Below are 72,089 nucleotides of genomic sequence, written 5' to 3' on the forward strand. Positions count from 1 at the left end.
GTAGAGAGTACTTGCCTACCATTCAAAGCTTTGGGTCAATCCTTAGCATCACATGAGCAACAGCATGGTGTTGGGGCACACCTACAGTCTTGGCACCCAGAAAACAGAAGCAAGAGGATCAGAAGTTCAAGGTCATCCTCAGCTACCTAGCAAGTTTGATGACAGCCTGGGCTACATTGAGACTCTGTCTCAAAAAACAAAACAAACAAAAGCACCTTCATAAATAACAGAGAAGTTTGAGGAAATCTGCAAGAATGCCCAGAGGCTCATCCACACTGCAGGAGGCTCTGTTCCACTCTGTACAGGAGAAGCTATTTTCTATCTACCCTTTGATGAGAACTCCCTGGGCCATTCCACTTCAGACCTCTTCCTGGAGTCTCTCAGTTCATCACTGCATTCTGCTTGTTACTTAGTGACCTATGTCCTGGATAGAGGGATAGCTTTGGTTAACTACAAGCCTTCCCAGACCCTTTCACTCCGCTAGCTTACAACTCTTCCGGTAGCTGCAAGGAAGAAAGAATCCAAGGCAGGCATTTCCCATTTCCCATAATCCTCCTTCCTTAAGCCCACAGCAAACGAACAATCTTCAAAAGTATTTTTAAAAATCTCCTGAGACACATTGAATAATTTACCTGCACTGCCTCCATCGTCAAATATGCTGTGACACTGCTGTGCTTCATTCATAGTACACACCGAACTTTGACCAAGGTAGAAAAGATAGCAATGATGACCGCGCCAAAGCAGGGAAATGGAGACTGGGCAGGGCCAAAGGGACAGGGGCACCAGCAGCTGAAAACCTACTCAACATTTATGGTAGAATTCTCAATTGTCACACTAGAATTCTTTTCTAGCCGGGCATGGTGGCACATGCCTGTAATCCCAGCACTCGGGAGGCAGAGGCAGGTGGATCGCTGTGAGTTCGAGGCCAGCCTGGTCTACAAAGTGAGTCCAGGACAGCCAAGGCTACACAGAGAAACCCTGTCTCGAAAAAAAAGAAAGAAAGAAAGAAAGAAAAACTAAAACAAACAAAAAGTTTGTCCAGTTCTACCACATGCTGTAGTTGTTTGAATGAGAAAGCACCCTTTGATGCTCAAATATAGGCTCATATATTGAATAATTAGTCTCTAGTCGGTGGAACTGTTTGGGAAGGATTAAGAGGTGTGGCCTTGCTGGAGGAGATGTGTGTGTGTCACTGAGGGTGGGCTTTGAGGTTTCAAAAGTCTATGCCATTGCCATTACTGCTGTCTCTCTCTCTCTCTGTCTGTCTGTCTGTCTGTCTCTCTCTCTCTCTCTCTCTCTCTCTCACTCTGTGTCTGTATGTATGTATATATGTCTGTCTGTCTTTCTCTCTCTCTCTCTCTGTCTCTCTCTCTCTCTCTCTCTGTGTCTGTCTGTATGTATATATGTCTGTCTGTCTTTGTCTCTCTCTCTCTGTCTCTCTCTCTCTCTGTGTGTGTGTCTGTATGTATATATGTCTGTCTGTCTTTGTCTCTCTCTCTCTCTGTGTCTTTCTCTCTCTGTCTCTCTCTCTGTCTCTCTGTCTCTCTGTCTCTCTCTCTCTCTCTCTCTCTCTCTCTCTCTCTCTCCTAGTGAATCAGATTTAAGCTTTCAGCTACTGCTTCAGTGCCATGCCTGCCTACTGCCATGCTCCCCACCATGACAATCATGGACCCTCTGGGACCATAAGCTCCCAAGTAAATTTTTTTCCTGCTACCTTGACCATGTGTTTTATCACAGCAGTAAAAAAAAAAAAAAAAAAAAAAAAAAAGAACTAAGACAGAAGCCAAATGTGTTTTCTTTACATGTTGCTTTATATAAGGAATAGTAATAGGTGTATGATAAAACTGTACATATTTTTCTTTAAAAAATAATTTATGTATATAGTGGGAGAACAGATACAAAAATTTATTCTAGCCACGGCAAACATGTAAAAATGCCAAAGTCAACTCTCTCTTTCTACCATGTGAACCCCAGGGACTGAACTCTGGTCATCAACCTTGGTGTCAAGTGTGCTTACCAGCTGAGCCATCTTGCTAGCCACTGTACATTTTTTTCTATAAACTCTACCAGTCCCCCATTCTGCTGATGGGATACTTATGAGCAGTTCAACATGTTCCTTTTCTCTGCATATTTCCTACAAGTTGGCAGTAAAATGTAGAGGTTTGAATATGTATTATTCTTACCTGTAACTTGTCATCCTTGCCTCCAATTTTGCAATATAAAACTACTCGTTATTGGCTGCATTAAGCTCCTAAGATACCATTCTGCACAGTCCTTTGCTCCCCTTCATCTTCACTCATAGCCACTACTGCTCTCCCCACATTCACATGCATTCTCTACCGTCCTCCTTGATACTTGTTAATACATGTTGACACCGATGCCTTCCAGAGTCTGGGTCCTGACCAACCTTGCTACCTTCTACTTCCCAAACTAGACATACCATACTGACAGGTAAAAGAGCACAAAGAACAAAATCTCAGAATCAGATCACTTGTGTTCAAGCTATAATCCTAGCTTTACAGACCAAGATACAGAGCTCATAAGTGGCTTTTCTTCTCTCTGAAGTAAAAATGAAATAATGTACAACTTTCATAGGCTTCATGTAAGGATCAGTGAAAGAATTTATGTAGAGAGTCCAGGAGGGCAGAGGATGAGCCTCGGTTGGCAGAGTGCTTGCCTAGCATACATGAGACCCTGAGTTTGACCTAGAATAACATGTAATCCAAGCATGGTGGCCCATGTCTATAATCCCAGGACTATGGAGATGGCAGTAGAAGGATTAGAAGTTCAAGGTCATCTATTACAACATAGTGAGTCCAAGGCTATCCTGGGCCACATAAGACCTTATCTAAAAACAAACATCAAAAAGTCCAGGAAAAGAGAGCTATTGTTATTACTGGAGCAATGACAAATAAACATATTCACACTCCAAAAATTCCTGGTAGAATGTTACTTTGGGAGTTTTGTCCTGACTTTTTCACCTTTCTATTTTTATATAAATCTTGTGAATTAGGGTAAACAAAGTTCTAAGTTACCTTCCATCCCCAAGAATAAAGTAGTTTCCCTAGCTGGTCCTAGAGATTGTATGCTGTTCAAATTCCAAGCTTGAGATCAACAAAGACCATAAGCTGCTCAAAATGCAGGTAGAAACTCACCATCCACTCTGGATAAGAAAGAATCTGTGGGGCAGTGGGATGACTAATGCTTGGTCAGGCAGGCTATAGAGCACACATTCCAGCAGGAGCAAGTCTGAAGGCAAGCCGTATTCCAGGTCAGTGCTTAACTTAGTCAGACTGCAGTGAATGTTCACGCAACTCAAAGATAAAGATGTGAAAGTAAATTTCCACAAGATTATAAGCTTCAGACGTTAAAGACTGTGTGGCATCTGCTCTTACTTGTGGCTAGCTCAATGTGCTCTTCACTATATAATTAGTCTGAAGACCACTAATGACAGGGAACATTATATGTTAAATTTTATCACTTTTAAGTTATAAATACTTAGGAAAGTTTTCGATGGCAATAATCATACACTTCTTGATGGCACAAGAATGGCTCTGTTCTTTGAAGTCCGTAGCAGTTCTGAGGTAGGTGGAAAGCAGGAAGTGTAACCCTCTTTCCTACACATGTTGAGAAATCGAGACACATCAACTATCAGTTGTGAATACGGTTTGTGGAAATTTTGGTCAAGGCTACAGTTCTGTATTTAGTCAAGACATTCATTTTCTCTCTGAGGTTTTGTACTTAGCTTGTGATTAGATTTTGGGCTGTTCTTTGGTAACTGTGTATCCAAGGCTTTATACTTAAATGCTCTCAATATAATACTCCAATATAGTTTGTGAATAAATGAATCAGCATACAATTTAACACAAACACATGCATACATACTGACTGCGGTTCCCATGTTACCTCAGATGAACCTCATTTCTCTATCGAGACCACTCCACCTTACCAGACCTTTCCACACAGGTCCCCCTTTTTTTTTCTCTTCCAAATGTTGACTCATACAGTATGCCGCACCCTCCGTCCCCACCCCAAACCACAAACTTCCCTCATCACTCTGAAAACAATGTGACTTTTTCTTTTCTTGACCATTTTTTTGCCCAAGACAGGGTTTCTCTGTGTAGCCTTGACTGTCCTCACTTTGTAGACCAAGCTGGCCTCTAACTCAAAGCTATCCGCCAGCCTCTGCTTCCAAGTGCTGGGATTAAAGGCATGCGCCACCATGCCCAGCCTCTTGACCATTTTTTAGTTAGATGTGCATTTAAGTCATTTTAAATTTTATATATTTTACAATTTTCATACCTTTTAATTGTACTTCAGTCTTGTTTTTAAAGATTAATGTGTGTGTGTGTGTGTGTGTGTGTGTGTGTGTACCTGTGTGTGTTATGTGCATATGAAGGTAAGTTACCCTGTCACTCAGAAGAGACTGTTAGCTCCCCTGGAGCTGAAGTTACAGAAGGTTGTAAGCCTCTGGATTTGTGTGTTGGGAACCAAACTGTTATCTTGAAACTGAAAGAGCAGTCCGTGCTCTCAGCCTCTGAGTCTTCTCCCCAGCCTCTGTACTTCAATATTATGCATTGAACACTATGCACGAGAACACTATAAAGAAGGCTACTAACACAATATAAAAATCCAGGTCCAGGTGCCAACTGCTATTGACATTTTAATATATTCTCTTTTAATAGTTTTTTTTTGTTGTTCATATGTATGTCTGTGCTCATATTTTTATCTTACATATTTTTCAGTGAAATGATTTACATACCATAAAATCTAGCCCTTAAGTATATAATGTTCAGCCGGGCATGGTGGCGCACCCTTTTAATCCCAGCACTCAGGAAGCGGAGGCAGGTGGATCACTGTGAGTTTGAGGCCAGCCTGGTCTACAAAGTGAGTCTAGGACAGCCAAGGCTACACAGAGAAACACTGTCTCAAAAAACCAGAAAAAAAAAGAATATAATGTTCAATTTTCATTCTTAATGTTTTCATCTTAACATTATTGTATCAAGAACATATGAGGCCGGGCGTGGTGGCGCACGCCTTTAATCCCAGCACTCGGGAGGCAGAGGTAGGCGGATCGCTGTGAGTTCGAGGCCAGCCTGGTCTACAAAGTGAGTCCAGGACGGCCAAGGCTACACAGAGAGACCCTGTCTCGAAAAACCAAAAAAAAAAAAAAAAAAAAAAGAACATATGTCAATAATATTGACTAGGTTTTTAAAACAATGTGTGTGAGTTTTTGTTTGTTTGCTTTCTGAGACAGGGACTCATGTAAAACAGGTTGGCCACAACATCAATATATAGTTGAGGATTCTTTTCTTTTTCACAGTTTTTTAGGCAGGTTTCTCTGTATAATGGAGGCCTGGCTGCCCTGAATTTGCTTTTTAGACAGGCTGGAGTTGAACTCAGAGAGCTCCACCTGCCTCTGCCTCCCGAGTGTTGGGATTAAAGGAGTGTTGCCACCATGCCTGCAAAGCCTGCAATTTCTTTTTTGTTTGTTAATTTTTTAAAATGTATTTAATTATCTAGGTACTGTTGGACATTTTGATTGTATCTAGTCTTTTACTATTCTCAATACTATTCTTTAAAATATTTTTAAGTTTGCCTTAATGGTTAAGAGTATTGGTTGCTCTTGCACAGGACTCAGGTTCAATTCCCAACACCTACATGGTGGCTTCCAACCATCTGTAAATCCAATTCTAGAATCTGATGCCTTTTTCTGACCTCCACAAGAATCAGGCACACATCTGGTACATAGACATATATGTAGGACAACACCCATACATGTTTTTAATGTAAGTTTTTATTTTTAAAGACTTAGAAGTGTTATTTAACACATTTATTGTTATTGTGAGAGGGACAAACTGCGTTGGCTATCTTCTCAGCAGGAATTCTCTGTTTAATCTTTACCTTATGGAATCTAGTATTGTTTAGAAGTGTATTAGTTGTTTACTTCTGAGTATAAATCAGTCCTGAACATGAATCCTTTACAGCTTTCATGGCTTATGTAGTTCAGCAAATGGGTTGGCTGGGTTGTTCTGAGCCTGTCATGAGACTGCAGTTAAACAGTAGCTGTTTATCACCAATGACACAGCTCCACACCACACCAGCAACTGCCTGGGTTCTTTTCAGAGTCCTCTACCTAGGCAAAACTGAGATTTGTGGCTTTGACAGAGAAATGAATTTCAGAGCAAGGCAAATATAAAAAGTAGAAATGGAGGTGCTCCAAGAGAGAACAGTGCACACCTAAAGAATGGGTGTGGACTTTTCTGTGAGAGCTGCAATAACACAATGGGTATATATGCGATTTTAGGAGGCCCTCAAGTTACATCTCTGACATTGATAATAAACCACTGTTTCTCTTGAAAAACTTTTTAAAGAATTTTTTGAAATTATGTGTATGTGTGTTTGTTTGTGTGGGTATGTGCATCCTGTGCATGCAGGTGTTCTTGGAGGCTGGAGAACTTCAGGTCCCCTGGCTAAAGGTGGTTGCGAGCCTCCTACTGTGGGTGGCTGCTGGCACCTGAATGCAGGTCCTTTGAAAAAGTAATAAGAGCTTTTGAGCCATTTCACCAGCATCCCTACCACCACCTTTTCTTTTGAGACAAGGTGTCACTATGTCCCAGTTGGCCTGGAACTTGCTATGTACAACAGGCTGGCCTTGAACACACAGGGATCTTATTGCTTCTGTCTCATAAGTTCTGGGATTAAAGGCATGCATTACAAAACCTGGCCCAAAATATTTACTTATTCATATTCTATGCATATATGAATTTTATCAGAACTTATATATGTGCAGCATGCCTTTAGAGGCCAGAAGGGTCCCCTGAAAATGAGGTGGGTGACAGCTGTCAGCTACCATGTAGGTGCTGGAATTGAACCCACTTCCTCTGCAAGAGCTGAAAGCTCTCTCAACCCCTGATCCGTCTCTCTCACTCCTCTTTTTAACACTGCCAATTCATACATAGTTTAAGAGTTTTTCTTAGTAAACAATGAATTTTTCTTAGTAAACAAAGTTGTAAGGCAGATTTATGAGGGACATCTCATAAACCTAGAGAAGATGAGTGGTAAGAAGATAAAATTATATGTCATATTAACTCTAAGAAAGCACAATTATTATCCTTGATATCCTTAATTAAAGATGTCTTGAGAATACATTATTTGGCCCTAAGTAAGCACAATTTGTTTATTGTCTTAGACAAGATGTCTTTTGAAAAATATGCATTTAGCCAGGCAGTGGTGGTGCACACCTTTGATCCCAGCACCCAGGAGGTAGAGGCAAGCAGATCTCTATGAGTTTGAGGCCACCCTGGTCTACAAAGCGAGTCCAGGATAGCCAAGACTACAAAGAAAAACCCTGTCTCAAAAACAAAAGCAAACAAAAAACCCAACAGCAACAAAACACAAAACAAAAAATTACAACAACAACAAAAAGAAAGAAAAGAAAAATACGTGTTGACTCAGTGGCTAGGAGGTCCTTATCAGTGGTGGCTGAAGTCTTCTGCCTTTCTCAACAGAAGGTCAAGGCCTCTCCCAGCCTTTTCTCACCTTAGTGCTGTAATTCTTTCTCTTTCTACCCTACCTCAGAGTAATCTCCAGTGCATTTCCACTTATCTGGACTTGGAAAACTAGAAGAGCTGAAAGCTTGAACAAATGGAAACTTTCTCTATTTCTTTCTTTCTTTTTTTTTTGTGAGACAGCGTCTCTCTGTGTTTGCCTTGGCTGTCCTGGTCACGCTTTATAGACCAGGGTGGCCTTGAACTCACAGCGATCCACCTGCCTCTGCCTCCTGAGTGCTGGGACTAAAGGCATGCGCCACCACGTCTATTTCTTTTTTTTAAGATTTGTTTTTTATTACTCTGAATTACGTATAAACATGTGCATATGAGTACAGGTACCCACAGAGGCTTTGGCCTGGAGCTAGAGATACAAGCGGTTGTGAGCCACCTGATGTGGTTGCTGGGAATCGAACTGCGGTTCTCTGAAGGGGCAGATTTTTTTTTTTAATTTATTTAATTTTAATTTATGTGCATTGGTGTGAGGGTGTCAGATCTTGGAGTTACAGACAGTTGTGAGCTGCCATGTGGGTGCTGGGAATTGAACCAAGGTCCTTTGGAAGAGCAGGCAGTGCTTTTAACCACTGATCCACCTCTTCGGCCCCTACTCTGAAGCACAGGCACTTGCAGCACGCTGAGTTTATTATATGGGGCTCAGAATGCCAAAACTACATCTCTATACTGATCAAGAGCTAGACGGATGTTCCTAGAAAAACACTGCAAGCCTGAGTCATGCATAGGTCTGCCCTAAATTCCAAAAGAAGAAACATAGACTGTATTCCTTGATGGAAAAGTATTTTCACACCATAAGTAGAGTGTTTTGAGCTGAGCAAGCTGGCACATATAATTCTAGCTCTCGGGAGGCAGAGGCAGGTGGATCACTGTCAGTTCGAGGCCAGCCTGATCTACAAAGCAGGTCCAGAACAGTCAAGGCTACACAGAGAAACCCTGTCTTTAAAAAAAAGTATTTCAGAAATGCAACTTATAGAAGAAGGCAAATATGATTTTAAAAAAGGGGGAGGAGAGAGTGAATTAATGTACGTAAACACACTACTAGATATCCATGCAAATTTTTTCTTTCTTCTTCTGCAGAACCTGGCAAAGTATACTAAGTTACTCAGGTTCCTCTGCCAGCAGGGTAGCCAAGCAATAAATTCTGCCTAATTAAGCTAAGACCAAAGCTAAGCTTTGGCTCTCCTAGTACAGGTACTTGCTGCTTCCTGGTGCACAGGAACAGAGGTTCAGGTGTCTTCTTTCCCTTTTGTATATGGTATTAGAATGGACAGCATCTGGATCTCTGAGTTTGAGGCCAGCCTGGTCTACAGAGTGAGTTTCAGACAATCAGGGCTACACATAGAAACTCTGTCTTGAAAAAAACCAAAACAAAAATAAGTATAGCTGGCCATGGTGGTGCACACCTTTAATCCCAGCAATTGGGAGTCAGAGGCAGGTGGATCACTGTGAGTTCAAGGCCAGACTGGTCTACAAAGCGAGCCCAGGACAGCCAGGGCTACACAGAGAAACCCTGTCTCGAAAAAAAAAATATGTAGATAGATAGATGGATGGATAGATAGGTAGATAGATGGATAGATAGATAGATAGATGGATAGATAGATAAATGGTAGAAATAGGTTAAAAAAGAAGCTCTCCATTTAGCATTTGTAATGGAATGCCTAGGGTTTAGAGAAATACCATAAGGAACTTAAACTTGAAGGCAGGGAAGGAGAGATTTTTCATCTGCTGGGGCAGGAGGCATGGGAGTAGGCAGTGGGGAGGGAGTAAATGGAAATAAAATATAATCACTCATGCACTAATAAATAAGTGAAAAACAAAACCAAAATGTCAACCAACTCTGACAAAAATTGATCCTTCATGCCTTGTAGTATCAAATATTTAGCCAAAAATTATTTTTATGTAAAATTAATAAGTATCCATCTCATGAGCATGCACATCTCCTTCCAATTTTATGTATATCAGAGCATTGTCTTTGTGATGGCTAGTTTTGTATAAGTTTGACACAAACTAGGGTCACTCAGAAAAGAGAACCTCAACTGAGAAAATGTCCCTATCAAAATTGATCTGTACACAAGCCTATGGAGCTTGTTTTGTTTTGTTTTTGTTTTGAGACAGGGTTTCTCTGTGTAACTGTGGCTGTCTTGTCCTCACTTTATAGACCCAGCTAGCCTCGAATTCACAATGCTGGGATTAAAAGCAAGCACCACCACCAACCAGACTGATGACTGATGTAGGAGGAGCCAGCCCACTGTAGGCACTGCTACCCCTGGGCTGGTTGTCCTGGGTGCTATAAGAAAGTAGTCTGAGCCAGGTGGTGGTGGCACACGCTTTTAATCCCAGAACTTGGGAGACAGAGGCAGGCAGATCTCTGTGAGTTTGAGGCCAGCCAAGTCTACAAAGTGAATCCAGGACAGTCAAAGCTATACAGAGAAACCTTGTCTCAAAAATAAAAACAAAACAAAAAAGTTAGTCTGAGCGAGCCATCAGGAGCACTAAGATAGGATAGAAAATAGAATCTTTTCTCCTAAATTGTCAAATACGTATGCCCTGAACATTGTTAATGTAAATCTTACATAATAGCCTTCATAACTGTTATTATTGTGTATGGTTTATTATTAAAAGAAAAGGAATGCTGAGTGGTGGTGGTACATGCCTATAATCCCAGCATTTGGGAGACAAAGGCAGGCAGATCTCTGTGAGTTCGAGGCTAGCCTGGTCTACAGAGCAAGTTCCAGTACAGCTGGAGCTACATAGAGAAACCCTGTCTTGAAAAAACAAAAAAGAAAAAAGAAAAAAAAGGAAAAGAATAGGAGCCTTTTTTGGACTTAAAGAGGAAAAAGTTGAGAGAATATCTGTGCAGTGCATGGATGCAACATCTGCCTAAAAACAGATGTGATGGCACTAAGATTCGGCAGGAAATAGGAGATAGAACATCCAGCAGGAAGAAAGGATTCTGAGATAGAACCAGGTGCTATAGCTTCAAGAAGCAAGAAGGACAGACATATTGTACCTGAGCACAAGTAATCAGCCACATGGAAAAATGTAGACGACTATAAATGATTTTTTATTTATTATCATTATTATTTTTAATTTGTTTTTGGTTTTTCAAGACAGAGTTTCTCTGTGTAATAGCCTTGGCTGTCCTGAACTCACTTTGTAGACCAGGCTGGCCTCAAACTCACAGAGATTTGCCTGCTTCTGCCTCCCGAGCGCTGGGATTACAGGCATAAGTCACCATGCCTGGCTAGTAGTACTATCTTTTAAAAATGTGTGTGTGTGTGTGTGTGTGTGTGTGTGTTGGGATTAAAGACATGCACTGCTACCACCTGGCCTGTAATAGCATCTGATTAGAAGTCTTCTTAGAAATCTGCTGTTGAAGAAATCTAGAGTGAAAGTTTATTAGTAGGTAGTAGGTACAATTAGCAGGATTGGGAAAAAGAAGAGAAAAAAAAAAGGCTAAGAAAAGTATCCAAATACATACTGGACTGTCAATGATCCATTAACCAGAGGCATTCTTACATTTTTGGAGATCCATCTGGAGTTGTTGGATCCTAACTTTTATTATACCTGACTGGTTAACATATAAGCAACATTCTTTCCTGAGGAAAAGGCAAAGGCCACCTGTCTCTGCTGTTAGTAGATCTAATCCTCAATGCAGTGCCATGGTAGCCAGCAAGCCTGTTCGACCCCTGAAGGGTGAGGATGGTCTGAGCCGCCCATTGGAGACTCTCCATGGACTTAGATGAAAACTGATGGTAATATCTAGGGAAGTAGTCAGTCTTGCTGCTCCACTGCTGACACCACTGTTTCTACCCAGGACTGCGAGACCAGGTAGGACCCTAACTGCTCATTTGTCATGCTGTGCCACTCTTAACCCTGTGGTGGGGGTGGGGGCTGGGAAAATGGTTTAGTCCTAGCAGCTCACACCTGTCTTTAACTCCATGATCTGACACCCTCACACAGAAACACATGTAGGTAAAACACCATGCACATAAAATAAAAAGACAAGAGAAACCCTGTCTCGAAAAAAAAAAAAAGTACTACTTTAGCTGTAAACAATAAAAAATTGTAATTTTACTTCCAATCTTGATGAAGCAAGTCAGAGTAACAGAGCTTCAATTTATGGAGTTACCTAGATACTATTATATATTGTATCAAAACTGTTCCTGGGGAGATGCAAGATACATGTCTACTTACCCTACACATGTCTACTTAGCCCACGACAGATCAAAGTGCAGATACCACCAAAGTCCTACTTGGTGAACCAAGAGGATTCCTTATAGAAATGTGGATTTGGGGTCATTTACAGGTAGAAAGGACTCAAAGACTGTTGCATCACCAAGGCCTACCCCAGCATGAGTGACAGCTCACAAAGTTGGGAATCTGGAGCACACTGCACAGCCTGCAGGCAGCTCAGCAGGCTGAAGAGTGTCCTTTTTAAAGATGCTTCATTTGGTCTAACCCTCTTCCAGGCAGCCCAGCTAGTTTCTGCTTCTTCCAAGCAGCTCAACTTGCCTGGGTCTTCTTGGCAGCCCGGCTGCTATCTGAGAGTCTTATTTGCAGGTCAGCTTTCTAAGGTCTGAAAGGGACAGCTTTTATTGTTTGCACTATTGAATCTGGTCAGTTTGGGGGACTTCCTGAAACTGTCTTGAGTTGTTTACTGTTCAAGGAGCTTCCTTGAGGGATGGAATGTTCAATCTCAGAGACAAGTGTTACACAACAATACAGCAAGGGCATTTTCTAGTGGTAGAAAGCTTAACTAGCGTGTATGAGACACTAGATACCTTTTAATGTAAAGGTAATCCCAGCACTTGGAAGGCAGAGGCAGGTGGAGCACTGTGAGTTCAAGGCCAACCTGGTCTACAAAGCAAGTCTAGGATAGTTAAGGCTACACAGACAAAGCCTGTCTCAAAAATAAATAAATAAATAAAATATAAAAAATTCAAGCAAATATATGAAGCAATCACTTTTAAACATTAGCAGCAGTAATAGTACATGACAGTGATCTCTCAGACAAGAGAGTAAGTGAAGTGAGCTTTATTAATGTATTGATTTAAAGGACAGTTCAAGGAGAAAGAACCCAGAGTCCAAATCTCTGCTGTGAGAAGTTTCTGGGAGAAGCAGGAGGTTGACAAGACTGAACTTCACAGTTAAAGAGTCTCAGAAAAGACAAAAGTCATAGGAGGAAAAACTCTGGAGATTATCAGAGGATTGACTTGAGGTCTTTAATGCAACTACCCAAAGCTGGAGAAAGAACCACTTCTGTTTGGTGGTAGCGCACTCAGGAGTCAGAAGCAGGTGGATCTCTGAGTTCGAGGACAACCTGGTCTGCAGAGTGAGTTCTAGGACAGCCAAGGAATTTGCTATAAAGAGAAATCCTGTCTCAGAAAATCAAATACTGCTGCTGCTGCTGCTGCTGCTGCTGCTGCTGCTGCTGATAAATTGTTTAAAGAAGAAAAGGCCTAATGTGGTGGCACACATCTTTAATCCCAGCGCCTGGGAGGCAGAGGCAGTGAATTTGAAGCCATACTGATTTTAATACCAAGATACAAACTAATTAGGGGTACACTCTAAGACTGTTTCCCCGAAAAGAAAGGCAAGCTAGATGTATTACTGTAATATTAGTGCTCAAGAGGTAGAGGCCCCAGGTATGGTGGCACACACCTTTAATCCCAGCATTCAGGAGGCAGAGGCAGGCGGATCTCTGAGTTTGAGGTCAGCCTGGTTTACAAAGTGAGTCCAGGATAGCCAAGGCTACACAGAGAAACCCTGTCTCGAAAAATCAAAAACCCAAAAAAGAATTAAAAAAAAAAATAGGTAGAGGCAATGGAATCCCCACTAATTTAAGACCAACCTGGCCTAGCCTACAAATTTGTTCCAAGATGGTCGGACCTAATATTAAGACCCTATCTAAAACAACAACAACAACAGGCAAAATTAAAACTTTAAGACATAGAGGAAGGTGAAAAATCTTGTCAGTAGTAGTCATGCATGGTAAGAAATGTTAAGTCTTTCAGACAGAAAATACACACACACACACACACACACACACACACACACACACACACACACACACACACACAAAGGAATTAAAAATACTACAACCAGACCAGAGAGATGGCTCAGTGACGAAGAGCACTGACTGCTGTAGCAGAGGAACTGGGTTTGATTCTCAGCACCCCTGTGGCAGCTCACAAAGCTATGTAACTCCGGTACTCTGGTTCCATGGGATCAGATGCTCTTTTCCAGCCTCTGCAGATACACGTGTGGTGCACAGATATACATTTAGACAAAACACCCATGTCCATGAAGTTTAAAAATAAAAAGTAAACACTAAAAAAATAATAAAATAAATAAATAAATTTTTAAAAAGTAAGCAATATAAAACGAAGCTGGAGCATGTGTTTTTCTTCCAGATGACCTGAGTTTGGTTCCCAGCACCCATGTTGGACGGCTCACAGGCATCTATGATTTCAGTTCCAGTAGATCCAATCCTATTAAACAGGGTCTGGAGAGACCTTAGCAATAAAGAGCATTTGCTTTTTTTTTTTTTTTAATGTTTTATTTATTCATTACGCATACAATGTTCTGCCTTTATGTGTTCCTGCACACCAGAAGAGGGTACCAGATCTCATTATAGATGGTTATGAACCACCATGTGGTGGCTGGGAATGGAACTCAGGACCTTTGGAAGAGCAGCCAGTGCTCTTAACCTCTGAGCCATCTCTCCAGCCCCCAAGAGCACTTGCTTTTGTAGCAGAGGACCCAGGTTTGGTTCCCAGCGCCCATGTGGTGGCTCAGAACCATCTGTAACTCCAGTTCCAGGATATCCAGTCACTTTTCTGACCTCATTGGGCATTGCGTGTATGTGGAATATTCATACACATACATGCTTGTTTATAATATTAATATTATATGCAGGATTTTGCTGTGCTAGGCCTGCCCATGTTGTGTGGAGGAGTGTGGACTTTGGGACTTTGGGTTATGAAAGCAGTGGAAGGTTTTTAAGTGGGGCTTAATGGGCCGTCCTAGTAGAAACATGGAGGACAGTGGTGCTGAGGGTGATTTGAACTGAGGTGCCTGGCTCAAGAGGCTTCAGAGGAGAAGTTTAGTATGCTGCCTAGAGCGCGTTCTTTGGTATTTGGTAAAGAATGTGGGGTGCTTTCGGGTGGTTTGTATGCACGTGGCCCATGGGAAGTGGCACTGTTAGGAGGTATGGCCTTATTGGAGGAGGTGTGGCCTTGTTAGAGGAAGTATGTCACTGTGGAGGCAGAGCTTTCAAGTCTGGCCAGTGTGACCTTCCTCCTGGCTGCCTACCATGACAATAATGGGCTAAACCTCCAAATCTGTAAACCAGCCCCAATTAAATGTTTTCCTTTATAGAGTTGCCATGGCCATGGTGTCTCTTCACAGCAATAGAAACCCTAAGACAGCGACTAAGCCTGATGGCCTAAGTTTACCTCTGCAACTCACATAGTGGAAGGAGAGAGCCAGCTCCCAAAGGTTATCCTCTGATCTCCACAGGTCAGCATGCTGCATATGTACACACAGAGAAAGACAGAGACAGAGAAATAATAAAAATTAAAGAACACTATAAATAATAAATATGGGGAGCTAATAAAAATGAAGTTTCCTTACATTACAAAAAAGTTGGAGGTCAGCAATGGATGGCCTTAACTCAGTTGCTCAATCATCAAAGAGTCTAGATCTCAGCCTGCCAAACTGGACTTTTTGTCCTTATGTTTGCTGCCTCAGAAAGCCTGCTATGAAGTCTGGCATAGTGGGGAGCACCTTTAGTCCCCTCAGGAAGTAGAGGCCCATGGATCTCTGTGAGTTCAAGGCCAGCCTGGTCTATATAGAGAGTTTGAGAACAACCAGGGATAGGCAGAGAGAACCTGTTTTAAAAGGGCAGGACAGGGGATTACTATGTTTTATGTGATTTATCCCCAGAAAAACTGATATTGAAGTTTATAGTGGTATTAAGAGATCCTAGAGCCTTTAAGACGTGGGACATAGTGGAAGAGGTTGGTCCTGGCTTCCCTTGTGAAGACAGTAATGCTAATTGTAAGGATTGGCTTATCTTTAAATTTTTCTACTCATATACCAGTGAGGACTGTGCATAAATATAATATTTGTGTAATTACCCCTGAGTAAATGGGTTTAGAAAGAATGATACATTTGAATGTCATCAGAAGGAAAAAGAAATATACTATTATGTGATTTGAGGCTAACTAAAAAAAAAGTCTCATCAGCTTAAACAAATTGTAGTTATTAGGCTAAGAAACAAAGGAAAAAACCAAAGGTAGAAAATTTTACATTGAGCTCTGCATTACCTCATTAGCAATCAATTCTCACTATGTTTTTATGCTTCTTCTATTGCTTCTGTCAACACATACACTCATTCGGGGATATATTTGAGGGAATTCATCTCCCTGGGTGTCTCTTAATTACAGTAATCTTATTTTCTCTAACCATCTTGCCCCTTCATTACCAAATAGCAAGACTATGACCCAGAACTAGCCAATCATCCTACCTCCTCAGTTACAATCAGCCATTCAGGAGGACATGTGTAACACTAGCAGAGCCAATCAGAATCACTCCCTGAAATTTATGTAGTGGTACTAACAGAGATGAATTTTCTGTTGGAAGTGGTAAGCTTGAAGGATTTGACATTGGAAGTATTGGAGCCATTTTCTCCAGAAGTTGGTCTGGAGTATAAAATAAAATAAAATAAAATAAAATAAAATAAAATAAACCAAAGCATTGAGAGAAGCAGTACACAGAGAAAGAAGATATTTAATCCATTGTTTGAGCCTCTGAATCTAGTGAGGATTAAAGCCAGAGCCTGGCCTGAGTCACTCAAATATAGGAACCAATAAAGTCCCTTTGGATTTCTCTAAGTTAAGTTAGTATTCTGACATATGTAATTGAAAGATATCTGCTAATGTACATTGCTAATCTCTAGCATAAGAGGAGGTAGAGAAGTATACTAACGGGTATATGCCTGATAGAAGAAAGAGGAAGGTTTTAAAACCACCTAAGGGAGAGGCACATTGCTTCCTGTGATTAACAACCACAGTGTATACCCTCTTTCCTCAGATAGCCATCTAGATTTTTCTCTGCTTTTCCTTTTGTGAGTGTGTGGTGGTAGGGCCTGGGACAAGCTAAGCAAGTGTTCTACCACAGAGCCCACCTGGTTTTTACCTAGGATCTAGTTTTGAAAGTGAAATAGTATTATCATTTGGGGTGCTATGGATAATTAATTGTATTTTCTAAGAGAGTTCTCATTTCTTTTCCAGTATACGACCTACACAAACCTCAGTTTACAAAAAAAAAAAATTATTTTATTATAATCAGAGTATTTTAGAGTCTCCAATCCAGTAGTTTTTAACAGAAGTTGATGAAAGATTATAAAACATTTAGCAAACTTCTATAATGTAACTTTTTTTCTTTAAAGATTTGTTGTTTTTTGGTTTGTGATTTTTTTTTCTTTTGCTTTTTTGTTGGTTTGTTTGGTTTGGTTTGGTTTGGTTTTGGTTTTTGGTTTTTCAAGAAAGGGTTCTTGAAAGTGTACCTCTGGCTGTCCTTGAACTCACTCTGTAGACCAGGTTGGTCTCAAATTCACAAAGACCTGCCTGCCTCTGCCTCCCAAGCACTGGGATTAAAGGTGTGTGCCACCAAGCCACGAGTGGCAAGGGGAAAAAAGGTGTGCATCCCTGCCACCACCACCACCCGGCTGCTTTTTACTTTTAACTGTGTGTGTGTGTGTGCCAGTGTTGGGGTACATGCACATGAATACATGTGCTCCTGGAGGTGAGAAAAGAACTAGGATCCCCAGAGCTGGACTTACAGGATGTGTAAGCTATCTGACATGGGTGCTGGGACCTGAGTGACAGTCCTCATACAGACCAGCAAGAGCTCTTAACCACTAGGCCATCTCTCTAGCCCTTGCAAGTTACTTTTCTAAGCAAACTCCTTTTGCACACTCTTTATGTGCTCAAAAAGTGAAGTAATTTTGAGAAGTGGGTAAAAGATAATATCAACTGCAGGCCTGTTGTGAGATAATAATTTCACTCAGGTAACACAAATGACTAAACCTTACTAGCCTAGAACTACAAATTTTAGCCATATTTCCACTAATACTAAAGCAAATTATCAGTGCTGGTTCCTTTGTTTGTCAAAAATCAGCACAACCTGATGGGAAGGCTGTCTTTCCATTGCCAGAAATGAGTACATAATACTGCTGTCCTAGCCTCTCAGACACCCTCCCTGGGTCACTACAGGGTACGTGAAGGTGTCTTCCCTCAGTTCTTCCCATTTTGATTCAGGGCTCTAATACCAAGAAACATATTCTTTCTCCCCTTAGCTGCTCTGCTCTATATGCTGTGGTCTTAGAAATGAAATCAACTTGTACCAAAATGCCAAGTGTGGTGCAAAGATAATCTCACAGAATCCAAGGATAGGAGTTGAACTCAGCTTTACAAGAAACAGAACGAGGGACTGGAGCTCAGCAGTTAAGACCACTTGCTGCTTTCCAGAGGACTGAGAGGCCAGGTTTGATTCCATGACCCACATGTAGGCTCACAGCAGCCACCTGTGACTCCAATTACACGATATCTGATACCATCTTCTGGCCTTCCCTGGCACCAGGCACACACATGGTGCACAAACATACATGTAGGCAAAACACTCATACACATAAAATAAACAAAATGAAAACAAGTAGGAATGGTCAAGCACTAAGACAGATAATTCCTGCTTTGGCATTTTCCACTGAGGGTTCTTGGCCTGTGGACCCCTGTTCCAATCTCCACTAATTTAGTTTTCTTACCTTTTCATCTAGAGCAGCAGGTCTCAACCTGTGGGTTAAGACCCATTTGGGGTCACATATCAGATATCCTGCATAGCATATATTTACATTATGATTCATAACAATAGCAAAACTACAGTTATGAAGTATCAACAAAAATAATTTTATGGTTGGGGGGGTCACCACAACATGAGAAATTGTATTAAAGGGTCTCAGCGTTAGGAAGGTTGAAAGCCACTGATCTATAACTTTATTTTTTTGTTTGTTTGTTTGTTTGTTTGTTTTTCGAGACAGGGTCTCTCTGTGTAGCCTTGGCCATCCTGGACTCACTTTGTAGACCAGGCTGGCCTCGAACTCACAGCGATCCTCCTGCCTCTGCCTCCCGAGTGCTGGGATTAAAGGCGTGCGCCACCATGCCCGGCTGATCTATAACTTTAAGCATAACTGTCCCAGCTAACAAGGCTTCTTCCTCATTTTATTAGTTGTGTTGACTACTACATTTCTTCCCCCCCCCCAGGGTATTTTTTTGACCATTTTTTTATTAATTTATTCATATTACATCTTGATTGTTAGCCCTTACTACTACATTTCTTATTTATCTTTTCCCCGCTCCTTTTCTCAGAAAGGCTCTCAGGATGTAGCCCAAGCTGACCTCAAACTTGAAATCCCCGTGTCTGAGCCTCCTTGAGGGTTAGCATCACACCAAGCTTGAAACCATCTTTTTTTCTTTTGTTTTGTTGTTTTTGATAAAGGGTGTCTCTTGCAAACTAGACTTGTATCCAGCTAACAGTGTACACTGTCCTTGGACTCCCGACACTCCTGCTCCCATTTCCCAAGTGCTGGAATTAGAGGTGGAATTTGCTTGAAACCATCTTGATTCTGATTTCAGAGAACCCAGACTAACATATCTAGCATCAATAGATTCTAAATTACTTAGTCTTTTTTTTAAAGATTTATTTATTTATTATTTATATGGTATTCTGCCCACATATGAGCCAGCACGCCAGAAGAGGATACCAGATCTCATTGTAGATGGTTGTGAGCCACCTTGTTGGTGCTGGGAATCGAACTCAGGACCTTTGGAAGAATAGATGGTGCTCTTAACCTCTGAGCCATCTCTCCAGCCCAAATTACTTAGTCTTAAAAAAATGAAGGAACCAGGTGTGGTGACACAAACTTTCAATCCAAGCATTGGCAGGTAGGTGCAGGTGGATCTCTGTGAATTAAGGCCAGGGTTGCATAGAGAGACCTTGTCCCAAAACAAAAACAAACAAACAAAAAGTTGAGGAGCCAGACATAGACATGGTTGATTATGCGTACGATCCCAGGAACTAGGAGGTTTAGGTAGGAGAATTGCTGTGAGTTCAAGGCCAGACTGAGCTACAGAGTAAAACCATTTCTCAAAAAAGAAAAAAAAATATGTATATTTAAAGGGCAGCAGCCCAATATGATCACTGTGTAGTTTCCTCCAAAATAAGGTGACGCGCACACCTATAAATCCCTACAGTCTTCAGAGAGTTCTTTCATAAATGACAAATGTAAACAAAGCAAAGTACACCTCTGCAAAGGCAGACAATAATTTGTATATATATAACATAGACTAAATTCAAATGGCTAGAAATTATACTCAATTTATATTAACACATTTTAAAATATGAAACAACTGTATTTGATTTTGTTTACTGTATCCAAATTTTCTCCCAAGAACAAAGGGTCAGTACTTAAGCATATTTTTAAAAAGCAATACCTTTTTCATAGTAAAGGACAGTCCACCTTCAACATGTATCCAAACTTCATTTCTCTTATTAAAAACAATGTTTATTTGAATTTTAAATTTTAATTATGTATACATGCATTTGTTTCGGGATAGTCAGAGGCTAGACACTTGTGGAGCCTACATCTCGTGGAAGTGGAGTTACAGACAACTGTGAGCCGGCCTGCGTGCTGGGGAAAGAGCTGCAGTCCTCAGCAAGAGCAGGACTTTATCTCTGAGCTCTCTCTCCCTTGCCCAAAACTTCTCTTTTAAGCAGGCAGGAACTACTTGTGGTTGGTTGGTTGGTTGGTTTGTTTGTTTGTTTGTTTTTAGAGACAGGGTTTCTCTGTGTAGCCTTGACTGTCCTGGACTCACTTTGTAGACCGGACTGGCCTCAGACTCAGAGATCTGCCTAATTGCCTCCCGAGTGCTGGGATTAAAGGTGTGCGCTTCGGCTGCCCGGCAACTTGTAACCTTTTAATGACAATTTATTCTAGTTTAACAATCTTAAGGTCCCAACCTTGAGAACAATAATGCCTTTTATTAATTCATACTTTACTGGGTAGGGAACTACATTTTAGAGAATTAGGGAATTTATCCAAAATTACTACACTAATAGCTCACCCGGAGAGTGCCATGTACCTGTAATCCCAGCACTCAGGAGGCGGAGACAGGCAGATCTCTGTGTTTTCAAGGCCAGCCTGGTTTACAAAGAGAATCCAGGACACCCAACGCTACACAGGGAGACCCTGTCTTGAAAAACAAACAAATAAAATTAGCTCACAATCTTGAATCATCCTGGTACTTTCAGAAATCCTACCAAAAATCCAGTGTGCTTTAGATCTTAATGTAGGAAGGATATGGCTAGTCCGGGTGAGGACGGCTGGGCGGCCCCGCTCAGCAAGATGCTCGGGCGTCTTTTTCCATCAGTCTCACGACATCTCTATTCTACTTGGCTTCTCCACATCCTATCGCTGGAATCTTCCGAGCATAGTGCCCAAATTTCTTTCTTTTTCTTTTTTTTTTTGTTTTTGTTTTGTTTTGTTTTGTTTTTGTTTTTGTTTTTGTTTTTCAAGACAGGGTTTCTCTGTGTAGCCTTCTATCCTAGACTCCCTTTGTAGACCAGGCTGGCCTCGAGCTCACAGAGATCCACCTGCCTCTGCCTCCTGAGAGCTGGAATTAAAGACGTGTGCCACCACACCCAACTGCTTTGACAAATTTCTTAACTGGCAGTTTTCTGAAGTGCTCAAAGGTGCAAAAGCCAAAATGGTCAAGTAGTTCTATAAGTGGCACAGCATCCTTTCTCTATGTTCTGTTGGTAAGACACAACAAAGCAAAAACAGGGAAATGTTTAAGCATATGAAAATATATAAGATCTCATGCACCCAACCATCTAGCTCCAGAAATTGTGGGGCGTTTTATAACTCATTATAACGTGCTCAAGTCTCTGACTTGATACCAAACACTTTGAGAAAATTGAAAGGGCAATGATTAGTCATTTTTTAAAATGAGTCAGAGGATCAGAGTCTGTCTGGGAGAGGATTACACAAAAGCATGAATAACAGGAGAAATATCAGCAATGAGGCCATTTTTGGAAAATAGCTACCACACTTTACAACTAATTTACCTGTCTCTTGCCAGAAATATGTATTAAATAACATCTTTATTCATTCTTTCCTCCATTCATTCATTTATTCACTACTGAGGATTGACCCTAGGGCCTTGTACATGACAGGCAAGTACTTTATCAACTATAGCCCCAAACCCAGGGAATAATCTTTAAAAGCTAAATATGAGCCAAACAAAATGGTTCAAAGCTTTTAAATTTTGTTTTAATTTGGGGTTTTTATTCCACATGTTGTTATTTAAAATAGAGTTTAAGCTAACCCTTTCTTGAACCCTACGCTCCCAGTTAGACCCTGGAAGCTCTTTGCTTCCTAATAAGCTTTTCCTTCTTTTGTTTGTTTGTTTTGCTTTGTTTCTTTGTGTAGCTCTGCCTTGCTCTGTAGACCAGACTGGGCTCAACTCACAGAGATCCACCTGCCTCTATAAAGGCATCTACTGCCACCAGTCAGTCCCAAGACAGGGTCTTGTGTAGCCCTGGTTGTCCTAGAAATGCCTGTAAACCAGGCTAACCCTGAACTCTCAAAAATCCTCTTCCCTCTGCCTCCTGAGTGTTGGGATTCCAGGTGTGAGCCATCTTAACCAGCCTAAAAGTATTTTAGAGATGTGCTTATGGCCAGACACTGTAGCACAGACTTGTAATCCCAGAACTTTCCACATGGAAGAAGAAAGATCAAAAGTTCAAGACCAGCCTCAGCTACATAGTGAATTCTATACTAGCCTGGGCTACACGAGACCCTGCCTCAAACCAAACAAAAAAGAGAGAGATGTGTCTCTGATCCCAGCACTCAGGAGGCAGAGGCAGGTAGATCTCTGTGAGTTCAAGGCCAGCCTGGTCTAGATAGTGAGCTCAGACCAGCCAGGACTCTATGGTAGATCAAGAGAGAGAGGCACTACTATGTCTCCTTTTTATCAGAGCAATGTACAACTTTGAAGTTGTTTGGTTGGTTTTTTGGTTTTTGTTTTGTTTTTGTTTTTGTTTTGTTTTCTGAGGCAGGGTCTCTCTGTCTTGGATGTCCTGTACTAACTCTGTAGACCAGGCTGGCCTTGAACTCACAGCAATCTGCCTGCCTCTGCCTCTCGAGTGCTGGGATTAAAGGCTGTGACACCACGCCTGGCTTTCAAAGTTGTTTCTTGTTGGGGACAGAGTAGGTGTTTGTTTCTTTTTTAAACTGCATCTTGCTCTTGGTTTCCAGATTGTAATCTATTTCCTAGATTCTGACACTTCTTGGCCTGAGGCCTGGAGAGATGGTTCAGTGGTTAAGGGCACTGGTTGTTCTCCCAAAGGTCTTGAGTTCAATTCACAGCCACCACATGGTGGCTCACAACCATCTGTAATGTGATCTGGTGACCTCTTCTGGCCTGCTGGCATACATGCAGGCAGGATAGTGAATAAGTAATAAATAAATCTTAAAAACAAAAACAAAAATAAACAATTCTTGTCCTGAACAAAAGGAACCTTACTCTAGGCACACACACACATTTGTTGACGTTTTTAAAAAATCTGTTTCCTTGGGGGAAATAATCAAGATGTAATCCGAATAAATTATTTATTTATTTTTTGAATAAATTATTTAAATTTTTAAAATTTAAGTTTAAAAAATCTATTTTCTGAGATAGGCGTGGTGGTGCATGCCTGTAATCCCAGCACTTGGGAGGCAGAGGTAAGCAGATCGCTGTGAGTTCAAAGCCAGCCTGGTCTATAAAGTGAGTCCAGGACAACTAAGGCTACACAGAGAAACCCTGTCTCAAAAAACCAAAAGAAAGAAAAAGAAGAAGAAGAAGAAGTAGAAGAAGAAGAGGAAATCTATTTCCTCATTCTAATCATGCTATAACCAACTACCTCCCCTCACTTATTAAAGTGTTCTTGAAGATGTTTTTAAGTTCTTAGATTTAAATAATTGGTGAAAATAATTAAACAGACTTTGAACATGCACCTTCACCGTCATGAACTATAAAATTTTAGGAGCTCGTCCAGATATAATTTACATGCTATAAAATTACACATCTGAAGTATACTGTACTTCCTTTATTTTATGGTCATGACTGTTACGTTTACAGAGGTTTTGTTACTATCACCACCTTCAATTCTAGAGTATTCCATAACACAAAAGAGAAAACGTCTATACATTTGCCATCACTTCCCCTTCTGCCACCCAGCCCTAGCCAACACCTACACTTTTTTTCTCCATGGATTTGACTAATTTCGCTTCTGTTTTCTTTCTGATTTCACCCACCAAGTGCTGGGATAACAGCCATTCACCATACCCAGATTATGTGGGCCTGGCATTCAAACCAGGGCTCTGTGTATACTAGGCAAGCACTCTATTAGCTGAGCTGTGTCCCTAACCCTGTAATTTCTGTCTTTATATACTTGCCTACTCTGGATAGTCTTTATGAATAGAATCACATTATTTGTGCTTTTTTCCTTAGAAAATGTTTTGAAGGTTTGTCCATGTTACAACTTATACCTGTACTTTCTTTGTTTTATGGCCAAATAATAGCCTATTATGTGAATGTGTCACGTTTTCTGTATCGATCCCCAGTTAGTGGGCATGGATCTGTTTGCAGCACTTGGGTCTTATGAATAATTTTGCTATGAACATTCATGTACATGTTTTTATATGGACATGTGTTTTTCAATTCATTATTCATGAATGGATGATTATTTTCTAATAAGTACATTTTATATTTCTGATATACAGCAAATTATAAATAACTATTAAATGAGTATTGAGAATTAGAGAAGTAAGTGAGGGTTACACTCAAAATGTAAGTGTAAAGGGATTTAAAAGCTTAAGTGTACCAGCGTGGTTTCTATCAGTTCAAGATGCGTTTGCGTAAGACAGTTGATTTAACTTTGAATTTCCATTCCCTTGACTAAATAATGGGAAAAAATATAACTGTAAGGATTGAAACAGACAGCACTAAACCTTGTAAATGATCATTAATTATTAGTAATTGTTTTAAATAACTTCTATGCTGGTGTATGTTTTTTAAATTTATTTACCTTTATTTTATGTGCAATAGTGTTTTGCCTGCATGTATGTCTATGTGTAAGTGTCATATCTTGGAGTTACAGACAGTTGTGAGCTGCCATGTGGGTGGTGGAATTTGAACCAAGGTCCCCTGAAAGAGCAGTTAGTGCCCTTAACTGCTGGGCCATCTTTCCAGCCCCACTGTTGTGTTTTTATAATAAATGTGCATTGCTTTTCAAAATCTTACTACTTCAGCTTCCTAAGAGCTGGAACTCTAGGCATATGGCGCAAGATCAGCTAAGTGTATTCTTCCATTATCAAATATGATCTTAGACTGAAGGATACCAATTGAACCTGCTTCCTGGTTGTCTGTTTTAGGTTGACTGGAGACACAGAGATTGCTGACTGAAGGCTTGAGCTGTGCCTTAGTCATTTTTTCAACTTTACAAATCAAGAGTGAGAATTAATTGAGCATACAGATTCATGAACTAGGAGCTGTGGAGAGGGCCCCTGGGTAATGTGCCTGCTGCACAGTCATAAGGACTTAAGGCTGGATCCTAAGCACCCACATGAAAGCCTGGTGTGCCTGTGACCACACTCAGGAGGCAAGGACAGCACGTGCTCCTCCCACCCTAACAGACTGAACAGTTGGCTTTAGGAGTAGGTGGAGAAGACAGTGGTGTCACTTAAAGGGGATTTCAGTGTGTCCCCATGTCCTTCATCAACCTGGCTGCCATGACAACACACCATTGATTGGGCATCTTAAACAGTAGGAACTGGGGCTGAAGAGTCTGCTCAGTGGTTTAAAGCACTTGTTCTCTGCCAGAGGATCCGGGTTTGGTTTTCAGCACCTTCATGGTGGTTATAACCATCTGTAACTCCAGCTCCTGGGGAGTCCAATATCCTGTTTTGACCTCTTAGAGCACCAGGCAAATACATAGTGCATATATATGCATGCAGGCAAAGCATCCATACACATGAAATAAATAAAAATACACTCAAACAATGGAAATTACTTTTCAAAGTTCTCGAGTCTTGCAAGTCCAATGGAAAGGTGCTGGTAGATTTTGTTCCTAGGCCTTCTTCCCAGCTTGCCTATGCTTCTCTTTTCCCTAACACCTTTCATGAAACTACCTATGCTTTCCTAGCATTGGGCTGCGATTACAAGTGCTACCATGCCTTATTTGGGGGTTTTGTGTGTGTGTGTGTGTGTGTGTGTGTGTGTGTGTGTGTGTGTGTGTGTGTTTCGTTTTTTCCTACATGCATTCGGGGTCTTGTGCCTGCAAGCCAAACACTTTATCTACAGAGCTATCTCCCTCCTCTGCGTCTTCTTCCTCTTTCTCCTCCTCTTCCTCTTCCTCCTCTTCTTCCTCCTCCTCCTCCTCCTCCTCTTCCTCCTCCTCCTCTTCCTTTTCCTCCTCCTGACACAAATCTCATCTGGAGAGCCCCACTTTTGCGATCTCATCTAACTCAGATCACCACCCGTAGCTCAAAACTTCATCATCTTAAGGGCTAGGGCTCCCTAGGATGCAGTATTTGGTGTAGATCATCTTCATACCACACGGGAATTTTCATCTCACTTATACCAGCATCCCTAGTCATCACAGCAGTTAGACGTGCATGTGGGCTAATCATTTTTGTTATGAAATCCATTCAAACCTTAGCACACACTACTTGAAGAGTCATGTTTCCTTTCCAACCCCTGGTGTGCAGATGGTTGGCTCCACTGATAGTATTGGAGGAACTAAAAGAGGGTGGAGAGTGAGTGACTTTAGAGTCTCAGACAGGTGATGTAGCAGCCCCATGAGATAAATACTATTTTTCCACTTTGGAAAAGAAAAGATTTTTGGTTTTTGTTTTTCGAGACAGGGTTGTCTTGGCTGTCCTGGACTCAATTTGTAGACCAGGCTGGCCTCAAACTCACAAAGATCTGCCTGCCTCTGTCTCCTAAATGCTAGGATTAAAGGCGTGCACCACTACACCTGGCCAAGAAAAGGGTTTTTAAATTCCATTAGTTTACAGAAAGTTACTCGTTAGATTAGGTGTGGAGAGCAGGTATTTTAACCTGAATGTATTTGAGTGTCATTCCTCAGGTGCAGTCCATTTTTTTTCCTGGGACATGATCTCTCACTGGGCTGGAGCTCACCAAGGCAGAAAACACTAGTGCAGCTCTGGGATTATGGGAGGGGATGGAGAGCATTGGCTGCAAGTCAAGACCAACTGCCTTCCCCAGAGTAGTCTTTCAAAGGACTGGTTGTCACAGCTCTCTCCCTGGCTAACCACGCCCTCCTTGACCCGGCTGAAATGCTGCTGCCTCCCTGGTGCTATGGGCTTACTGTACTTGACTAAGTTAGGACTCCAGCAACTGCTGCTGGCTGGGCCACACACTCCAACAAAACTTCCTTATTTGGAAAATTCTTTCCTGTCATATTTGGGCAGGAAGACTATAATCTCTCATTACAGAGAAACAAGATGTCTTGACCTACATTAGAAAGGGCACTTGCAAACACCAAAACAGAGAAACTTTTTTTTTTAACATCAATCTCTTCCTAACTGCTTTGCTTCCAGGGGAAGGAAGTAAAGACAGACACTACTTCATTAGAGATTCAGAGGACATTCGTGAATCCCCTTCTCCTTTGACCACAGAGGCTGTTCGAATTAGCAGAAAACTTTGAATCTGGGTCACAACAAAATTTAAAACTTTTGTTTGAGTTTAAAAAAAAAAAACCTAGAAGTCAGGTATAGTACAGGTTGCAATCCCAGCTCTCCTGAGGCAGAGACGGTGAGCCTGGGCACTCCAGGATATACAGCAAACCTTTGTTTCCAAAAAGAAAATTGGGTTTGGAGCTTAGCTTAGAAGTAGGAGTTCAGACCCTAGCAACACAGAAAAGGAAATATACATTTTGTTTATTGGTTGGTTATTTAGATTTTTTTCTTTTTGTTTCTTTCTTTTTTTATTTTCTTTTTTGTTTGTTTTCTGAGACAGGGTTTCTCTGTGTAGTCTTGGCTGTACTGGAACTCACTCTGTCCTCGAATTGACAGAGATCCTTCTGCCTCTGCCTCTTGAGATTAAAGGTATACACCATTATGCACACCTTATCTGTCTATCTTTAGATTTGTCTCTCTGTCTCTGTCTCTCTCTCTCTCCTCTGTCTCTCTCTCTCTCTCTCTCTCTCTCTCTCTCTCTCTCTCTCTCTCTCTCTCTCTGGTGTTTTGAGACAGGGTTTCTCTGAGTAGCCTTGGCTGTCCTGGACTCGCTTTGTAGATCAGGCTGGCCTCTGCTTCGCAAGTGCTAGGTTTAAAGATGTGCCACTACCACCTGGCTATCTTTAGATTCTTTTGCTTTATTTTATGTGTACGAGTGTTTTGCCCAGCATGTATGCCTGCTGCCCTCAGATGTCAGAGAATGGAAGCAAATCCTCTGGAAATGGAGCTTTGGATGGTTGGTGCTAGGAATTAAGTGTAGGCCTTCTAGAAGAGCATCCAATACTTTTAACTGTTGAGCCATCTCTCTGGCCCCTATTTATTTATTTATCTATCTATTTATTTATTTGATTCTCACTTTGTACCCAAGTCTGAGCAGTGGATTAAATCAGATAAATAACTCATGCAAACATCCTAACAAAAATGCCTTTTGTTTGTTTTTGAGTCAGTGTCTGTCTCGTGTAGCCAGTATTGGCTTCAAATTCTCTGTGTACTCAAGAATAACCTTGAACTTCTGATTCTCCTGCTTACATCTTTTGAATGCTGTGGTCATAGGTGTGCACCACCATGCCCAGGTTTATGCAGTGCTAGGGACTGAACCCAAAGCTGTGTACATGCTAGGCGAGCACTTAATCAGCTAGGCTACATTCTTAATCTCAAAAATACTTAAAAATAATCAGAACACATGCGTTCTCTTTAGTGCTCCTAATATCTAAAGTCTTCATTTAGTAGGATAGAGTTGATGGACAGGTTTTCCATGTCCCCCAGCTTGCAGAAAGGTCGGACTGATCTGGAAAAGCTGCATTATCTTGGCCAGAATAGTGTAAACTCAAGATGGAGTTTTGTTTTCTTCTGCATTGATCTGCAGCTAATGCCAGTGAGCGGTCTCCTTGTTTAATTACATTCACGAACCATCTGACACAACTTCCCCTGGGAAGAAGCTTATCCGACTCTGACTCATGCTTTACAGCATTTTGGATTTGAGGAAATGGATAATGTACGCCCCGCTGGCTTTGGAATTTTAAACAGAAACCCACATGCTGCTGAGTCTCCGGCTTACTCCCAAATATGGGAGAATGTGTGGCCCAGCCACTGTTGCAGGAGGCATGCTCAGTATGACAAAAGGCAAAACCAGTAGTAGTCTGTACCAAGTGCCAGGCAGGGAGGGGCAGAGCCAGCAGCCACTTAAAGGAGAACAACCCTAAGAAAGGGGAGGGAGGCTGACACTCTAAAGGACCATATCATTTTTCTAGCATTACCCAGATGATGTCATGGAAGTGATCATCTTACTGAGAGTAAAGCATAGTCCCAGCATCAGGAACTACAAAGGGGCCAACTTTTAAAAAGTTCATCCAGCAGCCGGGCGTGGTGGCGCACTCCTTTAATCTCAGCATTCCAGAGGCAGAGGCAGGCAGATCACTGTGAGTTCAAGGCCAGTCTGGTCTACAAAAGCTTGTCCACCATAGCCAGGACTGTTACACAGAGAAACCCTACCTCGAAAAAAACCTTAAAAAAATAAAAATAAAAATTTCATCCAGCAATGCTCATAGACATAGCATAGGGGCAAAATTAATGCCATATCCTATATGTAATTTATATTCTGCAATTAATGATGGTCTGTATGAGAACTTGTCCTCTAGGTGACCTTCTCCCTGGGAATGACACCTGCCAGCACTCTCCAGAAAGTGCACCGGAACAATTAGATACAATTAGCACCCAATGACCCTCCGAGATAAAACAACTTCCTTGGAGATTCAGCCTCTCAACGCAACCTGCTGGAAGGTCAAAATTCCTGAGACTCACAACTTTCCCTGGAGATGCAGCCTCCACCCAACCTGCCTGAAGGACTACATTCCTGAGACTCAGGACCCCTGCTTATGGTTTTGTCCTTACTTCCCTGTGACCCCAACCCCTAATTACAGTTTTTCCTTATAAACCCATTGCCCTTAAAGCTCCAGTATCATTCTCCTATCCTGCTGCGTCAGGAAGGATGGTGATCCAAAGCTCTAAGCCCATAATACAGGACTCTGTGAACACTGCATGGGTATCGAGTCCTGGAGCTCTTTTTTTGGGGGGGGGTCTCACGATCTGGGTAATCTCGGCATAACAATAGCATGTTGGAACCAGAAATGGGATGATAAGAGTCTTGTCCTGAGCTGTTTGTGTCACCCTGATCCCGGGTCATGGTAGCAAACCCTGGATGCCCTGGCATCTTCTGAACGAGAGCTACCCTAGAATAGCAGCCCTGGATCCCAGAGCGGAAAGATAACGCTCTCTGCTGAAGGCCAAAGAAGACTCACTGTCCACTTGACCCCATCCCCTAGTGCTCAATCCCTCTCCTGCTCACAAACCTCTCCCTTTAAAAAGCTTGCTTACCGGGGTGTGGTGGCGCACGCCTTTAATCCCAGCACTTGGGCAGAAGAGGTAGGCCGATCTCTATGAGTTCGAGGCCGGCCTGGTCTACAAAGTGAGTCCAGGGCAGCCAGGGCTACACAGAGAAACCCTGTCTCGAAAACCAAAAAAAGAAGAGGAGGAAGAGGAAAGAAGAAGAAGAAGAAGAAGAAGAAGAAGAAGAAGAAGAAGAAGAAGAAGAAGAAGAAGAAGATGATGATGATTAAGATTTATTTTTAAACTTTAAATGTTCACTGAAAAGGCAAACAAGGTCATGGGCATGAGTTTGTAGGCTCAGTGGACCTAGAGAAGCCAACATGTGGGTTGCCAGAAGTTAGGTTTGCCACAAAACCTATGTGACCCCACAGAGACCCTTCCAGAAATCTCGTCTCAACCAGGAACTGAAGTTGATCAGAGAGTATGGACTCTAGGATAAATGTGAGGTGTGGAGGGTTAAATGTACACTGGCCAGGATCCAGCAAGGCTGCTTGGGAGCTGCTGACGCCGGACAAAAAGGACCTAAGATGTCTTGGAAGGGAATGCTCTGCTGAGGCGTCTTGTTCGTATTGGGCTGCTGGATGAGGGCAAAATGAAGCTGGATTACATCCCAGGCCTAAAGACTGAGGATTTCTTGGACCTAGGTTATTAAGCTGGGCCTGGCCAAGTCCATTCACCACGCCCGTTTGTTTATCTGCCAGAGTCATATAAGGGCCCCGCAAGCAGGTGGTGAACATCCCATCCTCCATTGTCCATCTGGACTCCCAGAAGCACATTGACTTCTCCTTCCGTTCTCCTTATGGTGGTGACCACCAAGAAAGGCCAGGGTGGTGCTGGAGCTGGTGATGATGAGGAAGAGGATTAAATTAATACACTTGGTAAAAAAAGAAAAAGAAAGAAAGAAAACAAAATACAAATGATATGGAACTTTAAAAAAAACAACCCTATTATGAAGTATTCCTTTGCATATGACACTGTTCTAAAGTACTTAATATTCATCAGCTTGTTCAATATTTACTTTCCCTAGGATGAAGTATGCATGTTATCACCCAACACCATTTATAGGTGAGGAAAGCAAAGTCGATACAACTGCAGCCGTTGCCTAGAGTCACTTAGGGAGAGCATAGTAAAGCTGAGATTTAAAGGGGACTCACAATTCTCATTACATATGCTGCCTGAAGAGTACATGACAAGCATGCCATCCCAAGCACAACATCAAGCTGGCCACTGGAATTGTGCTTCCAATTTGTAAAGATGATTGTTTTTCTAGTTCTAATTCTGTTGTGGATTTTTTTGGTTTTGGCAGTGGACAACTGCATAAAATATATTCAATACAGAAAATATAAATTTTAATGTAAAGCTATGAAACTTGTTTTGAATGTCGTCGAATGTCGTCTTTCTTCTCCTCTTCCTCCTCCTCCTCCTTCTTCTTCATAATTTTATTCTGTTTTATTTGGAGACAGACATGGTCTTAACCATGTACTCCTGGCTGGACTGGAATGCTCTGTCTGCCAGCCTGGCCTTTAACTCCTCTGCCTCCTGAGTGCTGGGATTACAGGCATACCCCTTTGGCTCAAATGCCAATTCTAACTGTATCTAGGTCCATTACGTTTTTCAGACTTTAGGGGTGGTTAATTTTGGTATGTGGTGTTTTATTTATTTGCAATTTTTATATGATAAATTTGTTTTAAAACAAGCAAACTGTAGATGAAGGAACTGCACTTAGTTGAGTCCAGCTCCGCTGTTCTTGAGAGTATCTTTAGTGTCTTGCTGGATGTGTCTTCCAAGCACACAGTAGGCACTCGATAAATTCTCCAGGGACAAGTTCATCTATGATTCATAGCCTCAGCTCCCATGTAGATACTGATGCGCTGTGAGGCCTTTCTCCACTCCAGATAGTGTTGAGACAAAATAAAGAACCACGGGCTTGAATGTAGTTGTGGCCTATCCTCACTCTGGAAAACAAACCTGATGCTGTTGTTGCCATTCCAAGACGGTCACTTAAAAACCTTGTGGTATTTAGAACTCCTCCTTTCTCTTGCCTGGTGATGAAGAGCGAGGCTTTGAGGATGCAGGTCAGCACAGTTTGCAAGAATTCTAGGAGTCCACCAGGCAGATTGCTGTAATAGGACCTCTATTTAGCGGCACTTCTGGAACTCCCAGGGTCTTCTGTCATCTGGGCTAGTCTAGCTTTAGGAGCTTGAAGCATCATGGAGCAGTGGCATTTCCCTGCTTGGTCATGAGATACAACTGAGCAAGCAGAGCAAATGTTTAATGCATGAAGGCAGGCCAGGCCAGGTGCTGACCTGGACCAGAAAACCTGTCTCTCCTCCTCTCTACATATACGCACAGCCACCCATGCTTCCTCTTCTTTAAAAAAATAGAAAATGACTATATAGATACACACATATATATATTAAAGAAAGGATACTAAATTAAACAGTCTATTCTCTGTCCTTACTCATACATCTATATATTCCTTTGTATTTTCTCAAGCACCATGATACACATTATTCCATCTGATCCCCTCAGCTTGCATAAGTGGCTATTCTTAGTTCTCTTAAGCACAATTACTATTTTTTCTAACTTTTTGTTGAATATAATATATAACCAGAAAGTTGTTCTAATCAACAGTGCACAAAATATAACATTTTGAAGGCAAGCTGGACATAGTGGCATATGCCTATGGGTTGAAACCCCTTGGGGGTCAAACACCCCTTTCACGGGGGTAGTCTAAGGCCATGTGCAAATCAGATATTTACATTAGGATTCATAACAGTAGCAAAATTACAGTTATGAAATAGCAATAAAAAGAACTTTATGCTTGGGGGTCACCACAACATGATGAACTGTAGTAAAGGGTTGTAGCATTAGGAAGGTATAGTTCAGCATCTGGTGGTGGCCTGGGTCCCACGTTCAGAGGGTCAGTCCAGGCACTGTTTGCTTCTGGAAGAGACCGCGTAGACCTTGAGATCAAAGGTCCTAAGGTCCTGTTCCTAGCTCAGGGGCAGCTTATAGCACTAATGGTTAAGCCCAAGGCCTGGGCACTAGACCAGATTCCTGGTCTTACAGGGGGCCTTACAGTTTAGCTCTTTTAGAATGAAATTTCTGGTATCAGACAGCAGTAGAGACCCAGGAGCTCCACAAGCCCATGATGATACCAAAAATGTTACAGCCTTTTATCAAATTGCTATGCTAGGAATGTTTAAGCAGAGGAAGCAGACGGATGTTTAAGATCAGGTAGAAGTTCAAGACCAGCCAGAAGGCAGGGCTGGTGAGACACAGGCCCAGCAGGCCCTGTAGGTGCTTCACTGGCAGAAGGCAGTGCCGCCATTGATGCCTTGACTGCCTAGACCGACAGTCAAGCCCCAGCATCCAACGGTGAGTCTTCTCCAGAACAAATGGAGCCTCAGATGGTCATGGTGGAGAAATGACATGAACACGAGAGCAAGCACAGCAGCTAGCCAGCCTTTATTTATAAACCTTTGGCAATGGGGGAAGGGGGTGTTTGTGGGTGAATGTGATTCAATGAGGCTAGGTGTGCCCAGATATTAATCCAAATGCAGTGGTACAATATTTATTCACATGCAGTAGCACAGGGTCCTATCACAAGAAGGAAAACGCATTGGGTGGGGGAAAAACTTCTAGGTACGATTAAAGGTCGTTTGCTGGAGGCTAGGATCTCCTAAGCATTGGGCGGGGGTAATCCCCAGGTGCTTGCTGAACAGGTTCTATCAGGAAAGGGTCGGGCTGTAATCTTCCCTGAGGCCTAGGTGAAGCTCCTTAGAGGATCTGGGATCCCAAACCAGGGGAAAAGAGAACTCTGCTGAGAAAGGGAGTTCTTCGTAATAGACCAAGCTCAGTTGGCTATTCGGATATGCCAGACTTCGACCTCTCCAGCAGCAGCCCACAGGAAGATTGAGAACCACTACTTTAATCCCTGCACTCAGGAGCAAGGCAGGTGGATCTCTATGTCAGCCTGGCCTGCATACTGAGTTCCAGGATAGTCAGAGCTACTAATAGAGAGACCTTGTCTCAAAAAACAAAAACAACCCCCCCAAAACAAAACAAATAAACAAAACAAAGGCAAACTCTTTCATGAACGTAACACATAAATGAATAAACAGAGCATCCTAAAAGTTAAGAGTACCCCAAATTTTTCTCTGACCACTTCTACTATCTAATTTCCCCATTATCTGTAGAATAATATCATAAATCATTTTGCCTGTTTTCAACTCATAAGTCTGTGCTCTTTTTTCTTATTTATTCTTTCTGTGCTTATAATAACCATTCATGTTATTTGTTGGATTATTTATATTTCTGTGTAGTACTCCATTGTGTGAATTCACCACAATTAATTTTATATATGCAGTTTACTGGTAGACAGTTGAATTGTTTTTTTGCTTTTTAACTATTACAAATAGGACCATTCTAGACATGTAACTGCTTAACATGGTGACTGTAGACACTCAGCTTTGGTAGACATCACTTGTTTTCCAAAATGGTTCTGCCAATTTACACTCCCATTACAAATGTGTGCATTCAATTTACACTCCCATCACAAATGTGTGCATTCAATTTACCCTCCCATTACAAATGTGTGCATTCAATTTACACTCCCATTACAAATGTGTGCATTCTACTTGTTCCATATCCTCACTAATACTTAGTGTTACTTTTACATGTGGCCTTTTTGAAGGTATGTAGTAGCCTATTGTGCATTCAGTTTGTGGTTCCTACTTATTGATAAGCTGAATGCCCTTTTGTATAGTTTTTAGCAATTTGGATGTTCTAAGGACATTTAAAAATTATTTTTCTGCTGCTGAAGTAATACATACTAAGATAGATATGGTAGTATATACCTGTAATTCCAGCATTTGAGAGAGGGGCAAGATATATCAAGAGTTCAAGGACAGCCTTAGACATATAGAATTTTGAGGCTAGCCTTGGCTACACAAAACCCTGTTCAATACCCCTCAAAAAATTCATATTAAGCTAGACATGGCGATACATGCCTGTAGTTCCAGCAGCTTAAGAGGCTGAAGTAGGAGAATGGCCTGAGCCTAGTTAATGCCAACCTACACAATATAATGAGACCCTACCTTAAAAAAATATGATGAGCCAGTCGGTGGCAGCATGCAGGAGGTAGAGGCAGGCAGATCTCTGTGAGTTCGAGGCCAGTATGTAGATAGATAGACAGACAGACACAGACCCTGCCCACAGGTGCAGGTGGGCAGAAGAATACCTAGAGGCCCCAGCTGCCACCACACTGCACAGGCTGGCTGTAGACACACAGAGGCCTGGCTACCTCCAAGCCACATGACACCTGGGTAGGCAGAGGACACTCAGAAGCCTGTGGGTCTCAAGAGGCGCACCCACAGCAGCAATCACTAAAATGTCTAAGTATGTAGTGGACAGATGGGAAATAAGGAGAAATGGGACCATTTGAACATTATGAAGAGAGGTGGAACTGGAGATTCAAGAGTGGAGAGGAATAGCCTCTTGTAAGTAACCATCCCAGGAATCTGAAGCCGTTGTGAAGTCCTAGGCCATGCTGTCACTGATGGCCATGTCTAGGTCTGTAGCTATGCAGCGACGGGGTCTGTGTTGATGTACATGGCTCATATTACTAACTAAAGACTATGCGGACATCCTGGTCTGAGCAGTCACCTGGGACCACGTAGATGTTCAAGGGCTGTGCAGAACTGGCTCTGCCCCTCACTGGCTGTGTACTCTGGAGAGCTGGCCCTGCACCTCACCTGGGCAGCACAGTGAAGCTGGGCCTGGTGGTGGGGGCAAGGATAAGCCAGCACTGAGGGTGTAAGTGCCGGAGAGCTGGCCCTGCCACTCATCTACCATGAGGTGGGGTTGACTCAGGAAATGATGCCTTCCTGCTTCCCTCCTCACCACCTGCAGTCAGTAGATGGGAGAGCTGGCCCTGAGGTCATGAGAGCGGGAGAGCTGTCCCAGCCCTTTACTGAATGCAGCAGTTGGGAGAGTGGGCCCTGCACCTTGACTGGGCATGGATGTGGGTGAGCCAGACCCAGGGCATGAGAGCAGGAGAGCTGACCCTGACCCCCTGCCAGCAGCAGTATTGGGTCAGCTGGCCTGAGCAATGCTAGAGAGCTCACCATAGGAGCTCAGGTATGGGACAGCTGGCAGGCTAACCAGCTCAGCAACCACCCAGGCCCAGATCCAGGGCTTTAGGTTGGCCCACCCCAGCATCTGCCTCATCTTTCAACGTCTGGAGCATATGAAAGGACTAGTGCTGCAATCCAAAGCTGAGGGATCTCCATAACACAAGGCAACAACAGAATATCTAAGAGGACAAAGAGAAGCAAACCGTAGTAGGTTTGTACTATGCCAAGATAGCTAAACTTGAATTCTGTTTTTTGTTCATTTGCTTGTTTTGTTTTTTCCCCCAGAATTCTTTCCTGTGTGTACTTCTGGGATAAGGTTAGCTACTAGCAGATCTGTACAAGACCAGGAAGGTACGTGTGAAGCAGCTACAGTTATGGTCTGAAGGTTGATAGAGCCAGTATTGTTACAACTCAGTGTCCCAGATCCACCGGTTTACTGTGTTACCATGGAGTAGTAGCTGGGCCCATGGCTCCTGCAGCTCCTACCAGACCCTTTAGATTTTTCAGCTCCTGAGCCAGGTGTGTGTCTTGCTGCATAAAAGAGGACTCAGAAATGTCTGCAAGCCACCGCATTACCAAAATAGAAAATTTTAGGGACATTGGGAGACTCACGCAGTTCATGCTTGTTCAAGTCCTCACTTACCTTTGCTCTGTCACACTTCATGGGTGTTTCTTCTTCTTCTTCTTCTTCTTCTTCTTCTTCTTCCTCCTCCTCCTCCTCCTCCTCCTCCTCCTCCTCCTCCTCCTCTTCCTCCTCCTCTTCCTCCTCCTTCTTTTTCTTCTTGACTTGAGGCCCAGCACTGGAAGTCCTTTGGAAGAGCAGTCAGTGTTCTTAACCGCTGAGCCATCTCTCCAGCCCATGTATCCCTTTTTTTAAGCTTTTAAAAATCATTATTTTATTTTTCTATATGGATGTTCTGCCTGTGCACCTCATACGTGCCTGGAACCTGTGGAGGCCAGAGGAGGTGCTGGATTGCCTGAAGCTTGTGTCCCAGACAATCACTTATGAGCCACCATATGGGTGCTGGGGAAGCATCCCAGTTAGCCAGTGCTCTTAACTCCTGAGCCATCTCCTGCTTAGCATGTGTGCTTCCTGTCTAAGTCGCTTTAATTGGTGAGGATAAGCCCAAGGCAGGCTAGCCTGGCTGTCAACAGAGCTGGGTCTTCGGAAGACCGCATCATCCTTGCCAGCTGGGTATTGCTTACTCTCGGTCTCAGAATCCCTTCATGATCCTTCGGTCCTCTGACCTTCCTGGTGGACCTTCTTGCTTTCAGCTCTGCAGCATGTAAAAACAGCTTTTCTGACTTGGCTTTTTGTTTCCTTTTGTTGTTGCTGTTGTTGGTTTTGTTTTGTTTTGTTGGTTGTTGTTCTGCTTTGTTTCCCCCACCCCCAATTCTTTCTTTCTTTTTTTAATACGTGGTCTTGTGTATCCCAGGCTAGTCTCAAATGATGTTTTCATCCTCCAAGTGCTGACATTATAGGTGTGCAGGACCACAGCCAGTTCAAACCAGCTTTTTAATATGTATTTTCCTGGGCCTTCTAGTTAAGTACTTTTTGTTTGGTTGGTTGGTTGGTTTTTGAGACAGGGTTTCTCAGTGTAGCCTTGGCTGTCCTGGACTCTCTTTGTAGACCAGGCTGGCCTCAAACTCACAGAGATCAGCCTGCCTCTATCTCTATGGGTGCTGGGATTACAGGTGTGTGCCACTGCTCCTGGCTTAGTTAACTACTTTCACAACTTCCCTAGTTTGATCTACACTAATTTTCAGAAATTTCATCCTCTTATACCTCTTCAGGTTAAACAAACAAACAAACAAACAGAAACAAAAAACTCTTATAAAACCAGACTCATGCTGTGTCATCTATGCTTAGAGCACCAATAACAGAAGTGTTAACCACCACAGGTCTTTCCTGTTTAGGGAACACAATTTCCTAGATGTGAGTTAGAACTGTAGTTCTGATTTCAGGATTACTATCTTGAGGCCTCTTTTTTTAAATATAAGTATTCTCAAGAGTAGGAATATACTCTACGGAACGATTGATCTCCTAAGTACAGAAATAAGTGCTCTGGTGTCATAAATGCTCTGGTAGAACAAGGTGTTGTGGTGCACATCAGTAATCTAGCATAAGGGAGGCTCAGGCAAAAGATCGTAAGTTTGAGGCCAGCTGCACTTCATAGTAAAGCCCTGTCATGAAACAAAAGTAAAAAGCTTCAGTAGAAAGTGTGGCCCAGGAGAAGAGAAGCCAGAGATAAACCTTGCCTACTTGGCAGTTTAACTGAGTCTCCTGGACACTGGGGGATGGGTTATTTCTTTGTTCATCTATTTTGAGACAGGCTCTCTCTGTATATTCCTGGCTGGCCTCGAACTCACTATGTAGACCAGATTGTCCTCAAACTCACAGAGATCTATGTGTCTCTGTCTCTCATGTGCTAGGATTAAAGGCAGGTACCACCATGTCCATGATGGACAATTGAATTTTGTAAGAACATGAGTTGGGGGCTGGAGAGATGGCTCAGAGGTTAAGAGCACTGTATGCTCTTCCAGAGGTCCTGAGATCAATTCCCAGCAACCACATGATGGCTCACAACCATCTGTAAGGAGATCTGGTGCCCTCTTCTGGTGTGCAGGTGTATATGCGGGTAGAGCACTGTACATGAGTTAACAGGACATTTCTGTTTAACCCGAATCTTGAGCTCAACTCTGTTCTTCATTTGGAGAGTGAACATATACTAGAGAGCAGATTTGCTTCTTTCAAGAGAAGAGACTCACAGAGGAGTAAGTGAGGGTGGAGTGTAATTTAGAAACTAGCTGTGATGAGAAGCCGGTGGCACACAACTTCCTTGCATGTCAGTTCTGCCTGCTGCCTTCTCGAAGAGGAACAAAAAGTAGATGTTATGTCTGATTTTTTTTTCTTTTCTCTTCCAATGGCTGCAGATACTGATGGCCTATTTTTGATCAGCCCCTGTCACTGCCCCCTCAGTGGAGGGACAGTTAGCCCACAGGTTGACTGCTGAGCTTGAGCCCCAGGCTGGCAGGGAGGCCACCGCTCAAAGCACCGGGGCAGCCAGGGGTAACATTATCTTGCCAGAGCTGAACAAGGAACTGAGTGTTTAGAATAACTTCAAGAAAGTCGTGGGCGTTTCCTCTGTCAGGGAAACAAGAAACCACAGTGAGATAATGGATAGCTATATTCAGGTCACAGATTATCAGCTGCCACTGCTGCTTCCTGTTCAGAATTCGATGAAACTTCTTTCTAGTCACTGAGCATGAGTGCTATAGGGTTTCAGAGTTCTGCCTGGAGATCTGACATAGCCCAGAGGTGGGAACTGTTTGTCGCTGTTTTTCTTAGGATCGGGGGTAGGTGGACAGGGGATAAAACTTCAGGAATCAATTCTTCTTCTTCTTCTTCTTCTTCTTCTTCTTCTTCTTCTTCTTCTTCTTCTTCCTCCTCCTCCTCCTCCTCCTCCTCCTCCTCCTCCTCCTCCTCCTCTTCTCCTTATTCTTCTTCTCCCTCTCCTCCTTGTCCCTCTCCCTCTCCCCCACCCCTTCGTCTTCTTCTATGTGGTCTTATGTAGGTCAAGCTGGATTCAGATGCTCTCTATACTGAGGATGGCCTTGAACTTCTGCTCCTCCTACATCCACCTCCTGAGTGCTAGAATGACAGGTGTTCATCACCATGGCCGTTTATGCAACACTAGGGATAGAACTGAGGACTTTCTACAAGCTGGCAAACACCCTACCAGCTGAGCCACATCACAAGCCCCAAAATCTAGTTACTAATGGAGAAGATGGTGGATAAGGGACCAATAGCAAGGACTGATTTTACTCAATTTACAGTATTTGCCAGGCTCTGGAGCTATGAGACCTTCATGCATTATCTCAGTTGGTTCTCAAAACCACCTATGAGAACATCATGCCCAGTTGTCCCAGTGCTAGAACTGGGAACCAGAACGGGACTTTTCTACTTCTTCCCACCTTTTCTTCCTTCGTTTCTTTCTTCTTTCCTCTCTCCTTCCTTCCTTCCTTCTTCCCCCTTCTTCAGTTTATCTCTCTCTTTCTCCCCCCCCCCTTTTTTTCAAGACAGAGTTTCTCTGTGTAGCCTTGGCTGTCCTGGACTCTCTTTGTAGACCACAGTGGCCTGGATCTCACAGAGAATCTGCCTCTGCCTCTGCCTCTGCCTCCCAAGTGCTGGGATTACAGGTGTGCGCCACCGTGCTCTCTCTCTCTTTCTAATTTACACACACGTAGCCTCTACCTAGAGAATAATTGGACATTTCTATCCATTACTCAGAGTTCTGTCATATCCCTTTCCAGAAAATATTTGCTACTGCAACCCCGCCCCCTTTTGTTTGTTTGTTGTTTTGTTTTTACAAGACAGGGTTTCTGTGTAGCCGTGGCTGCCCTGGAACCCACCAAACAGACCAGGCTGACTTCAAACTCAGAGATCCTCCTGCCCCTGCCACCTGAGTGGGCAGAGTTAAAGGTGTGCGCCACCACTGCCTGGAAACAACCGATGTTTTTAGTTTCTCCCTCGAGTGTTAGTTTTTACTCATTCTTGAACTTCAGGCCATTCTTGTATTCTTGCATCTGGCTTGATTTGTTTCACCAAGTCTATCTGAGATGTGTTCACATTGTATGTACCAGCATGTTGCTCCCTTTTTTTTTTTTAACCACTGAGTAACAACATTTCATTTTATGAATTTACAACTTGGTTTATTTATCTAGCCTCTTGTTGGTGAATTTGGATCCTTTTTTCCCAGTTTTGGGTTATTTTGAATAACACGGCCATGAACATTTTTCATAGGGCGATTTAACTTTTTATTAAATACCATATTGCCAAAGAAATGAGGGCCATTTTATACTCCCAGAAACTCTAGACCAGCGTTCTAGTGCGCTCACACTCTTGTGAAACGTAAACTTGTCGTTGTTCTGTTCATCTCAGCCATGAGAGAGAGTGTGAGGAATCGGATGTTTCCAATTCTAAAACATATACAGCATTATAAAATGCAGGGATGGAGCTCCTGCTGTACCCATGGCCCTCTGTTGTAGATGGGAAGGAGAGAAGAGCGAAGAAGCATACCCTGGCAGAGAGACTGGAAAGGGGCCACTTAAGACAGATGGGTGCCAAGAAGCCGCCTCCTCTATCATTTCTTGATTGGGTGCAACATGCCATTTTCTAGGAAAAGCGCTGTTGGAGAAAGCTCTCTTGTGGCTTCTGGTACAAAGGCATGCCAAGTGTGTGGCCAGTGTGGTTAGAACCTAGTGTGGAATCAGCCCTGTTCTTTCCTAAGAGCTTGAAGTGGTTCCTGCCAGAGCATCAAAGGACCATCAAGGATGGGCCTGTCCCAGGAGGCACTGTGGTCCGAAGGGTAAAAGCCTTCTGACTGTATTCCAGTCTGGCCCTCTCCCTGAGTCACTGACCATCTCTCGCTTTTCTTACTGTCGAACGGAGGCATCAGTGCCTACCTGTACTCGGCCTCGTGTAGGTGTCTCTCCAGGCTCAGTACTGTTTCTAAGGCGCCTGCTTCTTCAGCAGAACTTCTCCCCGTGCCCCATTTCCACCATGATGACCTATTCAGTATTTGTGAGCAGGATAACCTCTTTCACCCCATATTGTTGTAAGAGTGTGCCGCAAGAAAATATTCTCCCCCGGGGAACGCCCTCCTTGCTGACTGATCTGGCAGTTTGTCCCTCGAAACTCAGCTCACGCCCTAGACACTGTATCATACACCTCCTCGCTCTTCATCGGTTTCCCACCAGACTGTGAACTTACAGAGTGTATGGCAGGCGCACAGCAGAATCTCAGTAAACACCTATTGCCTGCGTGGGTGAGTAAAAGAAGGAATCTCAAATGAAGTATGGAAACATTTAAAAATATAAAATGTAAGCCACTATCATCCTTCAAAGTAAAAACATACAAGCATATATTCTATGAGATAGCCAAGTACTGTTTTACTTTTCTTTTTCTGTTTATTTCTTGAAACAATATTTTATCCTGTAGCCTTTAACTCACAGCTGTGCCCATGCGCCAGCCTCCTGAATAGTAGATATGTTTTTATATATTACTTTTCATAGGTAACTTGAGGGAAAAGGGTATAGCTGTTCAGTGGTAGTGAATTTCATAAAGTGAATTTGCAAGGTCTTGGGTTTAATCTCCAGCACCAAATAAATAATTTGTAAAAAAAAAAAAAAAAAAAAAAGATCAAAAATAAAAAAATAAAATAAGGACCATTGAAAGCTCAGCACACTGCCACTTACCTACCACCCCACCACTCCAGAAGCTGAGACAGGAACACCATAAATTCAAAGCCATCCTATTCTACATGGTGAGGCCCTGTTTTAAAAAAAATGAGAAGAAACAAAAACAAATTGAGGGAACGGATCAGACTGAAAAAATTAAGGGCTGGATTTTCCTTTCTATTAACCCTCCCATGTTAAAGAGTTCCCTATTTATTCACTCAAAAAATTAAGTTAAACTTATTTGTTATTAGTGTGAGTGATTGTGTGCATGTATGAAAATCATAGAACAACTTTGTGAGATGGTTCTTCCCTATCAGCTTCATGTGGCTTCCAGGCATCAAATCCAGGTTGCCAGGTTTGTACACAAGCACTTTACCTCTGAGCCATCTTGCTGGCCCCAAAAGGGTGGTGGGGGGCGGGTAGTGGTTGCTGTCGTTGCTGTTGTTGCTGGAGACAGGTTCTTACACTATAGCTCAAACTGGCCTGGAACTCACTGTGAAATCTTCCTACCTCAGATGCCTAAACATCAGTCATTCATCTTAATTACAGATGTTTAACACATGTGCACTGTAACCAATCCAGATAGTACAGAAATATATAAATAAAAGGTAAATATTTACTATATGAGTATATAAATATGTATATAGTTATTCAAAAGAAAACTAATACTGTGCTATGTGACTTGTGTTCCACATACTGCTTTTTTATTTATCTCATGAACATCTTTTTATGGCATAATATATATGGCATACATATAGTATATATATATATATATCCTCTTTTTAATGGGCAAATAATATTTCATTGAATGGTGCACTATAGCTTAGATATTTCCTAAGCATGGGCTAATATAAGATATTCTCTCATAAACACAAAGCCAAAAAAGAAAAATTAAGTGACAGATTGAGACTTGAGATGACAGGTTCATCATAGGATGCTATGGATCCCAGAAAAAAACACAAATTAGAAAGCCTTTTTGATAGCACATGTACCTCAAGGGCAAAATTGGAAGGCATAAATGTCCCCTAGAGAAAGCCATCATGGTGGCGCACGCCTTTAGTCTCAACACTTGGGAGGCAGAGGCAGGCAGATCACTGTGAGTTCAAAGTCAACCTGGTCTACAAAGGAAGTCTGGAGAGAGAGAGAGAGAGAGAGAGAGAGAGAGAGAGAGAGAGAGAGAGAGAGAGAGAATGAGAGAGAGAGGGAGAGAGAGCCAGAGCTATCACTCTTCCTCCCCACCAGGACTCGCATTTCATTGGCTAGGACATAGAGAGATCCAGAATCCGCAGAAGTATCCAAGAACATAAACTGAATGTAGCAAGCAGTTTCCTTCACATGAGCAAATTGGTTTACAGAAACAGGAAATTTCTCTCATATTTTAGGTCCGAAAATAGAAGAAATATGCTGGATGCACAGGGATTTGGGGAATTTGGCTAACATCGTGAAGTAAGTTTTATGTGCATTTTTAATCTGACAATCTCAACATGAACTATTATGCACTTCTCAGAAAGCCTTTTAGTAAGAGTCAAGAGCGTTCACCCAGTAATAGAACAGGGGAGAAAATATTTGTAAATATGACTGATCTCAGAGGTGCAGGGAGCAGGTCCCTTTGCATTCTGAGAGCGAGACTATCAAGGACATGGCCCCACCTTCCTCTTCAGGCAGGCTTTCTGGTTTCTGCCCACTGGCCCTGGTGTTTCCTGCCTAGCCCATTTGGTTACACTGAGAGCTCACACACCTGCCTTTGTCTGGAAGGTGTTTCCTCCCTCCCTGACTCCCCAGGTTCCTGCACTTTCTTGCATACCTTCATTCTCAGCATAATAGAAACTGCTCCCAAACACCCAGGGTAAGCTTCATATGTATACTGCTCCAGATCAGGTACCGTAATTACAATAACGCATTGATTTGTGTGACTACTGGTTGCAGTGATGATGCTGTCCACTGGGAAGCATGTGTATTACTTCATGGCTGAATTCCTAAGGCCTTATAAATGTCTGACATGAAATAGATATCCATCAAACATTTACTAAGTGAATGTTTTTAAAGGGTGATCTCTGTCAAAACTGTAAGTACATTATTGTGTGACTCAATCATCCAAATTAAGTAATCTGTCCTTCAAAAACATACACAATTGTGCTATGATGTCAGTGCAATTATAATGGTTAATGTAGTATCTGTATTAGCAGATTAGTGAATTAGTGTATTAGTGAAATGAAAATGTGGAAGGAGAAATTAAAAGACAGAGCTTGAAGGAACTTTTAGATCAGTAAAATGGCTATACTATAATAACAAACATACGCCAGGTATGATGGCTTACAGTGGTAGTCCCAGCATCTAGAAGCCCAAGGCTTTGAGAATCAGGAGTTCAAAGCCACCTCTGGATAGATGAAACCTTATCTGAAAGAAAAAAAAAATCTAAGAACAAAAAATCTATGAAGTATATAACATCAGCAGTGACTCCTGATGCAAACTGTGGATCTGAGGTGATAAATCTGTGTTGATAAAGGTTCGTCAGTATAACAAATGTGTCACTTAGGGCTGGAGAGATGGCTCAGAGGTTAAGGGCACTGACTGCTCCTCCAAAGGTCCTGAGTTCATTTCCCAGCAACCATATTTATAATATCTGATGCCCTCTCCTGGCCTGCAGGTGTACATGCAGGCAGAACACTGTATGTGTAATAAATAAATAAATAAAAGATATGTTTAAAAAAAAAAAAAAACCAAATGTGTCACTTTAGTTAGGAATGTTGGTAATGAAGGGAGCTGTGCCAATGGTAGCACACGAGAGAAGAACATATAGAAAGTGTGCATGAGGCAAAAACAGGTTTTGAAACACAGAGAAGCATTAGATGGTACATGCTAGGCAAGTGCTTTGCTACTGAGTTATATACTCAAACTTATTTTTACTTAAAAATATTTATTATTAATGAGAGGGTCAGAGGACAGCTTTGTGGAATTGGTTTTCTCTTCATGCTTTATGTAGGATCCTGGGATTAAACTCGGTTCCTCAGGCTTGATCAACATGTGCTTTACCCACTGAGCCATCTCAACAGCCCTCCTTTTACTTTTTGTTTTGGAAAAATGTCTCACTAAGTTGCCCAGAGTTTCTTTGAACTTGAGATCCTCCTGTTTCAGCCTCCCAAGCACCAGGAATCACAGGCCTGCACCACCAGGCCTGGTTGGAGATCCTTGTACTTGCAACTCAGTTTTATTCTGAACTTAAATCTGCTTTAAACTTGAGGTTTAGGGGCTGGAGGGATACCTCAGAGGTTAAGAGCACTGTCTGTTCTTCCAAAGGTCCTGAGTTCAATTCCAGCAACCACATGGTGGCTCATAACCATCTATAATGAGATCTGATGCCCTCTTTTGGTGTGCAGGCACACATGCCAGCAGAGTACTGTATACACAATAAACAAACAAACAATGTTTTTAAAACCTTGAAGTCTATTTCTAAAAAGCCTATGAGCCATATTAGGATTCTAATATTTATTTTACATTGATTTGCTTTCTGAATTTCTTATAGTACATGTTACTTTTATAATTAAAAACTACTAAAGGAGCTGGGATTATTTCTCAGGGTAGTATAATTATCAAGCATCCAAGATGCCCTGGTTCAATCCTCAGGATCAAAGAAGAAAGAAAGAATTGAGGAGACGGAGGGAGGAAGAGTCTCTCCATGTAGCCCAGGCTGGCCTGGAACTATAGAGATTCACAGGCCTCTGTCTTTCAAGTGCTGGATTAAAGGACAGAGACAAATTTCCTTAGTTCATGGTACGTCACACTCATCGTCCGTAGGTGCTCTCTTGCTTTTCTTTCCCATTCATACATACCCTTGCTCACTTGTCCTTCTCCCCACCCTATAAGATACATTCATATATAATGTATAAGTCCTTAGGCGTTCCTAAAGACTACCTAGCACAGTTTAATGAATAGATGTGACTTTAGCCTCTATAGCTGGTATTAAGTCTCTCTTCCTTATATGATACATACTTGTAAGAGTGTTTTTGTAAGCCAGGCAGTAGTGGTGGCAGTGGCAGTGGCAGCGGGCAGCAGCACACACCTTTAATCCCCGCACTTGGGAGGTAGAGGCAGGCAGATCTCTGTGAGTTCGAGGCCAGCCTGGTCTACAAAGCGAGTGTAGGACAGTCAAGACTACACAGAGAAGCCCTGTCTGGAACCCCCCACACCCCCAAAAAAAGCGTTGTTTATGTGGTTCAAAGTCTGTCTCATGGCTGACTACTGCTACATAAAACTACAAAGTGTGTGTATTCAGACACTTTACCACTCTGATTCCTTGGTGAACACCAAGTTGTTTCCAGATCCACCCCTCTGATGAATAACTTGCTTATGTGCCATGTATGAGATTGCTGCCTCATTAGGAGCATATATGTTTAACTCCATGAACTATAGTCAGATGGCATCCATAAGGCCTTTATAAGCTTATCCTTCCGCTAATGGTTCCTTTCCTTCCACATCCTCGCCACCCTTGGTGGGTATCATCTCATATTTCTTGCCTTTGCTGACCATATCGGTACAAGGTGATACTACTTTGTCTTTGTTATTATTGTTATTGTTTTTGTGCTGGGGATTAAACCCATGGATTCACACACAGTAAGTATGCTATCTACGATTGAGTGGCGCCCATAACTTAATTTACATGGCTGGAAGTGCTCTAAGACTGAGTGAGCTTTCATCTCTTCATGTGTTTGTCAGCTATTCTTATTACTCCGGCTTTTAATCCTTTCTTTTCTTTTTGAGGCAGAGTCTCATGTATCCTAGCTGGACTCAACTTCCTAGGTAGATTAAGATGATCTTGGGTTTCTGATCATTTTTCCTCCACACCCCAGTTCTGAGATTTCGGAGGGGCATCACCAAGTCCAGCTAATGCAGTCCTGGGCATCAGACGCAGGACTTTGTGCATGCTAGGCAAGCACTCTGTTGACGGTACCACATCCCTTGTCCCTCTGTCAGCCATTGATTTCCCTTCTGTGATTTACTACTATATTCATTGCTCAATTTTGATTGGTTTCTTCAATGTACAAGAATTCCTTATACAGTCAAGATATTAATCCTTTATGTGGAGTATCAGTCACAATTTGGACTTCTTCATATCCCTTCCTATACTTAAATTGCGGGCCATAACATGCTATCTTGTCAATTAAGAGAGAGAGAGAGAGAGAGAGAGAGAGAGAGAGAGAGAGGCTGGAGAGGTGGCTCAGAGGTTAAGAGCACTGCCTGCTCTTCCAGAGGTCCTGAGTTAAATTCCCAGCAACCACATGGTGGCTCACGACACATCTACAATGTGATCTGATGCCCTCTTCTGGCCTGCTGGTGTAAATGGAGGCAGAGCACTGTATACATAATAAATTAAAAAATCTTAAAAAAGAAAAAAAAAAAAAAAGAATCCTTTCCAGCTTGGGCCCAGCAAAATGGCTCCCGCAATTAAGGGTGGCAAGAAGAAGATGCTGTTCTGCCCTCAACAAGGTAGTGACCCAACATTCACAAGCACATCCATGTAGTGGGCTTCAAGAAGCGTGCTCCTCGGGCACTCAGAAATTGTGGAAATTTGCCATGAGGAAGATGTGGACTAGGGCCAGGTGTGGTGGCACATGTCCTTAATCACAGCACTTGGGAGTCACTGTGAATTCGAGGCCAACTTGGTCTACAAAGCGAGTCCAGGACAGGCAAAGGTACACAGAGAAACCCTGTCTCAAAACAAAAGAAGGAGGAGGAAGAGGAGGAGAAGAAGAGGAAGAAGAGGAAGAGGAGGAGGAGGGGGAAGAGGAGGAGGAGGATTCCAGATATTCGCATAGATACTAGGCTCAATAGAGCTGTCTGGGCCAAAGGAATAGAAATGTTCCATATTGCATCCGAGTACGTTTGTGCAGAAGCTGTAATGAAGGTGAGGATTCACCACACAGGCTCTACACATTGGTAACTTGCACGCCTGCTACCACACTCAGGAGACTACAGGCCGTCAGTGTAGATGAGGACTAACTGCTGGATGTCAGATAAAGCTGCAGAGCTGCAAAAAACCAACAAACAAACAAACAAACAAACCCACAAAACAAAACCGAACCAAAACAAAGAAAAGATATTAATCCTAAAATAATGGTAAGAAGTATTATAATTTATTATATATAATAACATAACAATCCTAATATAATAAGATATTGCAAACATCTTATCCAAAATGCCCATCATGATTGTTACAAAAATTCAGAGTATGCAAGCCGGGCATGGTGGCTCACGCTTGTTATCCAGTACCCAAGGAGGCAGAGGCAGGCAGATCGCTGTGAGTTCGAGGCCAGCCTGATCTACAAAGCGAGTCCAGGACAGCCAAGGCTACACAGAGGAACCCTGTCTCAGAGGAAAAACAAAAACAAAACCAGAATCTCAGAGAGTGCCTTTGTGTGGCGGTACATGCCTTCAGTCCCAGCACTTAGGAGGCAGAAACAGGCAATTTATGTGGGTTCAAGAGCAACCTGGTCTACAAAGCAAGTTCCTGGATAGTCTGGGCTACACAGAGAAACCTTGTTTAAAAAAAAAAAAATGCAAGCCGGGCGTGGTGGCGCACGCCTTTAATCCTAGCACTCGGGAGGCAGAGGCAGGTGGATCACTGTGCTTTCGAGGCCAGCCTGGTCTACAAAGTGAGTCCAGGATGGCCAAGGCTACACAGAGAAACTGTCTCAAAAAATCAAAAATAAAAGAAAGAAAGAAAGAAAATGCAGAGAGAGGCACTTTGTGGGAGGAGAGATGGCATGGTGGGCGCAAGACATCTGACAGGTTTCCTGGGAATGCTGCAAATATTTTTTTTTCCTTTTTTTTTAGTGGGGGGTTTCAAGATAGGGTTTTTCTGTATTGTCCTGGCTCTCCTGGACTCACTTTGTAGACCAGGCTGGCCTCGAACTCACAGCGATCCACCTCTGCCTCCCGAGCGCAGGGATTAAAGGCGTGCGCCACCACTGCCGGCTAAATTTTTTTTTTTTCTTAATCTGGGTGTTTTGGCCTATCATAGGGAATTAAACTATACATTTATTTAATTAGTCATCTGTTTTATTTTCCAATAAAAGTATATAAATTGGGGGGATAGTTCAGTCATTAAAGGGCCTGTTGTACAGGGGTGAGGACTTGGTCCCTAGTAGCACATGAAAAGCCAGGCCTGCTTATGTGCACTTGGAATCCCAGTGCTAAGTGGACAGAGACAGGAGGATTCTGGGTACTCACTGGCTAGCCAGCCTACCCTAGTCAGTAACCCCAGGCTCCAATGAGAGACTCTCGGAAGTGATACTGAGGAGTGATGCCTGAAGTTGGCCTCCGGACTCTGCACACATGTGCACACACAAAATAATATTCAGGATCTAGAGGGCGTATAATACGCTCTGTATTGATAGAATAATTAACATACATGCCCTTCATTTATCTCTTACTTTTCTACTACTCATCTGGTGACAAGATCAAATTTATTGTTTCTCAGTCAAAGCAAACTTAATTCCTAGACATAAACTGCTTTCTAAAGATTTTTTTCATTTATTTATTACCACTCTGCCTTTTCTCTTTATTGTCCATCAAGTAACGACCCTCCTGTTGGATCTAAAACTGTACAAGGGCTGATGGAGTCAACCTTCCAGGGCTAATTTAGGTACAGGAGCAGAGGAAGGCACGATTTCAGGAGCTTTGGGATCTGTTTCACGGACCTAAGAGGTTAGCTCTGCCATTGCTGCCGGCAGGCTCAGATCAATACTAAGGAAGAAGGAGGGAGGGAGGGAGGGAGGGCAAGACAAGAGGGCAGACAGACAAGACAATCTAGGGAAGAGTTGCTATCAACATTATCCCCAAACTGGGTAACCTTAGGATCTCAAAACTTCACACACTAGTGCTCTTTGACCATAGAAAACTAAGCTATGTACAAGACTCTACAAACTCTAGACTGGGAAATAAGAAAAAGAACTGCTTGTTCTGCAGTTTAGAGATTCCATTTACAGTAATGAAAGAAATTGCAGTGTTAGAGGAGGCTGTGGTGAAGGGGCAAAGTGAGCTGTGCCAGTATAAACTGCTTTGCTTGTAATGACTAAAACCTCTGCCTTGGTGACATGAGTCTTCAAAGGCCTAAGAGGATCTGTTTCCCCAATAACTTGATACCAGCTTTGGTCAAGGCACTAGCCACAGCGGCAGCTGCTCTAAGCCACGGGCTCCCGTGTGTTATTTTTATCCCAGACGCTCGCTGGGACTCACTTGCTCACCGATATGCTGAGGAAGGGTTTGGAGGCCTAAATCCTATTGTGTACCCAAAAGAGATAAATGCCACAAGGACAGTGAGGTTTATTTTTTATTAAATGGCTGATTAAGACTCCTATTCCTTCAGAATGAGGTTCTTTACTAAAAGCTGGAGCAGAGAGCTCAGCCTCAGCCAGGTGGCCTCAGCAAGAGTCCCTCCCCCACTTATTTTACCTCCCTGCATGGCGGAGGGGGCTGGCCTGCTCGTGGGGGCCAGGTGGTGTACAGCCACTGTAAGGAGTCAGGAAGCAGAAGGGAAAGAAGTGAATCCTCCGTTTCTAACAGTAAGGCTTTCTCTCAGTATTCTTGCCACTCAGTGCCATTCTCAGAACAACGTCTTAACCCCAGGCGTGGCATACACAGCTCGGAGTTAAACACATTTCTTCTTCAAGCCTCTCTCCACCCGGGGTCCCCCTCACAGCGCTCACAGCCCATTCCACTCCAGTCTCTTCCAGCTGTCCGTATGGGCACCTTCCTTTCCGCTGTCACATTTCACCAGTAGCCCAGCAGAGGGCGCTAGCACGACGCAGATGAAGGCAGCATCGGGAGAAATTGTGAAAAGCAGGGCCCTGCAGTGGGCAGAACTTACCAAGTTTTAGGTGTTCTCAGTCCCAGTGTCCAGTTATGCCAGGCACTGTGGATCTCCTTCTTGAAGCTTCCCTTACCCTTCTCAGAGGAGAAAACAAGGCTAGACTAATTTTGCTGCATTACTTAAAATACACACACACATACATCCTGGCTTGACCTCATACATATTGGTCATGTTATTACCTATGGAAAGGATGATAATAAAAAAAATAAATATTAATGGTTAATGTTTAAGGTTCTGGATACATTTGTTAAATACCAAAGCAAAAACAAACAAAACAAAACAAAACAAAACAAAAAGGTTACTAAAATTAGGTAAGTGAAGATGACTCAGGGTAAAGATCCTTGCCGTTAAACCTGGTGGCCTGAGTTTGATCCCCAGGGGCCCACACAGTAGAGAGAACTGATTCTTGCAAATTGTCCTGTGACCTCTACAGCCCCACACAGTACACCTACATAGTCACATGTACACATAAGTGTCTTTCTACATATGTTGTATTATGACATAATGGGACTACTTATAAGCTGTATGAAAATAATATAAATTTATAACATAATATAATGATGATAATGGGACTAAATTTAGAATGCATATCTTCTGTTGGTCCTTCTGAGTACAGCTGAGTGTATCTCCGTGATCCAGGCTTGACCTCATACAGATATGGCCGCATTATTCCCTATGTAAAGGCTGAGAGTCAAATAGCCCTCCTAGTGAATTTCTCATCCTCCACATCTCATAGGCCAGGCCACTGTGAGATGTTATATCCACTGTAGAGTGAAGAGGAAAGAAGGGAATTTAAAAGTTAGCTGTCATAGTAGGAAAATACTCTGTTTTGCTTGTTTGTTCATTTGGGTTGGATTTTGTTTCTTAAGACTCTTGCTATATTGTACAGGTTGGTTTCAAACTCCTGCACCTCAATGATTCTCTCAGTCTCCAGAGTATTTGGGAATATAGCTGTCCATTATGACAGACTCAGAAAATGCTGCTAGCTGCTTAAAGAATATAGATCAGGGACTGCAGGTCAGCAATTAGTAGTACTTCCTGTTCTTCCAGAGGGCCCTTGTTCAGGTCCCACCAGCCCACAACCTACTGTAACTCCAGCTCCAGAGGCACCTGCACACACACACACACACACACACACACACACACACACACACACTTAAAAATAACAATAAAGGGGCTGGAGAGATGGCTCAGAGGTTAAGAGCACTGACTGCTCTTCCAGAAGTCCTGAGTTCAATTCCCAGCAACAACATGGTGGCTCACAATCATCTACAATGCAATCTAATGTCTTCTTCTGGCCTGCCAAACAAAACAAAACAAAAACTAACACAATAAAGCCAGGCACAGTGGTGCATGCCTGTAATCCCAGGACTCAGGAGGCAAAGGCTGGTGGATACCTGTGAATTCAAGGCCAGCCTGGTGTACAAAGTGAGTCCAGGACAGCCAGTGCTATACTGAGAAACCCTGTCTCAAAAACAAAAACAAACAAACAAAACAATAAAATATTTTTTTTTCTTAAAGCATCAGGCTAGAGAGAGGGACCATGCCGGTCCTGGGGCCACTTTCTGTCCAGGCCTTTATCACAGAGGTGTCCCCTCCAGACCCCAGAGCCTTTTCCTGTGTTTGTATTTTTTTTTTTTTTTTGTCAGAGCAGGAAGTCTTCCTGGAAATCCTCCAGGGAGACATTGGCCTTAAGCATGTACTCCACCCACCCTACCTCAATTCTGGGCCAAAACAACAGGAAGTTATCTTCCCAGGAGCCCAAGGTCTTGCCCTTAGCATGAGCATCAGCCCTGTCTTGGCTACCTCTAAGAGCAATAACTTCTTAGAGTAGAAAATAACAATAAGAAAGAAATAGGGGTTTGGGGCTTTTGGTTTTGTCTTTGTTGTTTGCTGTTTAGAGACTTAGCTGTGGGTGGCCTGGAACTCAGAGATCCAACTCCCTCTACCTTCCAAGTGCTGGTATTAAAGGCACATGCTACCCCAGCCCAGCCAAGTTTGTCATTTTTATAGGATATTTGAAAAACTGAAGGAGTACAATGAGGAACTCAGCCATAAGGGCCTGGAAATGGGTCAGTGGTTAAGGGCACTTGCTGTTTGCAGAAGCCCTATGTTTCTTTGCTGTCATCCACATGGTGACTCACTGCCATCTCTAATTTCAGTTTCAGGCAATCCGATGCCCTCTTCCGAATTCCATGTACTCCAGGCACACAAGGATTGCACATACATACAAACAGGCTAAACACTCATACCTATGAAATAAATAAGTCTTTAAAAAGTTATTTTAAACGTTTATAAGAAGCTGGGTATGGTGGCACATGCCTGTAATCCTAGCACTCAAGAGACAGAATCAACTGGGTCTCTGAGTTCGAGGCCAGCCTGGTCTACAAAGAGAGTCTGGGACAGCCAAGTATATACAGAGAAACCCTGTCTTGGAAAAAAAAGATGAAGAAGAAAGAAGAAAGAACAAAAGACACACACACACACACAGAGAGAGAGAGAGAGAGAGAGAGAGAGAGAGAGAGAGAGAGAAGAATAATGAGAAAGAATTTATTTTTAAAAATAAACATTTATAAGAAAACAATGACAACATGTATTTGTTTCCAAAATACTGTTCTTTATGTCCCTTCTTTTTATCTGGTGCGTGAAGGCTGAGTACTGTAACTCCCCAACCAGACATGTGGGTTCTGTCCAACAGTCTGAGGGCTCAGCTTTTCCCTTCTCCTTCAGCCATCAGTTTCTTCATCTCATCCAATCATCATGGGAGAGGGCAAGGCTAGTGTTTGAGGTTTGAACTGTGTTCTCTATCCTAGGAAAGCTGAATTGTAGATACAGATATGCTCAGCGGTCTGTGAAATTTAACCTAGACATTACTCAGTGGTAGAGCCCTTGGCTAGCACACAGAAGACCCTGGGCTCCATCCCTAGCACCCCAAGAAAACAGAACAAAAACAGTCCATTAGTCTTACTAGATGCTTCTGGAGAAACAGCCAACCCAAGCACACCATTTTATATCCAGCATTGAGTCCAGAAAAGTCTAAAAATAAAAGAAATTGTGTAACTCGGAATAAAGACAATAGTTTATGTTCAGTGTATTCAGAATTTTGCTTAACCGTCTTCGTTGAATATCCCTGTATTTGCTGTAGAAGAATGTGTTTGACTGATTACAGGGCCACTCTGTGGGTGCTATGGAATAAATAGTACATTCTCACTATTCAGATCTGGAAAAACAAAATCAAAAAACCTGAATTCCAAATACACCTGGCCAGAGAGACTTTTGGGTACTGAGTTGTAACCTGTATAAAATCCCTCTTCTGCACATTGAACTTGTCCACAGCACATTAAAAACTCTGGAAAGCTTTGCTGTAGTCAGGAAATCGACCTCACACAATGTCCTCCAGAGGAACTGGCACAAAATCCTTTGTTCCACTTGCTATTTGTTAATACAGAACAGAAGCCCTGGATAGGTTTTTCTGTGAGCAGGCCCTCAGCAAAACAACTTGAGGGAGGAACAGATTTGGTTGTCTTCAGAGGGTCCAGCCCATCTTAGAAGGAGTGTGGTAGGGCACAAAGGCTCACTTTATCATGATCAGGAAGCAGCGTAGAGATCTTTCCGGTCTCCCCGCTTCTATTCCATCAAGGTCTCCAACATAGAGGAAGGATGGTGCCACCCATAGGCAGAGCAGGTCTTCCCTTTCTACTGAATCCTCTGGAAACACCTTCACAGGGGTGAACGTTACTTACTTCCTAATAGCTTGTTTACCCAATCAAATCAACAATTAAAGCTGACCACCACAAGTCCATTTATTGTCAACTTAACATGCAAACATGTCAGCCGCGGCGGTGATGGTGGTGGCGGCAGAGGCGGTGGCGGTGGTGGTGGTGGCGGTGATGCACACCTTTAATCCCAGCAGAGGCAGAGGCAGGAGGATCTCTGTGAGTTGGAGGCCAGCCTGGTTTACAAAACCAGTCCAGGACAGCCAAGGCCACACAGAGAAAACCTGTCTCCCTAAACCATAGCATTCTACCCCTTGCCCCCCAAAAGAATTACATTTACCTCACAAGAAAAATGTATTTGGTTTCTTTTCAAGATCTCACACAGTCTCAACAGTTCCAACATTGCCTTAAGTCCCAGTCCACGTATTCTCTGAGACTCAAGGCAAACTCTTAACTGTGAGCTTATGCAAACCAGAAAGTACCATAAACTCCCAAGGTACAGTGTCCGAAGCAAGCATTGCTCTCCCTAGAAGGAAGGAAGGATGGGTTAAATAAGAATGAGGCAGAGCAAACATTGAATGTCCTGCTCCGTGTCCAGCCCCCAGAGACTGGGTGCCATGATCTGAGCTCACAAGGACTTAGACAGCTCTACCCCGCTAGTCCCCTTGGTTGCCACCTATATGACTTCTCTCTTGAGCCTCTATGGCTTCTCTTTTTCTTCTTGCAGCTTAAAATCATGGTGGAAGCCTCAATGACCTTGTGACTCTTCTAATTCTTCATCTCTTCATACACATGGATGATATAGGTCTCCTGACACCTTGAGCCGTTGCTCTAGCATTCTCTGAATTCCAGGATGGTTGAACATGAAGGAAATTTCTCTAGATAGTCCTTTGTAAGCAGGAGTACTTGGAGCTGGCTCTCAAAGCAAAATTTTTTTTTTAAATAAATTAAAGCCTTTCCACCCTTGGGCTGATAGTATAGCTCTCTTGGTAGAATACCTACCTAGCATCCAGGAAGCCCAGGAAATGATCTCCAGGATGCCATAACAACAGGGTGTGGCATACACTTGTAATCCTAGCAGTTGAAAGGCAGCAGCAAAAAGGCCAGAAGGTCAAGGTCATCTTGAGTACAAAGTGAATTCAAGGCCAACTTGGGCTACACAAGATACACCCTTGAACCTGGACTAGGTGAGGTCTAGCCAATTCCAGAAACGGCTATAAGGCTTCTTTCACCCTATCCCAATGCAAAACACTAGTATCTTTTTAATGGTACTAACATCTTCAGCAGCCATATCCTCCTTGTTCACAACTTTTGAAGTGCTCCTTTGCTGGTCAGATCACACATTTTAAAAACCCTGCTCTGTTCCTTGTTCACATTTATCGCTGAAGACTTGGCTGGACATACACAGCGGTCCCCATGATGCAGGCTGAATGCTGTGCTGCCTTGAAAATTGCTTCATCGGATGAATTAGCCCATTGCTATTTAATTCAGCCTTACTCAAAGTCTTATGTCACAGATAAAATGTAGCCAAGTTCTTTAACACAACATAACACAAATGATCTCTATTTAATTCAAGCCTTACTCACAGTCTTAGGTCACAGATAAAATGTAGCCAAGTTCTATAACACAAATGGCCTCTAATCCAATTTCAATGAAGTCTTCAATCCCATTTGAAACTTCTGAGGAGTCTTTCCTCTCCAGTATTAGAATCCTGATCTTCTGAACTCCTATACAGAATCGCCATTAAAGCCAAGCTAGTGTACCATGCTTACAATCCAGTACTCAGGAGGTGCAGGCCAGAGAGCCACTGGATTGGGCCAGTCCAGGTTACAGGGTAAGTTTAATACCAGCTTGGGCTATGGAGTGAGACACTGTCTCAAAACAAGACGGCACAACTACTGAATTGTCCACCGAGGCCTGGGACAGCATTCTAAGGTTTCTTCACGCCGCATCTCAAAACTTTAATAAAGCCACCCCACTAACCGTCACAACTGCAAAGAAGCCACATGGTTAGGTAGTCACAGAAATGACCCTACTTCTCAGGTACCAATTGTCCATATTAGTTAGACTGTTTATCACAATGGCAAAATCCCGAGAGACATCATCAAAAGGAGGAGTATACGCATTTTGGCTTGCAGCTTCATTGCATCACAGTGTGGAGAGCAGAGCAGAGCAACCTGCTCCAGGCTGCCTCCTCCCCTCCCTAAGCACTGCATTCAGGTTCAAGTCTGTGGGATGGTGCCACTTCCACCAGGGTGACCTTCACCTCCCTGAGTTAATCTTCTCAGAAAATACATCAGGGACAAACCCAGAGATGGGCTTTACCAACTCTTTTTTTTCCCCCCCAAGACAGGGTTTCTCTGTATAGCCTTCACTTTCCAGACTAACTTTGTAGATTAGGCTGGCCTCTGTGAGTTCGAACTCACAGAGATCTGCCTGCCTCTGCCTCCCGAGTGCTGGGATTGCTTTACCAACTCTTAGGTATTTCTCATTCTGGTCAAGTAGGCAATATAAATTAGCCATCACAGTTCTCATGTGGACACTTGGGAAACCAGATAGTTAGATGACTTTAGCCTGCTAACAGGGAGTTTTCGGATGGAGGGAAAAGGGTGCTAAGATCTAAAGTACAACGTTCAGTTTGCTCTCTGGGTTAAGACTATGGGAAAGATGGGAAACTTGCATTAGGATGACTGAGTCCAGATGTTCACAGCTGAGCCAGGCACACTAGGGAGGCGGAGGCAGGAGGATTGCTGTGAGTTCAAGGCCAGCCTGGTCTACAAAGTGAGTCCAGGACAGCCAAGGCTACACAGAGAAACCCTGTCTTGGAAAAAAAAATGTTCATAGCTTTCATCATCTGGAACAGGACCACAGCCTGCTGAAATACCCAGTTTGAATAAAGTAATAGCTGGAAGTGAAATCAGAGACCCAGACAGCAACCAGTTAAAAGTTGAGTCTAACACCTGGAACCAAAGATCTGCAGGATTTGAAGCAGTCAGTGCTCAGTAACAAAGAGTCTCTGAAATGGAGGCTGCCTCATCCTGCGTATCCAATAAAGGCCTGCAGCCATTCTGGCCTTAAGAGATAAGAGAGCGCTTCTGGCTTGTCAGCCCAATGATCAAGGTGCTGGGGTGACCTTATATTCTCTCTTGACATAGGCAAAGGTATTATATTACAGTATAATATGAAGAGACTTGTGAGGACAGATTGAGGCATTGACATCCATCTCTCTCTCTCTCTCTCTCTCTCTCTCTCTCTCTCTCTCTCTCTCTCTCTCTCTCTCTCGGTTTTTAGAGACAGGGTTTCTCTGTGTAGCCTTGGATTTCCTGGACTCACTTTGTAGACCAGGCTGGCCTCTGATTTACAGAGATCCACCTGCCTCTGCCTCCCGAGTGATAGGATTAAAGGTGTGTGCCACCACGCCAGGCAAACATACTTGACTCTCTGGTCTCCTAGCTTCTGGGTGTTATAAGTCTTTGAAAGTATTCACAGACCAAAAAATGTCAGGCTTGGGTGCTATGTCTCAGACTTCAGGACATGCGTGTGAAGAGGCGGCTCACTTGACTAACTACCTCTTTATAGCCATGGGCCTGTTAGATGGCAAAGGACCCTTCAGCATTGGCTCTGGATAATTCTAGGCTACTTTGTTGTTTCCTTTCAGTGCCTGTGATAAGTAGGAGCACCAGGAGCACACTGGCAAAGATGGGGGGGGGGGGCGGACCCAACCCAAACTTTGCTGTATCTGGCTACCTTACTGTGTCTGCCCTTTGTAATTTACTCTCTGGCTTGGGTTTTCTCAACCTTGACACCTTAATTTTGAGATCATTCTTTGCTATTTATAGTGGTGTTATGTCAGTTATCCACTAGATGCTAGTAGATTACTCACGTTTCTGACAACCCCAAATTCACCACCCTTATTGTGGACTGACTGTGCTCAGACGTTTGTACTATTTTTTTATATGACCCTAAACTATTTCCTGCTGAATGTTACTAACTTCCCTGAGGCCTAGTTTCCCCACTAATGCAGAAAATGAAAACAAGAGTCCCAAAGCCCTGTGAAAAGGTTATAGTGGTTGGCACCTGAACATTCCAATACCTGTGGATTATTATTAGCTCTTGTCCCCTGCGTCACCACACGTGCCCTGAAGGTGACTACTAACTGCCCTTAAACTAGCTGATAAAATATTTTGTGATCTGACCTTACCACTCTAGCTTTATTTCTCTACTCTGAACTTGACATTCCAGTACTGTTGACCGCTTGCAATTTCAGGGAAGCAGCCAAGTTTTTTCATGGCTCCTGTGGTCTGTGAATATATTATGTTGTTCCCTTCATTTGGAACTCTCATCCTGCCCCTTGGCTAACTCCTCCACGCCCTGTAGGTCTCAGATTGGACATCATCAGGTCCAGAAATGCTTTCCCACCAAAGGGCCAAAAAGGCCACTTTTGCAGTTCCCTAGTGTCTGCACTTCCCATCAGTGTGCATCTGACGCAGCATGGTCGTTGCCTGGTTATGTCTGAATCACTCTGCGAAGTTTGATCTGTGAGGGGAAAAAAAAAATCTTGCACAATATTGAGTCCCCAGAACTAAACAGTGACGGACATCCAACAGAGACTCCGTAATATTTGTCTGATCCATAATGGAATTTCCAAACTGTTTTAGCACTAATATGGAAAGAAACTTTTTTCTTCCCTCACAAATAACGATATACAAGCCTCTCCATTTGAACAGAGAGATAGTACTTACAAGTGCGATAACACTCAAAAGTTAGACTAGGCTTTTCCCTGTCCTTCAGGTATCTAGTTTTCCTTCTGAAAACAACTGTTCTCTTATGTAACTTCCTAAAGATGGCCCAACTGCCCATTTGTAGCTTTTTTTTTTTTTTACTTTTATTTCTTGGCACTATCATACTTAGCCAACTATGCCTTTTATTATTGCTGATTTATTTTTGATACATGTTCTTATGTGTTCCATGCTGGCCTCAAACTCACTATGTAACCCAGGATGTGTTTGAACATATTGTCCTGCTTCTACCTTCCCAAGTATTGGGACGACACCAGCGCACCTGGCTTATGCAGTACTAAAGATTGAACCTGGGCTTTCTGCATGCTATGTGAATACTCTACCAACTGAGCTACAACTCCAGCCCCAACTATGCGTTTTATTTTTTTTTTAATTTATTTTAAATGCATTGGTGTTTTGCCTGCATGTATGTCTCTGTGTTGGGAACTCAGATCGTGAAGTTACAGACAGTTGTGAGCAAGCCGCCATGTGGGTGCTGGGAATTGAACCCGGGTTCTTTGGAAGAGCAGTCAGTGCTCTTAACCGCTGAGCCATCTCTCCAGCCCCCAACTACGTGTTTTAAAGGGAGCCTTTGTAACTTGGCTTCTGGGCTTTCTTTCTTTCTTTCTTTCTTTCTTTTTTTCCGAGACAGGGTTTCTCTGTGTAGCCCCAGTTGTCCTGGACTCACCTAGACCAGGCTGGCCTCGAACTCACAGCGGTCCGCCTGCCTCTGCCTCCTGAGTGCTGGGATTAAAGGCATGCGCCACCATGCCCGGTTCCTTCTGGGTTTTCTTAAGTGCTATCCCACTATCATAATTCCAGTTTAGACAGTCGGTGAGAGTCTTCCCTGTTGTCCAAGTCAATTCTCTCCTAGTCATTAACACAGACTCTTTGGAGCAGAAAAAAAAGTCTACCCTCCTTAAAGGAGACCTCAAAGGTTGGATGTGGAAGAAAACAGGAATGACAGCAAAGGAAAATTTGGGTAAATCTCTTATCCTGTCTAAGTATATGCATGCACAAAGGAAAAGTACAAAAGGAGACAGGAGTGCACTAGAGCAGTGGTTCTCAACCTTCCTAATGCTGTGACGCTTTAATACATTCTGTGGTGACCCCCCCCTCATTGCTACTTAATAACTGTAATTTTGCTAGTTATGAATCATAATGTAAATATCAGTGTTTTCCTGTGGTCTTAGGTGACCCCTGTAAAAGGGTCATTTGACCCACACAAAGGGTCCAACCCACAAGGTGAGAGCCTACGCTCTAGGGATACTGTGATCTGCAGATCGTCACCCTATCCCTTACTACCTTGAGAAATCAAAAAGGAAGGCAGAGCCAGCTCAGGAGGAAGACAGCTTCAACGCTTAGTCATTTTAATTTCCCACTGGGTTGGGCTCTACCTGCGATTCTTAGTCACCACACAGGTGCCTAGGAGGGAGAGGCGCTGCCTAAGATGACACATTGCTCATCCAGGAAGGAGGTTAAGCCCTGGGGTAAAATGTGGGGGTTCCAGGGACCATTCCAAGGCATGCTAAGAACCTCTGATCCCAGGGGGCCAACAGTAAAGCTGCCTCAGACTAGAAAACAGAAGAGTCCCGGCTCTTCCTTTCTTCCCCCTCCTCTCCCTCCCCAGAGAACCAGACGCCTCTCAGTTTGCATCTCCCTGAACCTAAGTGGACTAAATTACTCAATTACCCCGAGGACTTGAATAAAATCTCTAATAGTTCTGGACTACTAGCTATATCAATAACAACAGTGTTATTTCCTATCTTCTGGTTTCTCGGTTGAGAATTAAAGTCTAGGGCCTCAGAAGCACCAGTGAGCGTACGGAATCTCAGGGGAGTCTCACCGGTGGACCAAACCCTTTAGCTATGCCAGGGGCTTCCTGGAGCTGGCCAGAGCAACTGGACTCTCGGCTGGCAAGTCCCCTTCTGTTGAGTTTCACTGTCCCTCCAACAACTACTTTCACTTCTGTTTCTCTGAACTAACTGTGGTAGGCTGAATAATGTCCCTGAAAGATGTCTTTGTCCTCCAGAGGACCCGGGCTCACTTCCCAGCACCCACATGACCATCTATAATTTCAGTTCCAGGGGATCCAACACCCCCACTTAGACATACATGTAGGAAAAACAGCAATGCACATAAATAAAAATGAAGAAATCTTTTTTAGAAAGATGTCTTTTTCCCAAGCCCTGAAGTGTATCAACACATTGCTTTGCACAGCAAAGGAGATATCACAGTAGTAAGAGTCCTGGGGTGCTGGGCGCTGTTTTAGGTTATCTAAGTGAACCCAATGCAGTCACTAGTGTCCTTCTAAAAGGAAAACAGAGGATGAGAATAAATGAAAGGGGTGTGTAGTGGATGTAAACGTGGTTTTGTTTTGATCCCAAGTGCTGCATGTGAAACAGACTTGTGTGAGGGCGTGCAGTGTTTGTCTGTTGGAAACAGACTTTTGAGAGGACCTGTGGTGTTTGTCTACTAGAAAAGGAACTGCCTCTTGTGTGGGGATGGTCTTTGCTAGCTGATAAACATCCTAGTACGGCCTCTGAGAGGCTTGGCTTTTTGGATTTGGCATCCCTTGGCTGTTTATCGCTCCGCTTTGAGACCTCCTAGGGAGAAACGCTCCAGAGAACACTTCCAGGTTCTGAGTTCTGACGGCTGCTGTGGTTACAGCCGCCTTTGCTGAATTGCTGCTGATTTACTGTTTAATGAGTCTGCTGAAATCCTGAAGATGAAGAGGGGAACTGCTCCAAGGAACTAAGTCTAAAAAGGTCTACTTCTCCCGTCCCCGCTAACCTCTTTGCTCTCCTATAGAGCAAAGATAGATGGGGTAGAAGAAAGGTATAAACATTAAAGAACCCCAAATAAAGTAGGTTTGAAAAAGGTCAAAGCCTACAGGTGGCACCTATATGTGGCTTGGGCATAATTTAATTTCCAGTGCTGTAGAGGAAACTACAGGTTTTGAGGGTATAAAGATACTGTTTCAAGGTGTCAGCAAAATGACAGCCTCTGAAGTAGGGTTCTCTCCTGCCTTGTACCCAGGGGGGATTTTCTGGTTTTTTGCTTTGTCTTCTTCCTGTATTCCATTTTTAAAAGATTGGAAGAATGACTGATGAGATATGAAAAACCAGAAGTGTCACTGAATTCTGTGGTTCTAGAAAAGATTAGAGAGTTGGTGGTATAACAAGACAGTTTACAGGTAGATGGAAGCACTTGGGAAGCAAATAGCACCTCTGATAAAGGGAGGAAAAAAAGTGTTCAGACCCAGTGGTAACTGAAAATGGGAGTTCTACACTCTTGACACCCCAATTCTGCTCCATGTGCCAGGTGCCACACCTATGTGTGGAAGGGGCCGGGGAAGAATGGGAAGCCAGACAGACTAAAAGGGCTTTGGGGCCAAGTGCTAGAGGAATTCTCTAGGGCTATACAACACCATCAGCTTTCCCAGACGTTGTGCAACAGGGATGTCATAACAAAATCAGAGATTAGTGTAATATGAGCCAGGGAATACAGGCTACTTCTGGAAGCTCGCAAAAGCAAAGAAACTGATTCTTCCTAAAGCCTTTTATTAAAAAAAAAACCAAAACAAACAAACAAACAAACAAACTCTTTTTTATTTATTTTGGACTTTTGACCTTAGAAATATACAGTAATGCTTTGTGGTTTTGCTTGTTTGTTTTTGAAGCAGTGAGCATAGGATATGCATTTCTTTGAGAGAGCATCATTCAGCCTAGCACAGCAAAAAGTGATGTTAATGTGGATAGTGGTATCAGGAGTAGGGTGTGAATGTAACAAAACCTTTAAAAAATCAAGTAGTGGGACTGGACAGATGGCTCAGCAAGGAACTTACTGCTCTTGCAGAGGACCAGGACTCAGTTCTAAGCTCCCGCACTGGACAGCTCACAATAACCTATAACACTGGTTTTAGGGAATCCAGTGCCCTCCTTCCGACCCCTGAGGACACCTGCATGTACATGGTATACACAGGTATACACAGACTCTCTCACACACATTCTCTCTCTCTCTCTCACACACACACACACACACACACACACACGCACACACACACATCTTTTTTAAAAATGAACTAGCAGTATACACAGTAAATAGAAAGATTTTAAGGGGCGGAATACAACAAAACCTTACAGATGTTACAGATGGTGAGTCGGACAGTAATGGTGCACACCTTTAATCCCAGCACTCCGGAGGCAGAAACAGGTGGATCTCTGAGTTCCAGGCCAGCCTGGTTTACAGAGAGACTTTCAAAACAGCCAGAGCTACACAGAGAGACTCTTGTCTTGATTTTTTTTGTTTTGTTTTTGTTTTTTGAGACAGGGTTTCTCTTTGTAGTCTTGACTATCCTGGACTCGCTTTGTAAATCTGGCTGGCCTCGAACTCACAGAGATCCACCTGCCTCTGCCTCCCTGGGGGCTGGGATTACAGGCATGCTTTATCACACCCAACTGAGACCTTGTCTTGAAAAACAAAACAAACATCTACTGGTGAGAGGTGGAGAAGTGATTACAGAAGAGAAACCTATATCATTTTGGGTTATTAATACTATTATTATTGTTGTTACTGTTATTATTGTCTCTCTGTGTGTGTGAGAAGAGGAGCACGGTGTGTGAAGGTCAGAGAGGACAACATTTGGAACTTAGTCCTTCCTTCCATCTTGTTTGATTCAGGGTTTCTTTTGTTTCTGCTCCTTTGGTGCTTACTCCAGCTTCCACAGGGATGTTGTATCTCTACCCCCATCTCATCCGCACTGTGGGTGTACTGGGATTACAGAAGCACACTATCACTACCAAACCCTGCTTTTTAATGTGGGTTTCAGAGATCAAACTCAGATTGTTCAAGTTTTGTGGCAAGTCCTTTTGCCATTGAGCCAGCTCACCCTTCACCCCATTTTGGTTTGTTGTTTGAAGTAGTCTCAATGTAGCCCAAGCTGGCCTCAAACTAGATATGTAGCCAAGAATGGTTGGAACTTGCTTAAACTCTATTGCCCCTCCATTGAGAACTACTTAGTTCCTAGCATAACTGCAGCTCTCCTGTTAACACCTGCTATAACTTTTAGCTTATCAGAAGCCATTTTTCCTCATCGTCTCCTTTTTTTTTTTTTTTGTTAAAGGTTTGTTTGTGTATTTGTATATATAAGCACTCTGTTTGCATATATGACCACATAATAGAAGAGAGCATCAGACAGAAGAGGGCATCAAATTTCATTATAGGTGGTTGTGAGCCTCCATGTGGTTGCTGGGAACTGAACTCAGGACCTCTGGATGAGCAGCCAGTGCTCTTAACTGCTGAGCCATCCCTCCAGCCCCCAAGTCTCCATTTTGATCATAAGGTGAAATTAGGTTCAAGTTCTCAGGCCCTACCTGCCTAAGACCAGAATAGTTCCAATACCTGCTGCCTACAGTAAAACAATAGATGATAAATACATGTTCTGCTTGAGTTAAAGATAAATGATGTTCTATTAGAGTTAAGACAGCAACATGCTGCTATGTCCCTTTCTCCCAGAACTGTAGGGAACTAGAAAGTCGCCAAGCCTATATCCTAGACAATCAGCTTAAAATGCTTTGTCTAGCTGTCTAGATACAAAATACTTGAGACAAAATTGATTATGTTTAGCTAGTCAAAATGATGTAATCATGCACCCTCCCCCTCCCTTCCCAGACCTGGTTACCTGGTCGTTACTTGGTTACAATTTTTCATATAAAAACCCTGCCTTAGAAACACACTAGCACCGGGCGTGGTGGCGTACGCCTTTAATCCCAGCACTCGGGAGGCAGAGGCAGGCTGACCACTGTGAGTTTGAGGCCAGCCTGGTCTACAAAGTGAGTCCAGGACAGCCAAGGCTACACAGAGAAACCCTGTCTCGAAAAAACCAAAAAAAAAAAAAAAGAAAGAAAGAAAGAAAGAAACACACTAGCACTGGGCATGGTGGTACATGCCTTTAATCCCAGCTGAGGCAGAAGCAGGTGGATGTCTGTGAGTTCAAGGCTAGCCTGGTCTACAGAGCGAGTCTAGGACAGCATTGGCTGTTACACAGAGAAACCTTGTCTCAAAAAAACAAAAAGAAGAAAGAAAGAAAGAAAGAAAGAAAGAAAGAAAGAAAGAAAGAAAAGACACAGACCAGAGGTACAGTCTAGCTCCCGAGTCCAGATTATGCCCTGACCTGTCAGTTTTTGTTCAGTGCTTAATAAACTACCATCAATCTGAGTCTGGAGTTTGAGTGGCCAATGTGCGGCTATTCTTGAACCCATAGCAGGATGACTTTGAACTTCCGATCCCCCTGACTCTATCGCTACTGGAATTAGAGGCATGTACCACCAGGCACAGTTTATGCAGTGCTGGGGGTCAAACTTCATTCAGGCTAGGTAAGCACTCTACCAGCTCAGATGCATCCTCTTACCAAGAAACTTACACTGTCTTGGACAATGTCTAAATCATCACAAGCAAAATGTGAGTACAAATAGGGACCTTGGAGATGGTTCTGGTTAGGGCTTATAAAGAAATGGGAAATTGTTTATTGGAGGCTGTAACAAGGGAATAGGAAGTCCCGTTAAAGAGATAAAGGGCGGCACTGTGTCCTACAGGTATATGGAAAGCATAAACAATGAGGAGGAGAAGGCAGGAGTGGGGACAGGGAGCTGGGTATGTTGGGCAGTCTTTTGTTACTACCTTAGAAAAATCATAAGGTCAGTGTGTTTAATCATGTCAAGGAATCTTTAAAAAATAAACGAGGCCATGTCTAACGGATCCCTTCAGCAATCTCAACAATGGGATTACTTTTTAAGAACCATTATGTTGCTGGGCATGGTGGCACACACCTTTGATCCTAGCACGTGGGAGGCAGAGGCAGGTGGATCACTGTGAGTTCGAAGCCAGCCTGGTCTATAAAGTTAGCCCAGGACAGCCTGGGCTACACAGAGAAACCCTGTCTCGGAAAAAAGAAAGAAAGAAAGAAAGAAAGAAAGAAAGAAAGAAAGAAAGAAAGAAAGAAACCCACCTTCCTTTGCTTTTTGAGTTCTGGGACTAAAGGCATGCACCATTACACCTGGATATTTTTGAGTTTTTGAGAGTATCCCATGTAACGTGAGCTAGCCTTGAACTGTATGCATAGCCAATGGCCTTGAGCTTCTGATTGTACCTTTACCTTGAAAGTGCTGAGATTACAGGCATGTACTGCCATGCCTGGTTATATCTACTGTGTAGATTACTGTTAGTCAGGAATTCGAGTGTTTCTTCTCAGCCGTGAAAGACATAAGTCAAAGAGAGAAGGCTCAAAAAAAGTATTTAAGAAGGTCTTGACTTAGGGAGACATTGAGAGAAAGGCTTTTGATGACCCTGCCACGGGGTATTATGGGGTATTTCTTATAGCTTTTTGGGCTAGGAGTGGCAAAAGTGGCCAAATTCCAACTCTGAGAGTAAGAACGATATGATTGTTTTGTCCTATTGACTGACATGTCCTTTGCTGTTCAGATTTTCAGTTTAATGAGGTCTCATTAATTAATTGTTGAACTTAGTGCCTGTGCTCTTAGTGTTCTGTTCAGGAAGTTGTCTCCTGTGCCAATCATTCAAAACTATTCCCCACTCTCTCTTTTATCATATTTAGTGTATCTTGTTTTCATGTTGAGGTCTTTGATCCACTTGGACTTGAGTTTTGTGCAGGGTGATAAGTGTGGGCCTATTTGCATACTTCTACATATCGACACACAGTTACATCAGCACCATCTGTTGACGATGCTTTCTTTTTTCCATTGTATGGTTTTGGCTTTTTTATCAAAAAGCAGGTATCCATAGATATGTAGATTTACATTTGGGTCTTTGATTCAATCCCATTGATCAACATCTCTGTTTTTTTTGTGTGTGTTTTGTTTTATTTGTGTTTTGTTTTTATTTGTTTTGGTTTTTCCGAGACTGGTTTCTCTGTGTATCCTTGGCTGTCCTGGACTAACTTTGTAGACCAGGCTGGCCTTGAACTCACAGCTATCCACCTGCCTCTGCCTCCTGAGTGCTGGGATTAAAGGCGTGCGCCACCAACATCCGGCTCAACCTGTTTGTTTTTATGCCAATACCTTTTAATTTTTATTATTACAGCTCTGTAGTACAGAATAGGAAAACATCTTCACCAACTCCACATCTGACAGAGGGCTAATATCTAAAATATATAAAGAACTCAAAGGCTGGAGAGATGGCTCAGTGGTTAAGAGCGCCACCTGCTCTTCCACAGAGGTCCTGAGTTCAATTCCCAGTAACCACATGGTGGCTCACAACCATCTATAATGTGACCTGATGCTCTCTTCTGGCACACAAGTATACATGCAGACAGAATATTGTATACATAATAAATAAATGAATCTTTAAAAAAAGAACTCAAAAAATTAGACATCAAAAACTAAATAATTCAATTAAAAATGCAGTATAGAGCTAAACAGAGAATTCTCAGCTGAAGATTCACTAATGGCTGAGAAGCACTTAAAAAAATGTTCAACATCCTTAGTCATCAGGTGTCAGGAAACCTTTCTGTTAAGGTCAAAGTCTGACATTACCAGATTGTTTTTAAATTACCATTATTATCAGTATTGCCTAATAATTGTTTATTATCAGGCCTATATCTATTATTATTACATCAGCATAACCCACTAGCAATCAATCAAGACACACACACCTTGTTATATTTTAAAATAGCCTTAGTTAACCTGGGGCAGGGTAGACATTAATCCTCTAAACTACTTCCCGTAGTGGGGCAGGTAGCCCATACCTGCCCCAATCCCATGCCATCTGTTTCTAATCATGTCTGTCAAGCTACCTCCCATCCATAATACCATGTACTTGCTAATGTTCTTCATCTGCTCCAAATCCCCATCCACGCCAACCACGTGTTTCTCTTCCATCTAACCCATGGCGGCCTTCTTTTCTCTTCTCGGGACCCTTGGGTCTCTTCTTTCGTCGTCGTCGTCGTTGTTGTTGTTGTTGTTGTTGTTGTTGTTGTTCTTCTTCTTCTTCTTCTTCTTCTTCTTCCTCACAGGATTCCTCTGTCTCTCTACACCCAGGAACCTTAGCCACACCCATCTCATTTGCCCCACCCAGGTGGGATGGCTTTTTATTAATTAGCATCAAAATACATCAGACCATCCCTCAACACCAGACAGCCCCAGAGCTAGGTGCAAAAATGACCGCTCTCCCTTTGTTAGCAGGGGTCCCTCTTCTCTGCCTGATCTGGGGAGCCTGAATCCCCATATCCTCTACCTGAGGGATGTCATGTAGTCCTTAGGGAAAAAACAGGTTCAACTCCCTTTCTCCTGGTAGAACCTACTCAGCAAGAACCTGGGGATTCCTGGAAATACCTGACTCTATGCCATTGAGACCTTAGCTTTCAGCAAATGACCTTTAACCTTACCTGGAGTTCTTCCCCCACTCATAGGATAAGTAAGTACTGTGTTCCCCTTCTTACAATAGGACTGTACCACTGCATGTAAGTGACGTATCCCTAGCACCTTTAGCCACAGCAAATAAAGCATGTTCACCCCCAAAGCCCCTCCTGTGCCCACGGTTTACTATGTCCCTGATTCATGCTCACTCTCTCCGCTTCTCCACCATGACTGCCTGAATACCATTTATTCTGGGGAAGGAAGGACTCCTCTCTGCCCTGAAGAAGTCACCACTGGACTCTGGGCTTGAATGCTGGTGAGGCAGCCATGTGTTGCTGGCCACTGTGAGCTTCTGCCGCACACCAGCGTGTCATCATGGATTGCTGTTGCCATCTTACTGTCACCACTCTACCCACCACAGTGCCCATCTGCAGTAGCAAGCGCCCAGCTGTTCTTGAAGCAGCCATTTCTGTCTGCCAGAACAAGAGTGGGTTCCTGCCTCTGCCGCCCTCTTTACCACTTAGCTTCACCCTCTCCTCCATGCGCTTCCGGTTTGGTGTTCAACGGGGCCCACGCCTCCCAGGAGAGTGCCTGACAAAGCCCAGGCTCCTGCCAGATGCAGAATGACAGTTAGGGGAATGCAAATCCAAACAACTCTGAGATTCCATCTCACACCTATCAGAATGGCTAAGATCAAAAACTCATGCTGGTGAGGATGTGGAACAAGGATAACCCTTCACTGCTGGTGGGAGTGCAAACTTGTAAAGCCACTTTGGAAACCAATATAGCAGTTTCTCAGAAATTTGGAAATCAATCTTCCTCAAGACCCAGATATACCATTTTTGGGCATATACCCAAAGGACACTTGCTGAACTATATTCATAGCAGCTTTAGTTATAATAGCCAGGAATTAGAAACCTAGATGTTCCTCAACCAAAGGTGGTAGTGGCACATGACTTCAATCCTAGCACTTGAGAAGCAGTGGCAGGTGGATCTCTATAAACACAAGGCCAGCCTGGTCTACAGAGTGAGTTCCAGAATAGCCAAGGCTACACAGAGAAACTCTGTCTCAAAAAAAAACCAAAGTACCAAACAAACAAACAAACAGGGCTGGAGAAATGGCTTAGAGGTTAAGAGCACTGGCTGCTCTTCCAAAAGTCCTGAGTTCAATTCTCCACAACTACATGATGGCTCACAGCCATCTATAATGAGGTCTAGTGCCCTCTTCTGGCCTGCAGGTGTTACAAGCAGGCAGACCATTGTATATAATAAATAAATAATAAACAAATAAATCTTTTTTTAAAAAAAGAACAAAGACCACCAATGATATCATGAAATGTGCAGGCAAATGAATGGAATGGAACTAGAAAAAAAAATCATCCTGAGTAAGGTAACCCAGACTAAGAAAAACAAACATGGCAATATACTCACTCATAAGTATAGGCCCAGAGAGGCTAAATAACAAGGAAGGCATAAATGGGGGAGCAAGGATCTCTCTGGGGAGAGGAAATAGATTTCGAATGTGGACTGGGAATGGGTGAGAGTGGGAACAGAAGGAACCAGGTTGCAGGGAGAAAATACTGGGAGAAATGACTGAAATTGGGGAGCATTTCAGAAGCAGATAGAAAGAAACCTAGTGCAATGGAAAGTCCACAGAATCTACGAGAGTAACCCTAGCAAAGACTCATGGTAGTGTGGGTGTGTGTGGGGTGGTGGTGGTCACAGGACCTGACCCAGCCATCTTCTGTAACCAGGCAAGGCCTCAAGTAGAGGGATTGAGACACCTACCCAGCCACTTGGAACTTTGGTAACTCGTGTTTGGTTGCTATCCCTGGGAGGCTTGCCCTTTTCTGAAGGGAACTAGAGGAGGAATGGGTGGGGGAGGGGACTGGGAGAAGAGGAAGGAGAGGAAACTGGTTGGGATTTAATATATGAGAGAAGAATACAAATAAATAAATAAATAGAAGAGCCTGCTGAGAAATGTAATTTTATACAAAGTGAGGTGAATTTATACAAAGTGCGCCTGGCCGACTACAGAAAGGAAGAGTTTGGAGGATGAGGTGAGAAGGCACTAGCTACGGTCCTCCTAAGAGCTGCATTTCCATAGCTGCATGCTAGAATTTGCTTATCTAGTTTGTATGTGGTCAGCTAAAACACTTCTCAGTTCTAGGAAGTCACAAGGCAATCCAAGCCAACATCTGCTGATCTCTGTGTACGTACCAGATTCATCCACTGATGGACTGACAGTGCATCTCAGGACAGGAGATTTTCAAGAATTTCCTGGAGTTAGAATTACAGTCGTCAGAGGGATGAAGAGACCAGGAACATTGCAGAAACAAGCACAGACCATTCAGGCTTGGATAGCATGCCAGCTTAGTGATAACGGTGATGGAGAAGTTCTCTAATGAGGTGGGCCGTCATGATCATTAACCAAGTTAGCGCTCCTGAGATACTGCCCCCACCCCTTCTACAAGTCATAACTCCGCTTAGGTATGACTTCAGGGAGATCGCCTAACAGTGCAGGCTCCGCTTCTCAGTTGTAAAATAATATAACTAAGTACCTGTCTAAAGTCAGGACTCTAAACCAAATGAGAATGTTCCTCCTCCCCCTCTGAGTCAGCATCAACTCGGCTTTGTCTGCGCTGTACCGT

The 72,089-nt window shown here is 43.0% G+C and overlaps 1 pseudogene across 1 annotated transcript; it reads left to right on the plus strand.

Moving 5' to 3' along the window:
• Window positions 1-3,548: 3,548 nt before the first annotated feature.
• LOC311604504 (small ribosomal subunit protein uS4-like) lies at window positions 3,549-31,353 on the plus strand (annotated as a pseudogene). The gene is made up of 2 exons: window positions 3,549-3,584; window positions 30,663-31,353. The product of its transcript is annotated as a small ribosomal subunit protein uS4-like (transcript).
• Window positions 31,354-72,089: the final 40,736 nt, after the last annotated feature.

The sequence above is a fragment of the Acomys minous genome (assembly GCF_964271855.1).
Source record: "Acomys minous genome assembly, chromosome: 9".
In the NCBI taxonomy this organism is placed as follows: domain Eukaryota; kingdom Metazoa; phylum Chordata; class Mammalia; order Rodentia; family Muridae; genus Acomys; species Acomys minous.